Below are 72,089 nucleotides of genomic sequence, written 5' to 3'. Positions count from 1 at the left end.
TTTTCAGTAAATAAAATCTTTGTTTGCTAAAATTTTAGTAAAAATATTTTTTCCCCAAAAATTACTAGAATTTTAGTTAATTCAAAATTTTGAATTATCCGTTGTGATTCTATTTAGAAATGAATATGTTTAATGCATTTTGGATTTATTTCATTTTATTTTACACTTTAAAAAGTAAAGTATACTCAATTAATGCACAATTTGGAACACCCGCTTACTGCCGCTATTCGCAAGACTGTCCCATATGCATTTTCGTCATTTTTCAGTTTATCTCAAAAATCGTTCAAATACCGTTAGTTCTTCAATTTAGACTAAAAACTTTCATAACTTTGTTCTCAACATATATGAAAAAAATACCAAGTCATGTCTGTCCCATATGAAATATACCCGCAAAGCTGTCCCATATATCTATTTATACAGAATGCTTCAAAATTGCTCCTCTAATTTACCTTAATTTAACAAATATTCATACAATGTGTGCGACAAAATAAGCATTCATTGAAATTGCGAAAGTTAGACTCGATAAAACAGTACAGTAAAGATAAAAATAACAATCTCCATAATTTTTATAAGCTAAGTTTAGTCTAATGGGTAAATTCCATCAAACTGTTTTTTTTTTATTTCGCATGTAGCTTATTGAATTGTTCTTTGTAAAACATGGAAAATAGTCAGCTACAAAGCCATATTTTTTTAGGTTTTTGTAATGCTGTTACTTGCTGCTTGGACTTTCATAAAATCTAGGAACAAAAATACGCGTACCTGGTAGCACACGCTTAAGTCATATTGAATTGATTTTTCTCAACAAATATTTGCAGCCAAGATACTTTGCTGTTTCTGATTCAGCATTGATTTAATTTGAAGGTATTTATAGTCTTTCTAAAAAGATCATCGACCGAAAAACTTTCCAAAATATGATGGTACAGGTTGTTTTATTCATGGAACGTTGTTATTCATTTTATTTTAGACCCACTCAATTCTTACTATAAACTTTCTTTATCTTTGACTATCTAAACATGTCAGAAATATCATTTCAAACTTATTTTTAGCAGTAAACAACCAGTAAAGTGAATAATACAGCGCAGATAGAGAGAATCAAATGATCAACTGACAAAAGAAAAGCCAAATATGGGACAGCTTTGCGGGTATATTTAATCCGCATGCGAAATATACTCGCAAGGCTGTCCCATCATTATTTTCTCCTCCGCATCAACAACTTCCAAATCAAAAACACATTGTACGAAATTCTACAACAATTATCTTAATATCTGTGAAGAAAGAAGTAGAAAAGGTAAAGTTTCAACCGAGAAATCCACGAAAGTTTATAAAAATCTTTAAAGCCGTTTTTCTCGGTTCGTTGTTTTTGCATATGGGACAGACTTGCCGTCAGCGGCAGCTTAGGTGAGGGGTAATTACAAGGCGTTGTCCTTGATCTACAGCAACCACAACAACGCAACCGTCTGAAGGATGCATAATCCCGCTGGTGTTTTCCGAAATATGAAGGCGTTCCATGGATACCGAAAATATTGATATATGAGCCATCCATGAATCGCGTCTTCCGGAATCTGAGAATTGGAAAAAAAATAACATAAATTGTTAATAATGCTGGACAGATTAAGTCACATTGAAGAACAATATTTTAGATTCTTTTTAAGGGGTGGGATGAATCATCCAATAAATAGAAAATACCTAAAAAACTATAGGGAGTTTCGAATGGTATTAAGCTTTTGGGCTATTATTAAGAAAGCCAAAAATTAGTAGTCTATTAAGATTTTGTTTCATGTATAGATGTGTATAAGAATTCAGATTTTGATTCTTACATTTTATATAAGTATTTTTATTTCCCGGTTCTATCAAATATGGTTGACGCCTAAAATTTTAACTCGATTATTAATATCTGTAGACAAATCAAGAGACAAAACAGACAGAAAAAAAACCGAAAGCAATATATTTCAATGTTAAGTAGAAATTTCGTTTTATTGAAGCCTAATTATGAATCTGTATAAAAAATGATTACGTTCATCATGTAAGAATTTATGTAACGATATTTTTTGCAATGAATTTATTTAAAACAAAATTAATCTTAAATGAGAGCTGACAAAAATTTACCTTAATACTTGAAAACGTTCAGTGGGCAAGAACGTATTCCGAGTTTGAATGATTAAAAGGTCGGAAATTTATTTTCAATTTACCACATCATGATGGTAAAGGTGCAAAAATTTTTTTTTCGAAAGGAGACGCTTTCAAGTTTTTTGTGTTGTTATTTTCCATATATTTTTCGCAAAGTGGTAGTTTTTGATCGATCAAAAAAGCATGAAAGTATGTATTACTAAGCAAATCAGATTTTCACATAATTTTTAATAACATTTAAAAAATCGTTGAACATTATTAAATTTTGATAGAGCAGTTTTGCACTCATACCCTCTTTGGCCCTTAGAGTCTGTTAGGAAGTTTACTTAAAAAAATGTCAACTAACCTTTTTCTCCTTATGCTACCAAAAACGAATCTCTCTCCATAATTTCCTCGGTGCTTGAGACATGCACCGGCTGATATCCACATGATTCCATTACGATGTACAATGTTTGCCCGCATAACATTAGTAGCTCTTCCAAAAGATGTATGAATTTTGAAAATCTGAAACGGAAAAAATTCTTTCAAATTCAAATTCAAAGTAGATTTCGAAACTGCTGCTGCGAAAGGCATAATACTGATGAGCGATTTATATTAATTTAAAAGAACTTACCAACTTTGAGCTCTTTTTTTTGGCAAACACGATGAAACAGTCTTTCCGGCAACGATTTTCCACCTCTAGCGACGCAACGAAAACTGTCATTTTCATGCCCCCCCGGCAGACTGAAAGCGGTCTGAATCTGGATCAGAGAGACAGTGGGGCCAAATGACAATCGATATCGGCATAACATAAGTGTGATTTTTAAACAGATATCCACTAGCAGGGGCAGAAGAAAAGATGACCTGAAAACAAAGGAAACATCAAATAAAATAAACAGAAATATTTTTCTTGTAGCAAGCCCTTTACGCACGAAATGCAACACGAATCCAGAACGGCTTCTTCCCTATTTTCCGGATAATCTGCAGCCCACTTTGCACTTAATTAATTAAGGGTTTTGTTTTGTTGGTTTCGGTGCAGCCATTCCAAACAGGTTTCTACCAACCAGATGGGGAAGAAAAGGGTGCTTGACCTACGGTGTGACCATCCAGATTGAATAATCTTAAGAAGCTGGTTGATTTCCGGAAACCCTACAGTTTTTTGCCTTGGAAATCTTATAGGCCGTTCCGCTTCTTCCTCTAAGGCCACGGACGAGTGGCCTTGGGGGTGGTCAAGCCAGATGGGCAAGTGGAGTCGGGGGCGGCAACGATAGACAGCAGCAGCTCCGGAGCAGCAAGGTCAAACAATACTCGGGAAATATAATTCCTCGGGAACACCTAAAACCACCATTCAGCACAGAAAGAACCCATCGATTGTGCACAGCCGTCCGTTTCATTTGATGAAGGAACCACCAGGTGAAAACGGAATGCAAATGTTCCGAAAAAGCAAGCGATCCGCGTAAACGTTTTGAAATCGCGACCGCCCGAAAAAAAAACAAACTCCTGTCTAAACGAAACGCGGTTCGTGTACTAACTAAAAGTTCGAGTCCATACTACTGGAAATACTAAATGCAGTAGCAAATGGGTTATTTTTACTCAAATTGAGGAAAACGCAAGACGAAATCAGAAAGTGCTAACTCAACAGTTAAAAATTTTTTTTGCTAACGGAAAGTAACAGCTCATTTTTGCTAAGTGGAGCCTCGAAAGTTTTGTGTGTGGTCGGGTTCAAAAATCACGAAATCGTTAAAAATGGTCAAATCAACCGTGTGTAGCGTTCTCAAACGGGTCTGTGAGATGCGTACTATAGATCGGCAGGTTCATACCAAGCGTCATAGTGGAATTAAGGATCGGAAACTGCATTTGAAGGTGTTGTGAACGATCAAGGAAAACACAGGGTAGTCGGACTATGACATTGCCAAGAAATTCAACGCCGACCGGTACACCGTCAGCAGAATTCGTCTACGCGAAGGAATACGATCCTATCGGACCAGTTAGCAACCAAACCGGACATTGAAGCAGAATTTAGTAGCCAAAGGACGTGCCCGCAAGTTATTCAAGAAGATTCCAACGAAGTTCGACGGATGCATCCTCATGGATGACGAAACGTACGTGAAGATGGATTTTGGGCAGCTTTCTGGCCAAAAATTATGTAAAGCCACTGCAGTGGTGCACTGCACTGGTCATGGTGATGTCCCCAGCAACTTCAAATTCGTTTTTGCTGATAAGTTTGCAAGAAAGTGTTTGATCTGGCAAGGTATTTGCAGCTGCGGACGAAAAATTCCGGTTTTTTGTGAAAAACAAGACCATGGACTCCGAAATTTACAAGGAGGAACGCCTGAAAAACTTTTTTTTCATACATTAGATCTCACAAAGCACTAGTTAAGTTTTCGCCAGATTTGGCAAGTTGCCACTACAGCTAGGAAGTTCTACAGTGGTATTGGGCCAACGGGTGGATTTTGTCGAAAAGGACATCAACCCACCCAACTGTCCTCAATTCCGCTCTATCGAAAATTTTGGGCAATTGTCAAGCAGAAGATGAAGAAGAATGGTAGGACGACTCGGGATGCAACAGAGATGAAGAGATTGTGGAACAAAATGGCCGCTGAGGTCAGCGAATAGGGTGTTCAAACTATAATGAGTGATACTCAACGAAAAGTTCGAAAATTCATCAAAACAACATCGGATTTTTTTTTTATTATTTTTCCTTTAAAGTGCAATAAAAACCCTACATTTCAAGAACAAAACATTTTTATTTCGTTTACATAGCTCCGAGATAGACCCGTTTTAATGCGTCCAGATTTGTAGTGATCCATGCTTTACAAACAATTTCATTCGGAATCGACATTTGCAGTGCATTTAGTGTTTTTTTAGTTTGGAATTCAAAAATCCATTGATAAATTTCTGATTTTTTTGATTTTTAACACGTTACTTAAAATCCAAGAGCTTTTTTTTTTGTTAACATTTGAAAAAAAGAATAGTGCATAACTTTAAAATCTCAAAAACAACACTGCTACATTTATACATGTTCCACGAGATTAGCATCAATGAAAATGTATAATAAAGCATATAAATTATTTGCAATATTTACGAACAAACAATTTTTAACTATAATTTGAAAAACATTGTCTGGTGTTGATTGCGCTTCGTTGGTTTGTTTATTTGATTCCTTCCGCGGTGATGCAATCGGCAACAGACAAATCTTAGACACCGGCAGCGATGCCAACTGTTTTTCAGAAATGTCTGGAAGATTTTGAAAAAATGTCTGGAAAAGTATCGAAAAGTCTGGATGACGATATAGGTGACGACCTTTTTTTTTTGGTCTCCACGCAATATTGCAATCTAGGGAATAACTTCATTATAACCATACATTCTATACACTATCACTGTCTGAGACTATTGTGGTGATGTCGGCGGTACTACGTTTTATGCTTTACTTCCTGTTTAACTACCATCTTCGTAGCATTCCTCACTCTTCAATTACTAATTAGAATCATTAGGTGTGTTCAACGAAACCCAATCGAAATCAATTGAAATGGATTGACAGTTGATCAGCTGTTTTTTCCAATTGACTTCGATCGATTTCTATTAGGCTGTTGATTGAACAGCCATTCACTAATACTAACGCACTGGCGCAGTGTTTTCAGATGTAATTTTCTTTATCAGCTTCGTTCAGAATTCGAAGACGGTTTTCTCAAGGCAAATTGTAAAGAATGCATCATTTTGGCCATCTCAAAGGCAATTCTTTCCCGTATACAAGCTGTCCAAAAAATTTCAGAATAGAAAGTTTTTTGTTCGACTCGAACTATATTAGAATACTAAAAAGGAATTTGTTTAGAATAATGAGCAATTTTTAGGGAAAAGAAAAGCACAAAAATTGTTGCTATAGGAAAATTATTAATATTTTTAAAACATACAATCATGATATTATGAAATAAAATACAGTGGATCGATAAATTTTATATTTTATTTGACATTTTATCGTATTTCACTACGTAGACCAAATTTCACTTCCTATTTATTTACATAGTATAGTTAGTCACTTCCTGTTTGATTATTATAATGATCTAAGACCGACTGACAGATGTATTGTGAAATTGGAGTCCTAACAGAACGCACATAACAGCGACGCCACATCGACCGACATCTTTTTCAGCACCACGGACCAGCACCACCAACTCAGGATACCTGGCACAGCAATACCGACTCAGGCATGACTGGCACAGCACCACAGACCCAGCATGTCTGACACCACCAGACCAGCGCGTCTAGCACAGCACCATCAATCCAGAATACCTGGCATAGCCATACCGACTCAGAATGACTGGCACAACACCACCGATCCAGCATGGCTGACATAGCACAACCGATCAGTACCACTGACTCCGCACGACTAGCACTGCACCACCGACTCAGCACACAACAGAAAACACCGCACCGAATGACACCACTTTCATTTCTTCTAATATATTTTTCACAACAAACCAAATCAGCTGTTTTTGACAGAAAACAACTGCATTTGTGTTAGTGTAATAGAAATCGATAGAAACGAATCCTGCCTTCGATCTTGATCGTTTTCGATTGGTTTCGATCGATTTCGATTGGCTTCAATGAACGTCAATTGGATTAGTTTCGACCAAAACATTGGCTGAGTGAACAACCATTTACCAATCGAAATCGATTGAAACTAATTTCAATCGGCTATTGAATGGGCCTATTTCCTGCCATTTTGCAACGAAAATTTTGAATTTTTATTGTTCTGTCAGAAAATTCATGTCGAAACTCAAAAGTCTGGAAATGTCTGGAAGAAATAACAAAAGTCTGGAAGTCTGGAAACCTAAAAAAATGTCTGGCAAAAGTCCAAAAAGTCTGGAAGATCCAGAGAAAATCTGGAAGGTTGGCAACGCTGGACACCGGTCTTACACATAAGCCCTTAGGTGTCTGCAGTGTAACAACTCTGGTGACCCCGTTCTTTCCTGGATGAATCTTGAAAATCCTTGCAGTTTGCCAGCGAATCGGAGGTGTAGCCTCGTCCTTTTAAAGGACTAATTGACCTTCTTGTATCGCCACAGGTAAGTTGCACCATTTTGCCCTTGGTTCTAATGATGCCAAATATTCTACGTGCCACCTTCGCCAGATGTCTTGGAACAGTTTCTGAGATTGCTGCCACTTTCTTAGGTAACTGAACGGGACTTCAGTATGATTCTCATCTGGAACAGACTTGAGCGCAGTTCCGACTAAAAAGTGCCCGGGAGTAAGCGGTTCGTAATCTGTAGGATCGTCGCTGGGGCACAATTGGACGGGAATTTAAACAGCACTCAATTTGACACAACAGCGTGTCCATGTCATCATATGATAGAGGACGATCTCGAACCACTCGTAGAAAGTGCTTTTGTGCTAAATTTATCGCCGATTCCCATAATCCGCCAAAATGGGAAGCTCTCGGAGGATTAAAATGCCACCGGATATTGCACTCAGAGCATTCAGTCGCCACCTCATCAGCATGTTCGGAATTGCTTAGCAGACGTTTAAACTCATTCTTCGCAACCAGAAAATTTCGACCATTGTCGCTATACATGTCGTGAACGGTCGAGTGGCAGTAATACGTTCCCTCGGCAGCTCAGCCAATTGTTCTACCAATTTGGGGCGAGCTCGGACGCACGTTACACAGCGATGAACGACGGTTTTGACCAGATTCCTGGCCCCTATTATCCAATACCGAAGACGAAGGATTCCCATGAGCAGTTGTGGTGCCGCATGCAAATGCCGTTGGTGATAGTATTCGACAAGCAAGGTGGAGAAGCGATGATGATAAGGAAGTAGAATTTGGTGCTTGGCATCATAGGTCAACGACGATTTGTCAAGGCGCCCTCCAACGCGCATTAGGTGACTCGAATTCAAGAACGGGGTGAACCATCTTAGGCGAGGTTTGATGGGGCCTGGTTTTGATGTTTCAAGGGCTGTAACGTAATCGGAGAACTCCTGCGCTTGTACTAAGCGAATTAGAACGTGCTCGGCATCCCGAATTTCATCTGAAGCGGAAGATGAATGGCAACTTCCGTACTTTCGTGCACTCCAAAGTTTGGAAGATAGTCGCCTGCAGAACGCTGTTACACGCAGTATGGTTTTTAAAAGTAGGTAAAAGAAGGTTCGCTTATGGCCGTTTCAACTGTAGATTTTGAAGTTCGGAATTCCAATTGGGTGTCGAACGTCTGATCGAATGATGATATTGGCCACAAACTTTGATCCAATCGGAGCCATTCGGGACCTTGTCACCACAAACCACAGGAGATAAGTGTATCCGCATCGATGCCCCTCGATATGTGGCCAGCAGGGTTCTGCTGACCAGCTACGTGATTCCAGGTAGATCCTTCAGTTGCGAGTTCTAGCTGACCCGGTGTGCTTTGCTACACCTTTCAAAATCAAATGATATTTTCAGAAATTGTTCAAATTTTAATTGTTTTATTGGCATTACTTTAAATCGAATTATAACATACTTAAAATCGCTATAAAATGAGAGCTGCAGCTGGAGTTTCGAATTTCAACACAAAGATAACTTATACGAATATTCAAAATCTCGCTCTATAAATTTGTGTTAAAGATCTGATAATTTGAAGCTGTCTAGACGGTCTCAAATTAATCGCAAACCATCTAACTTATAAAATATGGTTGTTTTTTCTTGATATGTTCTGGATTTATGCTGAAAAACTGATTAGAGAGCCCCTCCCCTGTCCTTACCTGCTGAATGCAGGTCGTGATTTTTAATTATCATACCTAAATTTTTCGTTCCCAAAAATCCTCTTATATCAAATATAGTTCCATTGGTTGATAAGTTTTTATGCTTTACAACAAAAATTTATATGGACCCTCCACCTTCTTCCCCTCTCTACACTGTAAAGCGTAAAGATTTCGCGTCTCGGATTTTGTAAAAAAAGAGTTAAATGTAAGCCTCCTCTTCCCTTCCTATATTCCCAATTCTATCATCTTACTGCAAGAAAGGAATTGTTTCACATAGAAAAAGTATTTTTCGTGCTCAAAAACTTTTTGATGCCAAATTTGGTTTCATTTGCTCGATAAATTCTCGAGTTATGCAAAAAAAATTACATGGAAGCTCCCCCTTCCCTTTTAATATCTTTCCGCTGAAAAAAAGTTGGGGCTTCAATTTATGACAGAAACATTTCTCGAATCCAAATACCCTCATATGCCAAATATGTTTAAATTTGCTCGATCATCTTTCCAGTTATACTGAAAATTGTAAGGGAGACCTTTCCTCCCCCTTTTCATCCACCTCTTTGAAGGAGTGAGGGATACCAAATATTCATAGAATCACATCTCGCACCCAAATATGGTTGCATGCCAAATTTGGTTCCATTTGCTGTTGTAGTTTTTAGTTATGTAGTAAAAATTGTATGAAACTCCCCTCCCTCTTTCCTTTCTCCCCACTGGAAGAAAGAAGGGTTCTCAAACAAACATTAGAACATGTCACGTTCCCAAATACCCGCTCATGCCAAATTTGGTTCCATTTGCTTAATTAGTTTTTGAGTTGTGTAAAAAATTATAAAAGAGGCCCCTCCCTTGTTTATTTCTCCCTACTGGAAAGAGGGATGGGTCTCAAATAATCATAGAAATATTTTTCATATCCAAATACTCTCCCATGCCAAATTTGGTTCCATTTGCTTTATTAGTTTTTGAGTTATGTAAAAAAATATGAAAGAGGCCCCCTCCCCCTTTCTACAAAAAAGGGGGTGGGGTCTCAAATAATCATTGAAATATTTTTCGTATCCCAATACCTTCCCGTGCCAAATTTGGTTACAATATCTTGATTAGTTTTCGAGTTATATGAAAAATTGTAAGGTAGCCCCCTTCCTCCCTTCCTTTCACCCCACTGAGAGGAAGGAGGGGTACCTAATATTCATAGAAATATTCTTCGTACTCAAATACCACCCCATGCCAATTTTGATACCATTTGCTTGATGGGTTCTCGAGTTATGCAAGAAATTGTCTTTTGTTTGGGAGGCCCCTCCCTCCCTTATTGAGAGAGGGAGGGGTCTCAAACCATAATAGGAACCTTCCCCTGCCTCCAATACCCCCACTTGCCAAGTTTCACGCAAATCGGTTCAGTAGTTTTCGAGTCTATAGGGAACAGACAGACAGACAGACAGACAGACAGAAATTCATTTTTATATATATAGATTGTACGCAACGGAACGGCAGAACAGTGAAATGGGTTACGACTCATCGGCAGCATTAAACATAACGAACGAGAACAAACTATTGATATTCCTGAAAAGCACAAAATTGCTGGGTAAACTGTAGAATTAAGACGAAGTGTACACACTTTCTAAAGAGGAAGAATGACCAAGCTGGTTTAAATCTTCCATGGATAAATAAAATAGAATAGAATATTACATTATTACATTAAATTAGGTGTTCAGTTCAATAATGAACTGTATAGAGCCGTATAGTTTACTAATCACTTAAATTTATTTATTCGACTTAAATTTGCTGAGCGCAATCAAGTATTTTTTTGTAGGAGAACATCCTGTAATGTGAAAAATATTTTATACTTACAATTAAAAACCAAAACTACCCTAAAATAAAACTAAATGTAGAAAGAACGAATCTCTGCGATGGAAGACTGCCCCGATTTGCCTCTGAAGTTGGAGATGATGTTGTTGGCCATCTCTTCGATAGATTCCATGCCCGCAATCCGATGAAGATCTTCGGTGCTTTGCCAAGGTGGAAGCCGCAAGATCATTTTCAGAACCTTGTTCCGAATCCTCTGGATGGCTTTTTTCCTCGTCGCGCAGCAGCTAGACCAAATTGGAACTGCATACATTATAGCTGGTCGGGACACCTGTCTTATTTCGCAGACACAACTTGGGTTTCCTGTTGATGAGAGAATAAAGAGATTTAGTGCATTTATTACATTTAGTTTGAATATCTTCAATGTGATTTTTGAAAGTAAGATTCCGATCAAGTGTGAGGCCCCAGTACTTCACGTGATCAGACCATTCTAATGAAACCCCATTCAAAGTTATGGAATGATTTCACTGGGTGACAGCCAAAAAATAGTCTGGGGTTTCTCAGCTGATTTAGACTAATTTTTGTGTCCTGGTCAACTTTTTGAGATACAGCCATATGGCTATATACGCTTCAATATGCTAGTAATAGGGGTTTCTTTCAATCTATGTAATTATAAAATTAACTTATTAACAAAATTAACCAAATTTATTATCTGAAAGTAGGCTACATATTTCTATTACTATTTCAGGTTATTAATATGGCTTCTGCTTGACATTCATGCATGAATAAGCCTGACGTTTTCTGCTACATCTGCGGAGAATACACGCTGGCAGCGGACAGGAAGAACATCACAGGCTTTGTGAAGAGCGCCTACCAGGCTTACTTTACAGTCAAGCTGGGTGACCAAGATAAGTTCTGGGCACCGCACAAGGTGTGCAAGACGTGCGTGGAATACCTCCGGCGGTGGACGAAGGGCACAAAAACTTTACTGAAGTTCGGGATACCGATGGTTTGGAGGGAGCCGTCTGACCATGCATCGGATTGTTACTTCTGCGCAATCAATACTACTGATATCAACCGGAAGAATCGGCACAGCCTCCAGTACCCCGACCTTCCATCTGCCTGCCGTCCAGTTGCTCACTGCGAAGAAATTCCTGTACCATCGTTCACAGAGCTTCCTCACAGCGACGACGAGGCCACCACTACCAGTACAGACGAGGGAGGATATGCAGAAGAGTATGAAGCACGAGATGGTCCGCAGCCCTTTTCACAATGTGAGCTTAATGATCTTGTTCGGGATCTCAGCTTGTCAAAGACTTCCTCCGAGCTGTTGACCTCCAGACTCAAAGAGAAAAATCTACTTGGTGAGGACGCGCGTATCACTCACTTTCGTAGAAGGCATGAGGACTACATGGGCTACTTCTGCCAGGAGGAAAACCTAGTGTACTGCCGAGATGTCGCCGGTCTTCTTGTTAAACTCGGGGCTCCTCACTACGATCCGAGAGAATGGCGACTCCTCCACAACGGGAACCAGTTCGCCTCAATCCCTCTTGCGCACTCCACAACTCTTGTAGAGAAATATGAAGCAGTGAAGTACGTGCTCGACAAAAATCTAATATGAGCAGCACTAATGGATCACCTGTGTCGACTTCAAGATGGTAAACTTTCTACTTGGTCAACAGTCCGGGTTCACGAAGTACCCATGCTTTATATGTATGTGGGACAGTCGAGACAGAGCCTACCACTATGTTAAGAAAGAGTGGCCGGCACGAGAGCAGTTAGTACCTGGGGCGAGAAACATCATAAACGAACCTCTTGTTGACCGGGAGAAAATATTGATCCCACCACTACACATGAAGCTAGGGTTAATGAAACAGTTCACGCGCGCCCTGGACAAGGATGGGAAATGCTTCAACTACCTGTGCAAAGCCTTTCCTCGACTGACCATTGAGAAGCTGAGGGCAGGCATTTTCGATGGCCCACAGATACGGCAGCTGATGAAGGACGCAGAGTTTGAAAACTCCATGAACACACTAGAGCGCGCTGCGTGGAAATTGTTTATGCAGGTGGTGATCAACTTCCTGGGGAACACGAAGGCAGCAAACCACGCCACACTCGTCAGCAGCATTATAGAGGCCTTCCAAAAACTGGGGTGTTTGATGAGTATAAAGATGCACTTCTTGTTCTCACATATGGAGAAGTTTCCTGAAAACCTAGGGGCGATGAGCGACGAGCAGGGAGAAAGGTTCCATCAAGACATGCGCCAAATGGAGGAGAGGTACCAGGGGAGGTGGGACGCAGTCATGATGGCGGACTACTGCTGGTCGCTGAAGAGAGACAACCCAGCAGCTGCTCACAAACGGGAATCGAAGAAACGGCGATTTATGCCGTAAACTCTAAACTTTTGTGTCTCGTTACGCTCATTCTTATACTAATATTATGCTAATATGCTTATCAAAATTCTTAGATTAAATAAAAACTGATAGAATTTGAATATTTTGACTTTTATTTCTTAAGAAAAACCGAGAAAATCGTCAGGGGTTTCTCAGTTGAGGAATCGCAGAAATTTTTTTTTAGGCAAAAAATCGACTTTTAAAAATTTATGTATTCTAATATCCTGACCTGATTGAACGAAACCATGGTCATTTTCGGACTCAGGGCGTCAATATTAGTCTAATTCAGGGGGAAAACCCTGGACTATTTTCAAAAAATCTTTTTTTGTTACTCAGTGTTTTCATTAAGTTTTAAAAATTGAGCTTTTTGGCTTTTGGGAAATAAAATAAGTTCAGTTTTAGAAGCGTTAGGAGAAATTTTCCACATTTTCAAGTAATTCAAAAGGAATTTAAATTTTGTTGCAATCTACTGCGTACCACCCGTAAATTCCGACCTTTGGCTGAAAGCAAAGTATCATCAGCAAATAATCTTCTATCCTTTCCTTCTGGTACATCTGGAAGATCAGAAGTAAAAATATTGTATAAAATTGGTCCAAGTATACTACCCTGAGGGACACCAGCTCTAATGGGTGTCCATTCTGTCCATTCAGAGCATGAATTTTGATAGCTTACTTGTAAGGTTCGGCTAGTCAAATAAGTTTGAAAAATTTTGGTGAGATTTACAGGAAAATCAAATCGAGCTAATTTAGCTACTAAAACCAACACTACTGGTATTATTCGTGTAGGTTCTTTTCCTCATTTGAATTACTTGAATCGGAGAAAACCCTAACAAAGAATTCGATTCGGTTGTGATTTCATATGTTGCCTGATCGCCGTGAGACCACGAAGTACAACTTTAAAAGGACGATCACTTTTAGTGTCGTACGTAAAAAAATGTTTTTTGTTACTCAAATAGTTAAAAAAAATTGAAAATCTTTAAAAAATTCTGTCTATATACGAGCTGTTCCCCTCTAACCGATCTGAAAATAAAGCTTCACATTCTTGACGGAAGTGACGATTTCTTTCCGAAAGGCATTGAAGTCAGGAATCGTGTCCGTTATTGGTGGAGCCTTTTCGTTTTTAAGAGTATAAGAAGAAGAAAGTTTTTAGTACTCTTATCGGAATTAAATATGAATAATTCCTTATCACCGATGCTATGAAGGACATCGAATGAATTGGAAATTTCAACTTTTTCAGCAGATGGGCCTGGATTAGGTTCGGCAATTCGCTTTCTACCGGCTCTTGAGCCAGCCGATGACTTCCCCATGCTGGAAAGAAAAGAGAAAAATATGAATAAAAAAAATTTAAAATAATTTTAGCACTGAAAAGTGCTGATTGAAAAACAGGTAAGATTAAAATTGATAATGTAAAATGTTCCTGCAAGTACACAGCAAATATACTATGCTCAGGCGTACGCGTTGACGGTTCAACGGTACAGATGGAAGTGATTATGTGTCTTTTAGGCCAAGCATTAATTCGGCCCATCAACCATAAATTAAGCTTAACAACCATTCGGACTAACGTCCAATCGGCTTTATGGCCATTCGACCAGTGAACATCCATTCTACCAAGTAATATTCGGCCAAATAACCTTCGGCCTGATGTCCCATCGGCCTTTTGCATTCCGGAAACTTGCGCGTTTTCAACAGTGAATAATTATAGCTGACTCTCAAAATATTTTCCAAATTTTCAAGGCAGTTTGAACTTTATGGTACCAATTTTCTGCTAGTTTTTCCGAGGAATCTAATAAAAAAAACCTTATTTTTTCTCTAATTTTTCCTGATTTGTATAGAAAATCACTTTCATTTGAAACAAAAATAACTTTGAAATGAAACTCCAAAGAAAATCTCAATTTCTTCAAAAACAATTGAACTAATCCGAAGGAGATCATTTCTCCCCGAATACATTTCCACCGATAAGGGGTGATAACTACCTTCTTCGTTCTTACTTAATTCCACCACAGCATCATCGCCCACAGAAAAAAGGGTTCCGCGAGAAAGGATTAGACGCGATGGTGCGTGAGCAATTCTCGGCTTCTGGTCTTTAAATTTACTCCGGTCTGGATGCTGGTTGTTTTCTGGGAATCGGGAAAGCCGGCCAACTGGTACGGCACCAAAACCTATGACAGGGGACATGCTAATCCCTAACTGCTTCAAGGGATCGGCAATCCTTCTGGCACATTTTTGGAAACAATTTCGCTCCGGCGGCGGTCGTGTGGCGGCAGGCTTGTTGTCACCATCACGGTTCTCAGGATTGGGAAGCCGCCGCCACCGCCGGAAACTTTTTGTGTGCGTTTCAATCCCATAACGACGTCATTTGGATAAATGGCCAAAACGGTAGGGTTGAAATTATCCCGGGGCCAAAGAGTGAATTATTGGCTGAATTAATATTTACACCCAAATGAATACGATGACGGCGTTCATTATGGGCTCTTGAATTACTGCAGCTGAGGAAAGATTCCTTCCTTGCTAGGAAGATTTGATTAGTGTTTCACTACTGTAAGGTTTGAAAATATGGACGTGTACAATAATCATATCTAGATAGATATTTCAGTCCTTCAAGCCAACAAGAATCAGGTTAGACAGTGAACAAGGAAATTAAAAAACGTATTCCAACTTTCCAAATCAAGGGTTGTGTAATGCGAGCTAAATGCAATCTGAGTGCAGGTGCGAGAAACTAATTTCCGGTCGTTGCGTTTCGCAAAACGGAAGCATACTTAACCACTCCTCAATGCTACTTTTTTTCTTCATACACCCATAGAAGAGGTTGCAAAAATCCAATGCCTATTTAGCACATCTCTGTGCCGATAATGCGCTGAAATGTGCACTGTGCCGAAGATGATATGTTTGAAAAACCGTAACTGGCATAAGGACTCCTTGATCAGTGTACTATTTGAGCTTCATGCATGAAGAGGGATATTTGTCATAGGCATTCTTTTTTTTTAATTCTTTTTTCTAGGATTTTAACGCTATCGCGTTATTCATCCTCTATTCCTCAGTGTCAAGTGGCATTCATTATTTGTAGTCGTCATTTGACATTTTCTTCATATCAGTCTTGCGAGTTTGGTTTGTCGGAAAAATTTTAAAATCTTTTTCTCTTCGTCGGGGCAATTGGAGAGAGCCTGCCGAAGGTTATCTGCAAGATCACAATCCTGTCGAGCTTGTTGGTAGAAAGTGCAGTTTATGATGATGTGTTTAATTGTTAGGGGAACCTGGCACGCTTCACAGATAGGAGCATCGTCTTTATCCATCAGGTATCCGTGCGTATAATTGGTGTGCCCTATGCGAAGGCGTGTTAACATACGCATTTCTTGAAACGATGTGCGGTCTCTCCATGGTTCGGGGGTATTTTTCAGTTCTCGAAGCTTGTTGTCTGATAGGTTGTTCCACTCCTGGAACCAAATATGGTAAATATGCTGCTTCAACCATTTGACAGCGTCGAGAGAAGGGATTTCTTGCTCTGGAGGGTCCAACTGACAGCCAGCCGATGCTAGAAGGTCGGCATTTTCGTTTCCAGGTATATTAGAATGTCCTGGTATCCAGCAAAGTGAGATATTTTTCAGCGTGGCGACTTCTGACAATTGAGCAATCCAGGGGTGCTTAAGGTTTCCAGCAGCTACAGCTTTTAACGCACTTGCGGAGTCGGAAAAGATGACGGAGCCAGAGGGGGGACAGACATTTTTTGCGGCCCACAATAGAGCAAATGCTTCAGAACTGAATACAGAACATATTGATGGGAGGGGGAGCGAAATGTTTACGGAGTCTCCGTGTATGCCGCAGCCAACCCGGCCATTCTGTGTTTTTGAGCCGTCGCGTCGGTGTAGAATTTTGGAAATGTTTTGTATTTGTTTTCTACTGTGTAGCGGAATTGAGGCAAAATTATGGACGGATTATCACCAGCTCGAATTTTGGAAAGGAGCGATAAATCTGTTTTTGGGATTTTTGAGTTCCATTGTAGTAGCCTAGGCTCTTTGCGGTGACAGATTGGAGGTATGGTACCATGGAATGTATTTAGGAAACTGTTAGCTCGAAGAACCATTGGAACATCGGGACTCCGGTTTAGTGACAACCATCTGATCGATTTCATAGTTAAAGTTCTCGCTAGGATGTATTTGAACGGTAATTGACCGCTTTCTGCCATTAGAGATGGGATGGGACTACTTTTAAAGGCTCCACTAATGATACGTATTGCTTGATTATAGATCGGTTCCAATCTTTTCCGGATGATGTCATGTCCTCGACTGAAGAATCCCAGGCCGTGAAGCATTGTTGGCAGCAACCAGCCGTGTAGGAACAGAAGCAACGATGTACGTGAACCTGCACCTCTAGGACTACAGATCTTTTTCAGAATATTAAGCTTGTTGGTGGTGGCCTTCCGAACAAGGTTGATATGGTTCCTGAATTTGAGCTGATCGTCAACCCAGACGCCTAAAATTCGGAAGGATCGAACTAGGGGAACAGCTTTATTGTTCAGTGTGAGCGGTTGTATCTTGTGTAGTCTTCTCCTATTAGGGCCAAAATGTACCAGTTTCGACTTATCTGGGGCAAAAATGAAACCGAGTGAAGGAGCCCAGTCAGCGATTTGTCCAACAGCGAGTTGAAGTTTTTTCCGGGCAATACGAGAGAATGGAGAGGATGAGAGTAGGATGATGTCGTCGGCGTATGCAAGTACTTCTATGTCCTTAGGAACCACTTCAAAAATAGATTGCAATCCTATCAGGAAAAGTGTGGGGGCGATAACCGAGCCTTGAGGTACTCCGTTGTTGACTGCACAGGAAGTTGAATAAGCGCCATCGACAAATACTCTGGATGATCGGTCAGATAAAAAACTTTGGATGAACTTTCCCATTCGACCGAATATTCCCCACTTTTTTATGGTGGAGAGGATTTTGTGGCGGCTGACTCGATCGAACGCTTTTGATATGTCCAGTGAGAGGCATTCTGTATGCCAATTTTTAGATAGGGAGTTTTGTAGAAGGTTTGCAAATGTTGTTAAATGGTCGTCCGTTGAGAAACCAGGTCGAAAACCAAATTGTCTTAGATTCAGGTGATTGGATGTCTCGATAATAGATACCAAACGTCGTTTGACTAGTCGTTCGAGTATCTTGCCCGAACAGTCCAATAGAGTAATCGGGCGATAACTGTTCAGTTGGTGCAGATCTTGTTTTGGCTTTGGGATGGGGATCACTAGTCCTTCTTTCCACTGCCTAGGGATGGTGCCACTCTGCCAGATCTTATTTAAAATATTTAAAAAGATGGTTTTACCTATGGGAGGAAGGTTTTTAAGCAAAGGGTAGCCTATTTCATCCATTCCTGCAGAGCGTCCTTTAACGTTGGTGAGGGCTTTGTCGAGCTCAGATAGTGTAAAATCATTGTTGTATTCAAATTGTTGGTGAGTGGAAAAATCTATTGGATTTTGGTTAGAGTTTGAGTCGGCTGATGAGACAGAGGAGAAAAATTTTGAAAAAGATTCTGCTAACTGTGAAGGGTCGTTGCTGTAGTGTTGGTTAAGCATGAGGTGAAAGCGACTGTATCTGCCTGATCCGTTGAGCCGTTTTATTTTATCCCAAAGTTTTGCAGAGGGCGTGGAAGGATTTATTTCATCCACGAATTTTTCCCAGCTCGCCTGTTTTGCTTGCTTGATTAGTGAACGAGCTGTTGAGCGTGCAGATTTAAAATCGGCAAGTGCTGTATCTTTTCGGGGGTCGTCATTCGGGAGGCGTTTAAGGTACCGTAGCTTTTTTCGACGAAGTTTAACGACGTCCCGTATTTCTGGGCTCCACCAAGGAACTGATGGTTTACCCGGGGTTCCCCTTGTTCGGGGAATATGTTTAAGGCTTGTGTCGAACAGAAGTTTGGTGAAGGAATCAATATTTTCTATAGTTTCTTTCTGTAGGTGTTGTTCGATGTCAATTTGGTATCCTATCCAATCAGCCTCATCGTATTTCCATCTCTGACGGATGGTGGACTTTGAGGTTGGGTGTTCTAAAGAGATTGAAATGGGGAAATGGTCACTGCCGTGGGAGTCTTCTAAAACTTTCCAACCAAATCTTGAGCTTATATCCCAGCTGACAAGGCTTATGTCTAGAGCTGACATGTTGCCGGTACTAGGACAAATTCTTGTAGGCAGGTAGTTATTTAGGATAGTTAAGTTGTTATCGTCTTTGAAGCTCTCGAGGAAGAATCCTTTTCTATCGGTATGGGATGAGCCCCATTCCGTGGAGTGGGCGTTAAAATCGCCCATGATTAAGACCGGTTCTGGGAGTTGAGTAATAATATTCTCTAGTTCATCTCGGTATTTTTGGAAAGACAGTTTTGGAGAGAGATAAAGTGACACTATTGAAATTTCGATGGGGGATCTAAGACGGATGGCAATGACGTTCAGGGATGAATTGATCCTCAGAGATGTATATGGGTAACCATTTTTAACTGCAAGTCCTGCACCTTGTGAGCTCGGGTGATGTTGAAGGTGGAGATGATAGCCTTTGATATAATCTGTTGGTATGAGGTGTGATGGAGCTAAGGTCTCTTGTAAAGCAAATACAATGGGGGAGAAGTGGGTGGACAAAATCTGTAACTCAGATGCGCGAGCTCGTAAGCCGAAGAGATTCCATTGTATTGCCAAACAAATTTTGCTTTTTTGGGAAGGTGTATTGACCGGTCTATTGTTGCAGAATGTTGTACTCCACGTTGGTGGATTAACTTGGTGGTTGTGGCAAATATTAAGTGGGTTTGGGGCCATTGCGAATGAAATTAATTGGAATGTTCTTACCGAGTTTCTGTTGTGTAGGGAGTCCAGGGTGGGAAGATTGTGAAGAACCGGGTTGGCAGCTTGTTTCTAGGCAAGGTTTTTTGGGGGTTGCAGTTTCTTTCTCTGGTTTGTTTCCTTTGGGTTTCCGATTGCGTCGACTTCGCTTAGATGATTTTGATTGAAGGCTGGCTTGGCTGTCGTTGGTGACCATGGTATTGTCCGAGTTATCTGTATCCGTTTCAGTGATGGAGTCGGATTCGGGATTCGTTTGGAGAAGCATCAGCTGGGTTGAAAGTTGGGCTACTTGTTGTTCGAGTTGTGCAATTCTTAAATCCTTCTGATTTTCGCGATCATCTGAAACCGCGAGACGTTGCTGTATCTTACTGATGTTTTTAGAGGCTGCTTGTCGTTTCTGGTATTCCTTAATTGCAGCACCTTGGGAGATGCCAGAATCAACACGAATTTTTACGATTTCTTGTTCTTCTTTTTGGACTGGGCAGGAGCGATTCATGGCGGAGTAGTTCCCGTCGCAGTTTAAGCAATGCGGATCCTTTTTGCAGTTCGGATGTGTTCCAGATTCACCACAGTTGAGGCATTTTTCGGGTTCCTGGCATCGGAGCTTCGAATGTCCAAATTTTCCACATTTCAGACAGATGAGCGGTCTAGGGTAGTACGGCCGGGTTGGTGTTCGGATGTAGCCGAAGTAAATGAAGGCTGGGGGTACTGTTCCACTAATGGTCAAAACCATGGAATTTGTTGGGGTGGATTTCCCGTCAACCTTTTTGACAAAGCGGTATACCTTTGTCACACCTTGGTCGGCTAGGTTCTCTTGTAGATCTTCATCGGAAAGTCCCTGGGCTTCCCGACAGGAAACCACGCATTGGCAGGTGTTTAGGGTTGCATGCGGAGCAATAAAAATTTTTGTTCCGTCAATCAGTTCTGTCAGCTTTTTCAATTTGTTGGCCTGGTCGGTGCTCCGAATTTTCAGCAGGTATGCTTCACCGTTATTTATGGGGTTGGCTCCATCAATTCGTCCGGCAGCCCGGTCGATCGATTTGGAGACGATGAAAGGATTTGCGGGTAGTTTGTGGTCCTCTTGAGCTCTAAGAACTAAAAATTGCAAGTCGCCATGTAATCCTCTAGGATCCATCCAGGATGGGAGCGTTCTTCCAAAATTTTGCTTCGGTATTTGGGCTGGACCAGCCCAAGGTGGATTAGAATCCACCATCGCAAAAGTGTAAACGCCAGACACTTCTTTTCAACGAGCAGTAGTCGCGAAAGCAAAATAACAACAACAAAGTTTAATCCTTTCAAAAGGATGTCCGTGATATAGACACTGCTAAGTAAAAATTTGCGCGGCGATCACAAGGCTAAGAAAACACGTCTTATCCCGCGGGCGGTTCAAACGCGACTTCATAGGCATTCTGTCACCGATCAATCACAAAAGAAACGCACGACAGTGGCTTCCCGGCGTTTGGCCTCCTTTCAAGGTATTCATTTGTCTTGCGTAGGAAACGGGAAAGGGAACGGGAGTGAAGGAAACGGGAAACCCATTTAATGAGAACTGTGCTTTGCTGACTGCCTGCTATTACATACACACGCTATATATACACAGCTGCTAAAGCCGGGCAGCTTGGCCGGAGCTTGTTTGCCGGTAAATTGAAGGAATATATTCTTGTTGCTTTTGCTACATACACACGCACAACTTAGGCTGATTTCATGCTGAAACAACTAGCAACGCGACCTACAACGCAACGTTCACACGACTAACCAGCTCTCATTTGATCTCCATGGAAATCGCGCAGACCTGTCATACTGGTCGCTTTGTGTAGCGCGACCAATCTGATGCCAATGTGTTTAGTAGCGCGACTAGTAGGAAATCCAATAGGAACATTGTTTTTTCTCGATTTGAAGCAGTGATTCCGGGTTTTAAGCACAATAGTACGAAGATCTGTCCGAACTTGTGATAATAAACTAAAAACTATCTTAATCGGCGAGAAAATTTTCATGAATTCTTAGTTCCGGCAAAAAAAACAAGGAATTTTGTCGGTTCAAATTTCGGCATTCTTGCAATCCGGGTCGTGATTTGATGAGTTTTTGATGGCTCCGGAAAGAAAGGAGACGATTCAAAGCATTATCAGATGTAGAGAAGTGATGATTTGTAGGGAATTTCAAAGTGACAGGTCGCGCCAGCATGACATACCAATGCAATGCAACGCAATCTTATTGGAACGTTGCGTTGCGTTGCGTTGCTAGTTGTTTCAGCATGACATCAGCCTAAGGTTATCGAGCTAACCAAGAATAACATTTTGATATGTACAGTAGACTGAGTCAATTTGGGGTCATTTTTGAATTTCTAAAACCCTGGGGTCCAAAAAGCCTCGTCTTGGTTCAAAACTCATCCATGATTTTTTTTTAAAATAATTTTTAAGTTACGTTTTAATGAGCAAATTTGAATTTATAATAATCCTAAAGGAAATTTTTCGCTAAACAACTTTGTACGAAGTTAAAGTATCTTATTAGGCAAAAAAGTTATTAAACTATTAAGCTATTAAACAGAGGTATGTCATTTCGCATTGATAAACAATAAATTAAATTGACATCACTGCTGGAGCCTCGCGGAGTATAGTCCTATTTGCCGCTGGTAGTGTTCGTGATATTATGCTGGTTGTTTCACCAATACTTTTCAGTTTTGGGACAATCAACCTCAAAAACGACCATGCGCGTCGACCGGCTGCCCGTTTTTTTGTACCGAGAGTTTTTGAGGTTAATTGTCCCGTCTCATCTGTACACGCTCAGCAAGTGTGCGTAAGAAATGTCAAAAACAACTCTATTGCATGAAAAGTAGTCTTTAGACCTCGCTAGGCAACCCTGCAAGGATGTCAATTCAATAAATTGTTTATCAATGCGAAAAAAAAATATCCCCATTCAACACCTAATAACATTTTTGTGTAAAAAGATACGAGGTTAAGATCTTCGGCGGCAAATTTCCTTTAGAATTTTAAATTGGCACAAAAATTGTCAGCTGGCTCGGTTTCACAGAAGCAACAAAAATGATGTTGATTTTTCAGTACAAAATATTTAATTTTTCCCATACAAACCTAAAAGTTTCAATTTACTCATGTTAACGTTTCTTAAAAAATCTACAAAAAACCATGGATGGTTTTTGGACCAAGAAGAAGCTTTTAAGACCCCAGGGTTTGAGAAATTCAAAAATGACCCCAAATCGACTCATTCTAATGTACAGTGAATCCCCGAGTTCGTCACGCCCCGATTATGTCTGCCCCCGATTTTGCCTACCCCAGGTTTTATCACCTTTTTTGACCCGATTTTGTCATTAGTTTTTTGATTTAAAGTAAAAATAATCAGACTAGAACAAGTTAAGATAATTCAAAATACAACGAAATGGGTAATCGATTCTTTTTGTTGTGATTTTGTTCAAAGGACCGGCAAAATTTATTATAAACTAATCAAAACTACTAATAACTGCAAAACGATGACGGTATAATTTATCACTGATTTTTTCCCAACTCAATTTAAAAAAAGACTCAATTCGTCATGAATTTTAAGCTAAATTTAAGGAAACAATATCACCGAAATCCATCACAGAATTTTTGGCTAAAATCACAAAAAATCAGATATTTTTTTTCCTCAAAAGCATAGGCTGTTGTCATGACTTTGTCATGACCTTCGAAAGTTGTTCGGGGCCATATGACCTCAAACGCGTACGTTCTAATAATCATTCAAATATACTTCAAATATTTTTATTTTTAAGATAAAGAAAAACTAAAATTTGAGTTTAGAGAATCGATTCTTTCAAAATAAGATACAGCGAATCAAAGTGAAAACAAGTCATAATTTTTTATATAAGTAAGTAAGTAAGTATTTGGATATTTTGCGAACAACTTGGAAAAGGCTAACTTTCTGCTATCTATCCCAAGCATTATTTTAAACTCCTACAGGTTTTGTAAAAAAAGAGAGGTTTTAAGTGGCATTGAAAAAGTGTTGATTGCGGTGAAGCTTACTTGGTGAAGATCGTTGTATAGATTACAAAACGACTATCAAGGGTGTCCACGATGAAATCTCCACACTATGAAATTGTAACTTTTTAACTGTGGGTAGAATTTAATCAAAATTTGTGTGGATTTAGTTTCTAGTGCATTGTTAACATCCTGCAAGTTTTAAAGCCCTGTGATCAAAACTCGCGGAAATTGAGTCGAAAGAACAGCTCGTGCGTGATAAAATCTTGCTCATTCCTCAAGAGAACATGAATCTCTCACATCGTTCTATCGCTAAAACGTTGGGTATCTCGAATTCTTCGGTGTCGCGAGTGATTTAGCGGTTCGAGGAACGATTGACTACAGAAGTGAAGGAAAAAGTATTCCGTACAACACCAAAAATCACAACCGCGTATTTGGGGCCTTCAACGGGAACCCGAACGTCTCCGTTTGGGATGTGGCTAAGAAGCTACACCTAAGCCGAAGTTTTGTCAGGAAGGCCAGAACTAAGGCTGGTCTTCGAACATTGAAGGTACAAAAGGTCCCTAATCGCGACGAGAAGCAGAACAAGTCCGCCAAAACCCGTGCCAGGAAGTTGTACCTCAACATGCTGACGAAAATTCAGTGCTGCATCATGGACGTCGAAACATATGTGAAGGCCGACTTCAAACAGATTTCCGGCAACCTGTTTTTCACGGCGAAGGAAAAGTTCAGCGTTCCAGAGCATGTCCGCATTCAGAAGATGTCCAAATTTGCTAATAAATTCCTGGTTTGGCAAGCCATCTGCACGTGCGGGAAGCGGAGTGCACCTTTCGTGACCCAGGACACGATGAACGGACAGGTGTACATGAAAGTGTGCCTCTAGAAGCGGCTGCTTCTTCTCCTGAAGGCCTACAACGTCCCAACAATCTTGTGGCCGGATTTGGCTTATGCCACTACTCCAAGGACGTGCTGAAGTGGTATGCGGACAATAAGGTGAATTTCGTGCCGAAAATGCTCAACCCTCCCAACACTCCGGAGCTACGTCCCATCGAGAAGTACTGGACGATTATGAAGCAGCACCTTCTTAAACGACCGAGAGTGATCCTCTCAATAAGCAGCTTTTTCTATCCTCCGACGTGAGCTAATCCTCCATCTGCAGCATGGCTCATGACCGTATCGAGAGTTACCCTCTCAAACCGCGACTTCCCGGCCCTGAACTCCAGTAACACTTTTTGACTGATCTTAAGCATTTCTTGGTCTCTGCGCTGAAGATCCAACGCGCTGGTGATCCGCTGTACTTGGATCAGCTCTTAGATGCTTACTTGAGTACACAAGCAAAGCACAAGAGTAACCCTCAAGGCTATCAGCACCGCCCAAACAATTCGGTGCGTTGGTCCAGCTGAACCTGTCCACCTCTGCACAGGCCAGTCGCGGATCCTGAGAGACCTCCTGGCCGTCGGGCTTGAGCTCACGCTTGCTAACCGCAGCGTGGCTCATGACGGCATCGAGAGTAACCCTTTCGGTCCACGAACCTCCCCGGACCCGACCTCTGGCGGAACCTCCTGGCTGGCCTGGGACATCTCGCTGGCTGTCCTCCGTTTGCGGTCCTTGATGCGCTAGTTACTGGAGCACTTGCTAACCACCAGTCTTATAAACTTGAGAGTTCCTCTCTAACTAACTCATTTTCAATTTTCCAGACGAATCTGGGCCCCATAACCAGTTGAAATAAGATATTTAACGCACGTTTAAGTGGTGGAATAGAGTTATCGTTTATTTACTATTTCAGTAAGATTCTTACATAGCTACAATCTAAACAAGCGATTGTTAATTCCACCAGCGATCGTCAATACGCGAATGGCCAGTCGTGGGTTTCAACACCTCTTCTCGATTCGCATATGGTGAATGTTGAAGAGCATCGTCGATGGCGAGCTTGACGCAACACCAAAAACTTTTTCCAACCATTGAAAATCAGCAGCACGTGCTAACTGCAGCGTAGCTGAATATCACAAGGTGAACTCTTTTACAAACTTCTCCTTTCAACCATGATCCTCGGCAGAATTCGTTGTCCAGCTTGGCTTAGGCGTCGACAATGAGGTGAGCCTGGCAACTAACCATTGCCCATGCAACCTTTCCCAAAGTGCCAGAATGCCCTCCTAGCACTTGAACGCGAGCCTTGTTATGGATTGAAAAGCAAGGGATCTGCGGGGCGAACCGTGAAGAGGTTAAACCGGTATTCGGGAGAGTTCCATGGACTTTCACAAACACTATACCTACAGAAACTTGACTACACTCACGGACGCCTGGTACAGAAAAGAGCTCGAAATATGGAAGCAAGCACGGTATAAATAGACAAGGTAGGCTACTAACACGAGTAAACAACTCGTTTGAATGTAAACAAGTGACGTCATTACTATCTTCGAATAGCGTGCCAGGCAAAAAGTTTTGCGCGCGTAAGATAACGCTTCATACACCGAGGATCACTAAATGGATAGTAATGACGACATTATCGGGAAGATATCACCTTTTTATATTGTACACCGTGGAAGCAAGCTTCCATTTCGACTATTTCATTCCATCTTCCACTTGTTCCTCCTTTTCCTCCATTAACAGCAGCTTGCAGCAAATGTAGCCTACTGTGGTGCTATCTTGGTGTCACACAGTACAAGAACATGAATTTTCTAGCATACAACTAGCATAAAGTATACAACCGGTTACAGCCTACGCATGCTGACTGCAACCTAGCACAACACCACGGGAGTAACCCTCACGGCGATCAGCTTTATCCAAGCTTCGGGATATTCCTCAAGCTGGACTAGACAACTTCTCCCTGTGCTGACCAATCTCAGATTCGGATCCGGAAGTACTCCTCAAGACGCTCAAGACGGCATCGAGAGTAGCCCTCTCGGAATCTGCCTTGCCGTCTCCAAACTCCAGTGGCACCGCTGGATGTTCTCTGGCTCCTGTGGCTGACGAACTCCTCTGCCCTGGGCGATGATATACATGCTAACCAGAAATCTTGAGAGTACCCCTCGCGTGCTAACCCTTTCTTTCAATCCAAACGTGTCTAGGCCCATAACCTGGTAAAAAAAATCCATTCCACCACTGAAACCCGCGTTGTACCGCTTCCAACAACAGCACTAAGTGATACGTTAGGAGAATAAGGGGAAAACGAGCACCTTAAGCCTAAGCATCGCTTAGGAATAGAAAATATGTAAAGGGTAATACGGTCAAAATTTGGTCAAGGGAAAACGCATTTAGACGCGTTTTCCCTTGACCAAAGCTGAAATCGTTTATTCAAAAAATCAAATTAAGTTTCTTTTTCAAGTTTAATAAGTATAAAACAGAGATGTACCGAATATTCGGTCGGCCGAATATTCGGCGCCGAATACCGCCGAAAAACCGTTAAGCCGAATATTCGGCTCACCGAATAGTTGAGCTAAGTATTCGGCCGAATAGGCCGAATAGGCCGAATAGGCCGAATATCTACTACAGACTTGTAAATTTTTCAATTTTTTTTTAATAATTTTTAAAATATCAAAAAGTAATGTTGTAAAAGCCACACAATCATTGGAAACTTATGGTTTCAGCAGTTATTTACGAGGAAGAATGACTTTAATGGAATAAAAATCATATAAAAAGGAAAAAACATGGTTTCAGTAAAACATCTATTAAGGTGTATTCGCGTATCTTTCACTGAAGGTCGTGCAGGAGAATGCTGAACCGTATCGTTTAAAACTTTGATTATAGTTTATTCCAGATTTTCTGGATATATTCTGGCTTGCTCATAAATCCAGTAAAGAATCCAGATAAGTCAAATCTGGCCGGGACGTCCAGATATTGTTTAAAACTTCCCGAGTTTTGCTCGGGTTTATTCAGATTATTTGCTGAATCAAATAAAAAATTCAAAATCCTTTTTAAAATTTTTTAAACGTTGTGTTCAATAACGATTTTTCAAATATTTCAAAATAAACATAAATTTTCCTCTTTTAAATTTTTTTTTCAAAAATCTTCCTAAATGCCTGACTGTGTGGATACGTGTTGTTGAAAGTATGGTATGCTTAAAGTTAAAGCAACTATTTTGAAGATATCTTGCTCATATAATTCAATATCAGAGAAGCAATTTCAAAAAGCACGGCATCTGTTTCGACACGTTTTATCCCAGATTTCACAGGAACGCAATCTCTTTGGTGATAAACGCCCTAGAAGCGACGAGTCATCTGATGTATTTTCAGTTATTGGTGACATTTTAAAAATCTGTAAGGCCCCTACTTAAAAAATATCTTGTAATATTTTTTAAGTAGGGGTTTTTAATATCATCCGATATCATCTGGTTGAAAATAACCGACAAACAACATGAGGGGTTTTAATATGGAAGAAATAGAAAGCATTTAAATAATCGCTTATGTTTTTTTTTATTAAAAATTCAATAGAATATTCGACTGAATATTCGGCCGAATATTCGGCCGAAAATTCGTTTGGCCGAATAGTTGAAAAGGTCAATATTCGGTATTCGGCCGTTCGCCGAATACCACTATTCGGTACATCTCTAGTATAAAATATAGGGAAAATATTCAGTTAGGCTTCCGCTTTTTCAAATCCGAATTGCCGGGCCTTACGCTTAACCCCTGCCATCAGATTTTGTACAGCCACCTTGTCTACCTTCTTCGCCGCAGAAAGCCAGTTTGCCTTGAATTGCTGCTCGTCCTTAGCAGTTTTTTTGGTCTTCTTTAGGTTCCGCTTGACAATAGTCCAGTTGAGACGGTTCTTGTCCTTGGGAACCGCCTGCACGTTGTTGGCAGCTTACCACTCCATGGCCTTTTTACCGTAATGGCAAGATGCCAAATCTGGCCAAAACAGTACGGAACAACCGTGTTTCTTCAGGAAAGGCAGCAGACGTTTATTCAAACACTCTTTCATGTAAATTTCTTGGTTGACAATCCCGGAAGCTATGAAAATGCTGCTTTTCAAGCCACAGGTACAGATGGCTTGCCAAACCAGATATTTCTTTGCGAACTTTGACAGTTTCATGTGCTTGAAAATATCTGCTACCTTTCCCCTTTTTTTTGCTGTATAAAACTCCTGTCCCGAAGCTGCTTGTAGTCGGCTTTGACGTAGGTTTCGTCGTCCATTACACCGCAGTCAAACTTCGTCAGCATCGTCGTGTACAGCCTCCGGGATCGCGCTTGGCCGTCGTATTTTGTTGATCATCGCGATTTGGAGTCACTACCTTCTTGTAAGTCGATAGTCCGGCTCGTTTTTTGGCTCGATGCACGGTTGTAGACGATACACCCAGCTTATTTGCGGCATCTCGGAGAGAGAGGTTAAAGTTTCGCTTAAAACTACCGGCAACTCTCTTTTTCTCGTCTCAGCAGCTTCCGGTTTTCGATTTCCCCCCGATCCAGACTTCCTGGCTGTCGACAAACGTTCCCCAAACACTTTAATTACATTTGTAACGGTTGATTTGGCAACTTTTACACCCATAGAAGAGGTTGCAAAAATCCAATGCCTATTTAGCAAATCTCTGTGCCGATAATGCGCTGAAATGTGCACTGTGCCGAAGACGGTATGTTTGAAAAACCGTAACTGGCATAAGGACTCGGCTCCCAACCAAAATGATGACCACTACATTCAAGCGAAACAAGAAAAACATTTTATGGGATTTCCTTCCTATTGGATAATTCACCCCAGAAACAAGAAAATAAAAATTAAAACCACAGCGCTGTAGTGAGAATCGAACTCCCATCACCAATTATATCGTCTTGCCAGTCCGACATTCTAACCAGTGTACTATTCGAGCTTCATGCAGGACGAGGTATATTTGTCATAGGCTTTCTGTTACCGATCAATCACAAAAAACGTACAACGGCGGCTTCCCGGCGTTTGGCCTCCTTTCAATGCATTCCTTTGTCTTGCGATGGAAACGGGAGAGGGAACGGGAGTGAAGGAACGGGAAACCCATTGAATGAGAACTGTGCTTTGCTTACTGCCTGCTATTACATACACACGCTACATATACACAGCTGCTAAAGCCGGGCAGCTTGGCCGGTGTTGTTTGCCGGTGCATTGAAGGAATGTTTTAGTTGTTGCTTTTGCTACATACACACGCACAGCTTAGCCGTGTTTGCCGGTTGATTGAATTAGAAGGATGTTTTTGTTGTTGCTTTTGCTACATTCACACGCACAGTGCTCGGTTCGCTGGCTGCCTGGTGTTGGCCGGTATTTATTTCCATCCTTCTTCGGCTTGTGATGCGATGGGGAGGGACGCGAAAACGTTTTTATTTTGTTTCATTCAGACATACGCAATTCGGTTGCGCTGGGAGCTTAATGCCGGTGGGCGCAAATCGAATCAGTGCCGGTCGCGTTATCTTCTTGTACCAATGATGCTATGAAATTGACTACACGCCATTGGCACAGAGGCTGAATTTTGGGTGTAGCGATTTTGCCAGCTTTGCGTGCGAGTAGCTCGGATTTTCGCGATGCGCGAGCAAAATTTTGATACGCTGCTCTTCTTCCATGGACGGCATTTTCACAACTGAAGAGTGAATTCCAAATCAAAATAGGAGCAACATTCTACACACACACTCACCTTCAAAATCAGGAGTGTTCAGGTTTTTTAAATGCAAAATTGAAAGAAATACGTCAAGCTGATATTGACCAAATTTTGACCGTATCACCCTTTAAAAAATTGAGACTTAATTGATAGATGGTTAGAGATGGAAGATAGACACTCGAAAAATATAAAAGGTAGCAAAAAGACTGTTGTTAGTCTACTGATGAATTGAATACAGTTAGTTCTATCAAATATGATGATTTTCCGACGTACGAAGAAACATCCCTTTATCAAATGGTTAATTTTGCATCAGATTCCACCATGGTATCGTGAAATCCTTAATTAAGTTGTACAATGTGCCCACAATTCGCCATCATTTAGTGGTTCATTAGGTGACAGACGGACAACGAAGACGACGCATGTCTCTTTGGCACAGCATGAATACACATCATCAATAAACATCTCCCGTTGGTCGTCGTCAGTTTGCGAATCAAAGCAGCCTTCGGCAGGAAGGTTTGATTGCTTCCCCATTTATTTTCAATACGATTGCTGCACCCGAAACCGGGCGGAGTTGCAACAGCATCCTACTTCGATTCCGATAACGAAAAAAGGCTCGTTTCGCTGCTGGGTCAAATCCTTTCCGCACACAACTAACGCACAAAGTAGGCGTCTAAATGAATCTCTTTTCAAATATTCCGGTCGGTAGAAGAATCACGAGCTGAGGCTACTCTGACTCTGAGTGCGGGAAAAGACGGCAGAGCCATTTGGAGAGAGTGTAATAATCCCTTCGCATCAACGGAGGCGGGAAAGCGAAATCAGCAACCGAATCGAGCCGAACACGTGGCGCCATTATTGACAGCACGTGTGTTTTGGTTATTTCTTTTAAAATTTTTCAATTGTTCATTTTTCTTCTTCGGCGGAGGCTGCCTCGGCTAATCTCCGAGTCATTTTTTTTCTCTCTCCGTTGTGGAACAGAGTTTTCATTCGGAAAAAGTGACTTTCGTCGGAGAGGGTGGCTTAAACGATTTTCATCTTCGTGGCAGGGAGCAAAATATTTTCGTTTAATCTACAAATAAAACATCACTCTAATGTGATCAAAACACTACCACCGGGAGTGTGACACGGCATGAGGAATGGCAAAAAATGAGCCGGTCACGTGGCAAGCCCAGCTAGACTCAAGAACAGCGGAAAAAATAGTCCTATCCGGAACGCCATTTAGGCTGTTTTGTCAAACGCAAATGATTCATTTTGCTGACAGTCATTGATTTCCGGTGAGCAACTTTCAATTTTCATCAAGGTTGCAGCACTGATCACACTGACATGACACTTAGAACACAAATTCGACAATTTTCTGGCTAATTTTGTTTTGTCAAATGTTGAAGGTTCGCAATACAGACGATAGGTGGCGAACCTACAATTTTTCCGATACAAGTGCCTTATAGGAAAAATTGACCTGTTAAGCCCGATTTTATCGTAGAAATTGCATATTTTTTTCGAAAGTTGGGTGGCATTTTCTAACTGGGATAGTATTTCTTCAAATCGTTCGATGCGCACTCTGGAATATTGCGTACTATTGAAAAAAATATCCAACAAACGAAATCGAGTGTCCAGAAAGTATGTCTCAGTTCTTTTTAGGGTAGAAGCCCCTGGGACAACGGATGAAGGAAGCTGTTTTCATTACATACTTCAATAGAATTGCCTTTTCATTTTTGGTTCAAATATTGACATTTATTCATTGAACTCAGTGTTCGGCATCGCCAACTGAAAAATTAGCGCCGCTAATTGAATCTCTAACTAAGTCAAGTTTAGCGATCGCTAATTAAAACCGCTAAATATGGAGAAAAAGTTATCGCTTAACGCTTAAAGCGCTTATTGCTAATTGCTTACTGCGACCCAAAAAACGTACATGTAAATATACGTTAATGTACAAATGTTACACAGAAGTTTCAAATACAGTTGACTAAAACTTCTAAAAACAACACAAAAATATTAACTGTTTGTAGCATGGATTACAGTTGAATTTAAAATCTTTTTATTCCAATGGTTGCAAACATAGTGTAGATTTTTTTTTTTGTAAAATCTTAAACCTGTTTTCACCTTTTCCAAACTCACATGATTCTTATGATTTTTTTCTTATTTTATGGGAACTGATATGTGAAATCAAAAGAAAGAACTAATTTTTGAAAAACTGACTTTAAAACAATAAACCAATTAAAGATTATAAAAAAATCGATATTGTTGAGCAACTTATATTGGATTCTTCTTTTTTGACTATTGTTAAAGAAGTACTAATGGAATTTTGAAGTTAATTTCAAGGTTATTAAAATACTATATTTTCCGATTTTTACAATAAGTAGACGAAGAGAGCACGGCGAAGTGTGGTGATGCTAAATATCTTTGTTTACAAACTAGCAGTGTGCTAAAATGAAATGGCAAGCTTAGGTCTCAGCTGTTCTACGGATTAAAGAAAACAAATGCAACGCAGCAATCAACAAGGCTAATTCTGGAATTTGACAGATCGAATAACCTGCTATTTAGCCCCCTTGGTTCATCTGTGTGGCTGTGGTGTGAGGTTACCCATAATATTCCTATCATTTGAATCTAGTACGCACTGATCCATTGAGACCATCCGAAGTGCCTGATTAGCCTGATAAATGACTAAAAATATAACTTCTATTAGTAGTAATCCGTGAACTCAAAAATATATATATATATATATGGGATTAGCTGACCCGGTGTGCTTTGCTACACCTTTCAAAAATAAATTATATTTGTTTAAATAATTGATATCTAGATTTATTTCCTAGACATCCCTCCCTTCTTCACACTGCAAAGCAGAAAGGTTTGTAAAAAGCAAAGAAACATATCTAGAACTCAAAAACCTTCTCACGCTAAAATCATGTTAATAATTTTTTTTTCGCCATATACCAAACTTTTAGAGAAGACACATTATAACTTGAGGTGAGGCCAAACAGCACTTGCAATGGTATGCAATCTGGCGACTTTTTATATTGCAAATAACTGTATTTTTATTTATTAAAGCAAAAAGTGCTAATTAAATTCATATGAATTAGCTGTAACCTAATGAGTCAAGGTAAAGAATGGATTTTAAAGGAGAAAAAATATGTTTAAATTGTGTTATTCGCTAAATGACATAATTTTTTTTTTTTGCTTTGAATCCATTTTAGGTCTTTTGATGATTTAAACTAACTGACCTTATTTGTTCATTAACAATCGATTGAAAGCAGACTTTCAACAATCGCATGGATCGATAAAAATTTGTTCATGCTTCGACGGTAGAATGAATATTTTCTAGAAATTTTCATGAAAACATCATACAAAATCTTAAAATTATGATTTTTGCGCCAAGAAGAGTAACGGTCATAAAAGTTTCTTTTGATTCTATTTTTTTAAATTTCAATCTTAATTTCAATTCAGATACATATACAGATATTTCTAAGTTTACATTTGTCTTGTGTATTAAGGTGAATGAAAACACAATGCTTTTTCTAAAATTGCTCATAGATGCGAAACATAGTGTAAAGGCTTTGTAATGAAGAAAATACGTGTTCCTGTTTGATTTATTAAATTTCATTGATATATCTGCAGTTTTTTTGCAATTTAAGTTAATGTTTGATACTCCACTTTTACTGAACGCTGTTTGAAGCATAAGACCTTTATTCAACACCCTTTCTGACCTTTCTCACATAATGCTGAATCATTTTAGAGAACAAATTCTGTTTCATGTTTCATGGGAAGTCATTTATATTATTTTCAACACCTTCCAGGTCATATTAAAAATTCTGCTTCTACTGGAATATCAATCACAAAAAAAAACTTTTCAATAGAATCAAAAGTTTTTTCTATGTAGCCAAAACATGTAATACAAAAACTCACTTTTCATGTTTAGTACGTAGTTTAATTGTGTGTTAAAATACAGTACAGTGAGTTTCGGCGAATGATTAAAAAAAAATGAGTTTATTTAGTTAGATTGTTTCCTTTTTTTTTTTTGAGCCCAACAATTTAAAGATGAAGAAATAATTTATACATTTTTTCGTAAATTGTTTATTATTTATTGTTTATTATTGCTTTTAAATCATCTGACATAGTTGTCTTAATGATAAAACTTAATTTAAGGTTACATAAATAAATTGCTCGAGCGATGATTTTTCAACTATTATTTCTCAATTCGTCTCTTAGATAAGCTTCAATACGACGTTTAAAGGTTGTGGTACATACATTGAAGTCGAAAAGCGTATAAAATCGTAGGAAGCTAATTTTTGCAGACCGTAAAGGGTCGTTACTACCATACCGCGTACTACTTGATTCTAATGAAAGCCAGTCTCGATTTCGAAGAGCTCTTTCTGGAGCATAGATATTACAGCGAGATAGCAACCATGAACAGTCGATTTCATTTCGTAAAACCTTCGCCACGAACAGTGATTGGCCGATGGCATGACGATCCGAGAGTGTGTGAAGACCCAGTAAAGCACAACGCTGAGCATACGGTTGCAGGTTTAGAGGATTCTCCCAAGGCAACTCCCGAAGAGCATATCGCACAAATCTTCTTTGAATTGCTTCAAAACGTGCAATCCATACAGCTTCAAATGGCCACCAAACAAGCCTTGCAGATTCTAATGTTGAACGAACCAAACAGCAGTATAGAGCTCGCAGGCAGGCAGGATCAGTAAATTCTTTGCTCGAACGAATTATAAATCCCAGCATCCGGTAAGCTTTTTCAATAGTAGCAGAGTAGTGGTGCTTAAAAGTCATATGACCGTCTAAAATAACACCAAGATCCTTTATTCGGTCTACACGATGTAATTGTTCGCCAACAATATTATAATCGTACAAGAAAGGTTGTTTCCTACGTCCAAATGTTATGATACAACACTTAGCAACACTCAAAACCAGAGAGTTGACAGCACACCAGTTCACTACTGTATCAAGGTATTGTTGTAATTCGTAGGAATCAGCAAGACTGTTTATGATCAGAAATATTTTTAGATCATCCGCATACATGAGTACTCTACATCCAGCAAGAAGCGTGTTTATATCATTGCAGAACAACGTGAACAATAATGGTCCCAAATTACTACCTTGTGGTACTCCTGCAATCGGATTGAATTCTGTTGATTCAGTGGAGCCAAATGAAGAACGTTTACACTTGTTCTATTGTACCTTTTTGTTATGAACAATTTGTTCATTTAATTGATAACTTTCTCTCATGCTTGCAATAAATACAAAAAAATCTCTGCATTCAGCCTTTAAATACATCAATCCTATATAATCTACTTGAGAGGACAGGCTCCTGTTGAGTTCATGTTGCAGTTCATTTTCATCTAATCTTATTGTTGTTCTAAAAATTATAAGGTGCTTGATACATCTTCAGTTAAGTACATTTGTACATTTTCAAAAAATATGTTTGATCTATTTCTGTCGAAAACATCTTTTTTTTTCTGTTACCGATATGAATCAAAACCAACCTTCTAGGCGTATTGCTTTCTGCAATGATATGTAAATCTTCTCACTTTATTCCCACATCAGAAAACAGTAACATCAGTTTTAAGACAGCAATTGTAGCTTCCATTAAAACGAAATCAAAATAATTTTAGTTTCTAAAATCGTTTACGATTGTTTTAATTCGATCGACAAAATATCAATCCGGGTCACATCTTGGCGTCATTCAATACCATGTGCTGAACAAATGAGCTAGGAATCAAGAAGAAAAAAAATCACATCTAGGCTTCATAGCGCCACCACGTGCATTGAAAATATGCTTGGTTGAGAAATACGCGCCCAAATGTTCCCACTAATCAGTATGCTATGCCATGGTTACTATTCTATCGCGACGTTCACTCGCGACGCCTGGACCATGGAGACGAAAAACAAACAGCCCAAAGGAAAGAAATTCTCGAAAAAATGGATGCCATGACTTTAATTTGATTCAAAAAACTACAAATTTAATTATTACGGACAGTTCATGCGACTTTCTGTTATTTTTATTCAATATAAACCGATTCGCATGCCTACAGAATATTCTAAAAATAATTTCATTTGAATTTTTTGGGTCATTTTGGAGGAGTAGTACTACCACAGAGAACAGACATCGGGCCCGGAACAAAAATTTGTTGAAATCGTGTGTGAGAATACCCACCTAAGTTTCAAACCAAATTCGTAAGTGGACTAACATCCATAAGATGTCGCTACCAGTACACATATTTTTCCATTTTTTCGACACGCTTAGAAATTAATACTCATAGCTTATCTCAAATGAGGCCATTGCAATGTATGAGAGTAACACAACTTTTTGTGTGATAAATTTTTAGAACATCTTGATTTAAAAAAAATGCAAATCATATTTCAATCATACTTTAATCGCTGTCATATGTCCCAGCATATGCCCCATATTGTTCAATCAATATTGGCGCTGAATTGAAAGTTGAATTCCAAGTTTTAAAGTATGTCTGTCATTAAATAGTTTTCTATAACAGAGAATGTGAACATAAATGTTATAAATGTTAATTATGGGTCGGTATTCCGGTTGATGGTATCTTGTAACTCATGTTTATAAATAACTTAAATCATTTCTACTGATTACTAACCCTGAGTTACAAGTCCTCATATATCGATCTCAGGTAACATCAACCAGAATATCGAGTCATAGTTTACAATTATAACATTTATGTTCACATTTTCTGTTCTGGAAAACTGTTAACTGATAGTAAAATCCCAACACATACTTTAACACTTGGAATTCAACTTTCAATTCAGCGCCAAAATTGTTTGAACAATATGGGGCATCTGACAGCGTTCAATTTTGATTGAAATATGACTTGCATTTTTTTTTTAAATCATGATGTTTTAAAATTTATTACACCGAAATTTGTGTTACTGTCATACATTGAACTGGCCTTCTTTGAGATAAGCGATGAGTATTAATTTCTAAGCGTGTCGAAAAAATGAAAACAAAAATAGGTGTACCGGTAGCGACATCTTATGTATGTTAGTCCACTTACGCATTTGGTTTGAAACTTAGGTTGGTATTCAAACACACGTGTTGAGCTCCAGCTCGAACTCTGTTCTCTGTGGTACTACAAACACCGTTACAAGAGAATTGTATATAATAGATTAAGCGGTCATCAATTAGCGGAACCAAAAAATAACGGAACTTTATAATTCGCTAGCTCACCAAAAATTCAGCAGCAAAATTAAACCGCTAACTAAAAGTAAGCGGACTAATAAGCGATTAGCGGATTGGCGGTTTAGTGCCGAACACTGATTGAACTATATTTCTAATCTTATTCTGTGAAACTATCCAGGAAATAAATCAGTCCATAACGTACTTTTGATCCAATTAATGATTTATTTTCCACATTCAAGTTCCTCATTGTCGTACCAGGCTGGGTTGCCAGGTGCCCAGATTTATCTGTAAAACACAGACTTTTGACCCTTCGTCCAGATTTTGATCAGACACAGATTTTGTCCTGATTATTGCTCAGAGTGTCTAGATTTTACAGATTTTCAAAATTAAGTGACGGAATCAATATTTATGTATCGGATATGATCCGTTAGTGTCAGATTGTACTAGAAATCTCTCGTGGTGGTGTTTCTTCAATCATTTTTTTTTTAATTTGTAATTGTAATTTTATTGAGTAACGATAGCCTTCTTTGATAAAACATAAGTAGATAATTGTTTTCGACTGGTGAAAATGTACAAACGGGAAAATATTTCGGCTTTTTCAGTCAATTTACGGATCCAAACGTCGGAATTAGAAGAGAAGGTGTTTTGGATCCGTAAATTGACTGAAAAAGCCGAAATATTTTCCCGTTTATAAAACATAAGGTTGAGGAGAGTAAAAACTTTTTTTTGATAAGATCGGCATGGTACGTGGTAGAAAACAGTGTTTGTTACAAAGTACTCAACTCAAAATAGCCCGAATACAAAAGCAAACCAACCCCCCCCCCCCTCTCTTCGGTGAAATTGGGTAAATCATCAGGATATCGAACAAATCTTTAATAAAATAGTTAAACTGATAACAATCCTTGGTTCAGATGATATTTGAATGGTGATTTTTTTTTTCATATAAACTGCAGGTCAGGCATTAACAGAACGTCAGTTTCCCTTTGATTTCAATGGCATTTTGGTACCAAACCGTCAATACGGTACTGAAATATCAGTTTGGAAATTTTCTTCTCTTTCACCCACTTGCTTCCGTTTTACAAAGCAGAGGTGCCAGGTGTCCTGATTTTTCGGGTATGTCACCTTTTCATAACTGCTTCTCAAATAGGATCGAATTGGTTGATGAACTATGAGAAAATGCAAAAGCAGTACTCAGCTTCTTGGCTGCAGTTCATATAAAAAACCACCATTTAAATACCATCTGTATCTAAGATTATCATCTGTTAAATGGGTTTAACTATTTTATTACAGATTTATTTGTAATAAAATAGTTAAACCCATTTGACAGATGATAATCTTAGATACAGATGGCATTTAAATGGTGTTTTTTTTTTATATGAACTGCAGCCAAGAAGCTGAGTACTGCTTTTGCATAAATCAAGGCATTTAAAACACCTATATTTTATACAATCTAAGTAAAGATGCTTGTTATTATCATGAATCAAGTGCTGTCCTGAAAAATACTGATTTTTCCTTCGCGTTGTGCAGATTTTTGACAAAACCACCTGTCACCCCTGTTTCAAGGCGACAAAAATTGTCTCAATTTATTCCCCCCCCCCCCTTTCAAGGATAAATTAAAAATTTTGCTGTTGCGATTCATTTGAAAAATGGCCCTTAAAATTTCCTTATTTATCGTGACTTTGAAACAAAATCTAAATTGTTACTAAATTTATTGTTGAAAGATGAGAACATCAAACAAATCTTTAATCGAATTTTAACTTTATCAATGTAGTGGTGTCCTGAAAAATCCTGTTTTTTTCATCACGGTGTCCTAATTTTGAACAAAACCACCTGGCACCTCTGATGCATCTGCTGGCTGCAAAATATTATACCTTGCATCAGGCCCGTGCAAAGGACCTGTCCATGGGGGAGTTTTTCGAAATTCAAATTTAGCTTAAAATAATAACAATACCAAAATAAACAATAAAAAAAAAAGGAATTTCTAACGCCGTATCTCACTCATAATTACCACACAAACTAAAAAAAAAATGACTGATAAAAAAAACTAAATTTTCAAAACATATCACAATAAAAGTTTAAAATTTTCGGTAAGTCATTGATTATTTTTTTAAAATTATGTTCATTATACTGAACTAGAAATTTATTTCAAAAAAAATTCTTAGCAAATTTAAAATAAACGATTCTAAAACACAAAGTTAAAAACAAATCTGATTTCTTGAATAAAAGTCCAATCAGGTACAAAACTATCCATGATTAGTTGTTAGGAAAATGATAATAATTGTTAATTTTTATTCATCTTAATTCAAATTATTTTCTTCATTTTGAACTGAAGGGTTGATTGAAAAATTCCGCTGTAGTATTTGGAATTTGATCAAAAAATGTTCAATTACGATTGAAATGTGAATTTTCGAAAACTGAAAAAGTCCGTTTTGAACTTGGAAGAATTTGTTCAATGGTTGATGATTTTATTTAATATGATAAAAAAAAAGAATATATTTATTATTATTTGAAAAGTGCCAGTGATAGAAGTCAGATATAAAACCTTTTTATAAAAAAATCCTCCAGTTATCAAAATAAACGCCTTAAAAAGTTCATTTTTGAAGTTACAAGCTCTGAGTATTTTGTCACTTTCGATTGAAATACAGACTCCGTTCGATTTTGGCAACACGCCCGTACATTTTGTGTTGCCAAAATCGAATGTTGCCGAAATCGAAAGTTTTTTTTCTCAATTTTTTTTTTAGTTAGTTTCACAAAATAACTATTTTTATCATCAGAATCGTTATTTTTAGTCAATTTCCGACCATTTTTAATCATTTCTAATTTTTTTCTTCATGTTTTTTATGCATTTTGCACTTTTCTTATTTAGTTTATAATGTTTGTTTTTATTTGTCATATTTGCTTGTTTATTAGTTTATTAGTTGTTTTTGTCATTCTCAGCCTTTTGTTTGAATTTTTTTTTCAACTTTTTGAATTTTTCATCTATTTGTCAGTTTTGAGTACTTTATAAGTTTTTCAAAAAACTTTTGTTTTTATTGTTGCATTTAATCACCATTTCAGAACATAAAAGCGTTTTTATGGTGTTTTTCTGAATTAAAATGGTCCTGTTATAACAAAAACTAAAAGGTAATGTTGTTTCTAAAAACCGTTCGATTTTGGCACATGTGCCGAAATCGGATGTTGCCAAAATCGAATTTTGCCAAAATCGAATGTTGCCGAAAACGAACGGGGTCTGTATTTGGTGCTGAAAAGAACTGAAGGTTGAAACTATGTTATTCTTATTAAAAATTTAGATTTAAGGGCTTATGTGTCAAGTACACAAAAATTCAGAATTTAAAAACAAAGACAAATTTGTTAAAAATATTCCTAAAATTTAAATAATTTGACAATTAAATTCAGCAAGTAAATAAGAGATTAGAAAAATAAAACTGTACTTCAAAAATCGATAAACTTATTTGAAAATTAAAACTAAGTATGAAAATTAAAAAGATAAGTTTTTGAAACTTTTCAGAAGTTTTTTTTTTTAGATTACACGTTTCACCATAACCATTTACAGAATTTAATTGATGGCTCAAGGCAACAGCATTTTGGTGCTTATTTTTTAATGATTGATTTGGTAGATATTAGCGTACTGAACTCGAATCTTCCTTAAAATTTGGTCGAACACATTTAGTTTTCGTGATAAGGAGTTTTAAAATGTATCAATTTTAAGTTAAATCAAACATTGATAACTGATTGACTTACAAACCTGCATTTATGAAAAATTTTATTCTGATTCTGTTTATCATACTTCATCCAAAAAGGGATTAATATTATATTATTATATAAATGATGCATGATCAAAAAAGTAAAATTCAATAGTAAAAAAATGGAAACATATCATTACAAATATTTTTGACATTACTGAAGCAAATGTTCAAAAAAACTTGATTTCATTAAACAATTTTTTTGAAACCTGCAAAAAGATTATACTTATGATTTAAAAAAAATTTAAATTCAGTTTGGTTTGAAACTATTTGAGAATTTGATAAATGGAAAAATGTAAAAAAAACATAAAACTTCTGCAATTTTTTCACAGTACTCAAAATTGCTTGAAGTCTTGAAGAAAGTTGATAATTCATATAAAACTTTTATTTTAAAATGATATGTTTTTTATTTGAGTTTTTGTGAAAAAAAGTGCAGAAATTTCAATAACAAAATCTGATAGAAATATAGCATATTAAGATTCAGGGTACCTACCCAAATCGGTAGAAATTACTTTTTAAATTCATTGCACCTCAGAAAAATGTAAATTTTGTCGCCTTGTGTAGATTATATATTGTGTTGAAATAAGACGAGATACATTTGAAGTGAGAGGTAACACGTGATAAGTGTGAAGTAAAAAATGTGACTTTAGAAATGAGATGTAAGACGTGAAAAGTAAGAAATAAAAAGTGAGACGTAAGACTTGAGAAGTGTGACGTGAGAAGTGATCTTTATAAGCCTTTTTTTAAATTTAAAATGGACTACAAATGTTTCTAGGGACCTAATTATCACTCGAAAAGCATGGTTGCATCGATCTCACGCTAATGCACTCGCCATTCAATTAAAAGCTTGGCCAAAACAGGCGTTTTTTTTGCACCTCAAAACCCCTATAATGCTGTCCAGATGCAATAAACCACAATCCGCATCAATCGAACCAATTAAAATTTTATTGCCATCGATCTATGCTAAATTGGACTAGACCTAGCGCACACCGGAAGAAGCCCATTATGCTTGGAGCGAAAATGAGCGGAACAACTAAATCGGAAATGCATCTATGCCATCAATTCAAACCAGGTAGGGTCACAACGGGGTAGAAGACCCAGCGGGGCTAAAGCAATATGTGTTATAATTGATCCTAATAAATCCGCGAATAGCACAACGTATTTGGGAAGCTGGAAGGTGCACCAAACCACTAAATCGCATTAAGTTTTCAGCATACCCCACCTCGACTGGAATCAAATACATATTTGTGTTTGATTGGACCCAGCAGCCGGATTGGGAATGGAAAAATTGGCGGCAGGAAGACCCCGCCCCCCATCACTAGAGCATACAATTCCGTGTTATAATAATGCTTTATCTAATTTGCACGTCATAAATTTTAAATTTATTCCGCGCCGATTCTTTTTTTGCGGGTTGTCGCGTGTTTGCGACCAATCATTAGGTTATTCATTCGTAACGAAATGCGACTATGTTTGGGCGATGATGCTGTTGCCCGGTTTCACATTTGTGAGTATATTTCTATTGACCAGAAAGGTATTAGAATGGGTTAGATCGAAAAAATTTGAAAAAGTTTAGTAGATGACTATTTGATATTGGTCTACATATAAAAATCAGCTGTGGAAAGGAAGTAATTGATTCGATGTATCAAAAACCTCTTTTCTACACGAAGACAGAGAAGAATGCTAAAAAAAACAAGTTCATCTCATAGAAGTACATTAGAAGGCTTACTCGTGCAAGATTTTGCTCGATATTGTTCAAAACGTTTTACTCCGGTTGATTTTGTGCATAGCGTGTCTTAAAAGAATAATGTAAAACCGCTCAATAAAAACATCTTCACAATGGCTACTGAAAATATCTTTATAAACGATTTGAACTACCATTTCCATTACGTTTTTATGTAACCTGGGAATATAAGTGTGCTAATTCTGGGAGTTCCCGGTTATTTGAAAAAATAAATTAGGATTTCGTAGACCGGGATTCTTTATTCTACTCCGAAAAATTCCCGCTCTTTATGTTTTCATTGGGGTAGCTTTATAAGCTCTGGAACCTTTCATCTATGATTTTATTTAAGCTTAGTTAAGATTTCCAGACACCTTAACTTTGTTTTACGGTTAAAAAAAGGACAATTCGCCGGGTCATATAGACCCGATTTACAACTGAACCGATTTTCATATATGTACCATTTTGAAATTGTCTACATGTTTACTTACTATCTACTTAGGGGATAATGAGGCATAATGGCCAGCATAAGAAGGAAGCTTATCTTACCATAGAAAACGGCTATAATGTGTGAGTTATATCATTGTTTCGTGTTTAGACACTGAAAAGTTTCATTTTCTATATGGCTAAAACTTGAAAAAGTAGTTGAGAACGCCTTTTAGAATTGTTTGCCGAAAGATGAAAAACAGTCACTGTATTGGCATCATATCGAAACCAACACCTTTCCACTTACATGGAAAAGAGTAAACAGTGAACCACACATGCTCGCACCAAATCGATCAGGATACCGTAAAAGATATAGCACCACAACAGCTCTAACAAGAGTGACTCACGATATCTACAATAACCCAGGTGGTAACAAGTGCACCGTTATGATCCTGATTGATTTCTCACTCGCCTTCAATTGTGTTCAACACCATCTTCTGCGATCAAAACTTCTTCATGAATTCGGGTTTTCCACTGATGCCTGTGATTTAATTTCGTCGTTTTTAAGTCACCGATCACAAGTGGTTAAATGTGGACAACAATATTCATCTGAGCAAAGAATGATCGATGGAACACCACAAGGTTCATGCCTGAGTGCCTTGTTATTCAGCCTTTACATAGACAGTATTGTCAAAGATCTTAAGTGTCAATATCACCTATATGCAGATGATCTGCAAATCTATACATCGGGTTCCATCAACAACTTGAATAACATGGTTACTTTGGTTAATGAAAATCTAGCCTACACTGAGCTCTGGAGCAGGCAGAATTCTCTTCATCCCAATCCGAAAAAGAAAAAGCTATCATCTTTTCCAAGACTGGTTCACTAACCACGAGCAATGATATAGTTTTCTGTGGAGAAATTATTCCGACCCGAAAACACATCGAAACCTTGGCTTGGCGATGGACGAACAAATGAGTTGGAATAGACAGGTGAACGAAGTGGTCTCCAAGGTATACCTGACCCTTCGAACTTTCACAGGTTTCAAGGCAGTTCTTGCTATAGCGACACGTATTAAGCTGGTGCAAGCAGTAGGGGAGAATGAGGATACTTGATCCCTGGGGATACTTGATTCCTTAGCTATATCTCGAAACTGGAATGTCTTACAAAGATCAAATGTTCTAGAAAAATGTGCCAAAATGAGCAAAAAAACAATGCTTGTAGTTTAAAAAAAATTAACAAAATAATTGTTTGAGTAATTGAACTTTGTTTGAAAAATTTCACAAAATGTAACTTGAAGATCTTTTTGCATCACTTAAAAATGTTCCTCACATGGGAAAATTATAAAAAAATATTTGTTCCAATGCATCAATCGTTCGAACGTAAAATGAACTTCATAATGCCAGATTTTCAAAGCAATGGAAAACTCTCAACTTTTTTCAGAAAAAGTTTTCTAAAATGTTGATTATGGGTACAATTGATCCCCTAGAGTAGGGTACAATTGATCTCCCTTCCAAACGGCATATTCTTCTTCTGAATTGATCGTTATGATTGCTGATTACGAAATTACTAATATTTATCCAAAAACTAATATTTATCATACAATTATCTGAAGAAAAGAGCAAAAATAATTAATTTTCTCTTAATTATAAAAAATAGCGCCTTTAAGTATGCAATGTTATTAGCGTTGAGACAAAGTTATATAAATTTCTTCTTATGTCTGCCATAAATTGTGAAATGAGAACAAACATGACCAAAACAGTCAATTAACATTCTATCTTGGGTCTTTGTTTGATTTTTATACAAGGATTAGGGCTTCCTGAATAAAAGATCAAGTCTCCTTCAATAGGGGATCAAGTCTCCCCTAACTCCAGAAAAATCGCAATTTTTTCACTCCCACGAAAATGCTTCTAGTTCATCAACGGGTTCAAGCATCGTTCTAATTTTTGGAACATAGAAACTTGAAGTTACAAGCTGTCAGAAAATGTCAAAGACGGCGAGTTGCTAAATTTTTCCAAAAAGATATGGTGAAAATAAGAAAAGGGGATCAAGTATCCCCACTCTCCCCTAATTATTCCGTTTTATTCATATTGCGACGTAGTGTACTATCCCGGTCTGTCATCTCAGCAAAAGAATCAACTACTTCGCAGCTATAAATCAGCAGTACGATTTGTATATGGTCTACGTCGCAGAGACAGTACTACAAATCTAAGGAACAGCATTCTGGGCCATGATCTACCAGAGAACTATCACCAACGCATTCGTTGTTTTATGCGTAACTTGTACTACGAAGGCGCCCAGTTGCTCAGCAAGTTTTTGGCAGCACGGTCGTGAAGAAAAGTTTTTCAAGTGGTTCGCGTAAAGAATTTTCAATTTTAGTCCGAAATCTTTTGTGAAAATCAATTTAATCTGTTTGTAGTGAAGCGTTTTGAAGTAGTTTTGGTGGAAAAAGTGAAAAAAGTGGATTTTGATAATCGTGGCTGTGATATTTATAAGTTTTTAAGACCACGACTTACTACTGAAAAAAAGGGCCCGGGCTACGCCCCCGGACATCTGAACGAGACAGAGTCTTTAATACAACTAGGATCTTAAAAGATAAGTCCATTTTTTATTACGTTTTACCACAGATACAGTAATTATCTCACTGAATGGTTTAATTGAACATTCCGAAATTTTTTGTTGAATTTTATTCATGAGTTCAAAGATTTTCATAGCGTTTTTATAAGCATGCAAGAAATATTTCGGAAATATTTCAAAACTTCAGGTTGTATAGCAACTTGTATGCTAGTCGTGTTACAAGTTTATTCAAAAGATGGTAGATTTTGTAAAGACTGGCAGATTTTCATATTGATCAAAAGATATTACGGCAAGGTGATAGTTGATTTTATGCAGAAACCGAAAATTTTGTGATAGATTATCGTTTTACCTGCGTTAACTAAGTGTCTGAGTTGATAACATGCATGATAATAAACATCTCATCTTTCAGTTCCACAGTCTTAAGAAAAAAAAAAGAATTAGAAAATTCAAAACATAACGTAGGACTTTGTGATTAATTTTATAAAATTTAGGTAGTGTAACAATTTTTTTTATAGAGATGTTTATTCGACGGTCTTCTAATAATAGGCAAAAATGTTTTTAAGTATTTGTGAAATCTGAAAATTGTATTCTTGGATCATCAATTGGAGCTAGCTAGTAGGAAAAGCAAGTTAGTGTTGGAAGTAATTTGAAGCTACTGCATTGAATGCTACTGTGGAATATAATAATCAAGGGAACTTCAACCCTAATCAAAAAACAAATATCGTCATAAAGCGTGACATTAAACATATATGCATAGGGTAAGTGCCCCAATTTTACCAGTGTTCCTCATTTTTTTTCTAGCTTCTCGTAGAAGCGTAGGATATCTTAGAGTAACGTAAAGTGTCAACTTAAATGAGCAGATCTTCATTTATAGATGTAAGGTAGCAGCATAGCGGATTTAGCTACATTTATTCTACTTTTGTACTTGTGATCTGCTTGGCACTTATGATATTGCAACTGAATTAGTTAAGAGGTTTAATTTGAAATAAGCTACCTTGGAGGCATTCTTCTCTATTTCATGCCCCGTTATGCAAAGTTTTGTTAAACAAACTGCCAGATATGCTGTCGGTTCAAAAAAATTTCAAATCATAAAAAAAAACTTAGTTTTTCAGAATACACTATTTATTATTGACTTCTAGGTCCCAACAATAAGTAAAGCACTGAACAATTAAAAATAGATGTGAGAAATCAATAAAGCTATTCAGGTTTAACAGAGCTAATCTGAGCGACCACTAGGGGAAATAAGAAATAGCGATATGAATTTCAATGAAATAGTGTTTTATTTCTATATCATACGTATTTCAATCAAAAGTTTGATCAAATAAATTACAACTTAATCTCATTTTTAATTCTCTCTGTCATTATAATCAAAGTTAGTTTCCAGTGTTATGATTTTGTTTTATTTAATTCCACCTTCACCAGTTGAAGAAATGAACTGATCATGAGGTAATATTTTTCATACTGACTTATATTTAATAATGAGGCTAAAAGGAACAATCCTTCGAGAAATAAGTTTTATGATTTTATTTTACCAATTCAAAAAAAAACGTCGAGTACTATCAATTGATCATATTTCCTGGGCTCGGCCTCTTAACTTTTCTCATAGTTTTGCCCACCTAAAACATTCGATCCAAAAGGCTAGTTTTAGAGTTCATTAATTTTTGGTTAGCCATTAAGCCACGCCATCGATCGTGGAATTTGACACACTCTATTGTATGGTAAAATCTTTAAGTTTGAAAAGAAATAGAAATTATTGAGGCATTCCGGGTTATACGATTTAAGATTGATTTGAGTACTAAATAAAGTAAAGCTAAAAGCTGACCGTACTAGTACAATTATTTTCCCATTTTTGGAAAATTAAAACACATATTTAATTTTTATTTATCAAAACATTCTAATATCCTATGTCTTCTTATATTTCTTCATAATAAAGAATTATTCTTTGAATAAGTTAGTGATAAGAAAATTATTAGTAAAAATTGTATACTAAAAAAAATAACAGAAGTCGACTTGAGAAAATCGTTTCAATTCAAGTTGAATATTTATTAATCTATTTCAATTTTTTATTAATCTTTTTTTCTACTTAATTTAAAATTGTTCAATCTTTTCAGTACTTACTTGTTTATTACCAGGTACACAAGAAAAATCGAACTTTATGTTTTATTAATTGTTAGTTATCCTAATTTTTGTTTCAGCATTATCATGTCGGCGTTTTAAACTTATTTAATTTTACTTATAAATAAAAGAAATAAACATAAAATTATACAATCATTGAGGTATTACATTTTTGTATTATATTATATACTACAACTGTATTTTTCTGTGAAAAAACACCACTATTCATTCAGTTCCTGTTCCAAAACCCACAAAAGTCAACAAAAATAAAACAAAATAAAAATCAACTCAAACACGCACACACACATACAAATGTATGCTTGGTAATAATATTTTTGTTTGAGTTTCAGCTTATCACAGTCTGTAGAAACAGATGTACCATTGAATGAATATGTCAGGGTATCCTTTCATAAATGTATCCTTTTAAACTCAAAATGCATTTAATTATATATTTTATTTTTACTTTTCACCATTTGTAAGCAAATGCGGTTTGTATCCTTTTGAAAACTTTAATTATTGCTAAATACTATAAACATTATATGTCTCATTAATTTCAACATATTACTGCTATTTCATAATTATATGCCATTATTATTATATCACTGTACATTTCCTACAAGAATATTCAATTTCCTTATTTTCAAGATACATATATCATTAGAGGGAATGCATCTGGGGATAACCTAAAGAAATCATTGCAAGCGGCACGGGTAGCCGGCCATTGTAGGTTTCTGAGGGTTGGATGCCTTCTTTCGACGAACCATCGGACCGTGGAAGCCCTAGAAGAAATTCGAAGGCCAAGCCACACAGCCATAGGCAGGACCTTGCTACCGATGGGGGAACCATACATACATACATACAACTTGTACTACGAAGGCGCCCCTGAATATCTGCAAAGTGAAATGCAAAGAACGCGGAGTGATAGATCCAAATCCTTTGTTGTACATCAACAAACCACAACATCTAGGAAAAGTATCCTGATTTATGGCGCGTCTCACTGGAACCTACTCCTAATACAAACCAGATCAGCGGAATCCATGGCAGTCTTCAAGCGAAAGCTCAGACAGTGATTTTTGAACCTACAGAACCAGAGTTTTGTATTATTCAATATCCTAAATTGTATTTCCTTGACCTTGTGCAATAGTAACATATAACTTTAAGGTTACCTTAATTTCAATGAATAAATTATTATTATTATTATATATGAAACCTCCCCCCATGGAGCAGTATAAGCACCATTAATCGAGGCACGATAAGCGTTTTCCGCCGTAGAATCTAGCAGCGAATTCACAGTCCAGTCGATACTCAATAATTACACTGAACCCAAATTCACTCTTAAAATACACATGATTTTTCACTGAAAAACAAGGATCCAGTGATTTTCTTCCATTCAAGTGCGATATATACATTTCACTTGGCAATCACTTAAATTTCAAGTGAATTCATCCACCTTCACTTCAGTCGTCACTTGAATTTGAAGTGAGAAAAAATATTCACTTCCCCATCACTTGAATTTCAAGTGAATGTCAGGTTGTAATTGTGTTTATTTTCAGAGTTCAAAATGGCAAATTCTAAAGAGCAGCATTTAAAGCTTATGCTGGATTTAGATTTTTCCAATTCTTTAAAAGGCGATTTTGGCGGTAGTTTGTGTTAAACGTGATGTAAGAAAAAGTTATTTAAAGGTGTTATCATGTTTCAGCTTGTGGGTTGAACGGGACAGATTTTCGGGTTTGCAGCAGGGAAGATTTAGAAGTCGCACTATCCGCAGTAAATTAATGGCAAAAGCGTAATGTAAGTATTTGAAATCGTAGTGCTGTTCTATAAATGTTCTTTTATTTAAAAACGCGAGAGATAATTAACTTGAAACATACTTAGAAACTCAGATAAATTTCACTCGAACATCATAGTGTAATTCACTTGACCCATCACTTAAAATTCAAACGAAATTACGTTTGGCGAGAATTCACTACAGATGTCACTAATTTTTTAAGTGAAAATTATTTTGGGTGTATGTTTTTGTTCTTCGAATGTTTCTTTTCAAGAGCGAGCAAAGGCGCTATATTCAAGGCAAGGTTGCCGAAATCACAGAAAAATCTTAAATTTTATAAAGTTTTAAACCAATTTTCATCACAGAATCTGTGTCACAGACTCAAAATTTTGGAAATATTCACAGATTTCACAAAATTTCAAAATTTTGGACGTTTTTTTTAATTAAGTTTTTTTTATGTTATAACTAGCTGACCAGGTGTGCTTTGCTACACCTTTCAAAAACAAATGATATTTTCAGAAATTATAGAATTTTTTATTATTTAATTGGCATTATTTTGAATCAGTTTATAACATAATTCCAAATCAATCCCTATGAAATGAGAGGTGCAGCTGGAGTTTCGAATTGCTATACAAAGATGACTCAAATTAATTTTCTGAATCTTGATCTAGAAGTTCTAATAACATTAATCTGTTTCTTTAAGCATCGCCCTGAAAAAAGAGAGTCTCAAATTAATCTTACGCAAACAATCTAACGTATAAAATATGGTTGTTTTTGCTTGATATGTCCTGGATTTATGCTAGAAACTGATAAGAGAGCACCCCTGTCCTTCCCATCATCCCCTGCTGAATGGAGGTCGTGGTCTTTAATAATAAAACCCATTTTTTTCGAGCCTAAAAATCTTCTTATATCAAATATAGTTCCATTGTTTGATAAGTTTTAAAGCATAACTTTCTTCCTTTTTCCTATTTTCCTTTCTTACTCTCTCTACACTGTAAAGTGTAAGGGTCTATAACAATCGTAGAAATAATCTCGTAACCAAGTACCTTTCCATGCCATATTTGTTTCCATTTATTGGCTTCGTTAGGAAAAATAGAGAACCTATGCCAACAAAATTGTATTGGGCTATCCTCCCTCCTAACCTGTACCTACTCACTGGAAGGAGAATGGTGTGTCAGATAATCATAGAATCATACCAAAATGATGTCCATGTTAAGTTTTCTCCATTTCCGGATTTTGTAAAAAAAAAGTTAAATTTAAGTTTTCCTCTTCCCTTCCTATATTCCCAATTCTATCCTCTATTCCGTCTTCTATTCTATCCTATCTCGTATTTAAATACCAGCTCATACGAAATTTAGTTTTATTTGCGTAGTAAATTCTTGAGTTATGCATAAACTTGAAAGAAAGTACCATCCCTCCTTCCGTTTTCCTCATTGAATGGAGGGAGGAGAATTTAATATTCATAAAAGTATTTTTCGTACTCAAATACTTTATGAAACCAAAGTTGGTTTCATTTGCTCGATTAGTTCACGAATTATGCAAAAAATTTGTATGGAAGCCTTCATTCCCCCTTCATATCTTTCCGCTGAAAAAAGGTGGGGCTACCATTTATGATAGTAATATTTCTCTTATCCAAATACCCTCACATGCCAAGTATGTTTCCATTTGCTCAATCAGCTTTCCAGTTATACTAAAAATGGTAAGGGAGACCTCTCTTCATCCACCTCTTTGAAGGAGTGAGGAATACCAAATATTCACAGAAGCATTTCTCGTACCCAAATATCGTTCCATGCCAAATTTGATTCCATTTGCTGTTGTAGTTCTCGAGCTATGTAGTTTAAATTGTATGAAACCTCCCTCCCTCATTCATTTCTCCCCGCTGGAAGAAAGAAGGGGTCTCAAACAATCATTAGAACATAACACGTTCCCAAATACCGCCCATGCCAAATTTGGCTCCATTTTTAATTAGTTTTTGAGTTATGTAAAAATCATAAAAGAGGCCCCCTCCCCCTTTATATCTCCTCACTGGAAAGAGGGAGGGGTCTTAAATAATCATAGAAATATTTTTCGTATCCAAATACCCTCCTATGCCAAATTTGGTTCCATTTGCTTAATAAGTTTTTGAGTTATGTCAAAAATTAAAAAGAGGGTCCCTCTCTCCTCTATATCTTCCTATTGTAATAAGGGAGGGGTCTCAAATAATCATAGAAATATTTTTCGTATCCAAATACCTTTCCATGCAAAATTTGGTTCCAATATCTTGATTAGTTTTCGAGATATATGAAAAATTGTAAGGTGGACCCCCTCCCCCCTTCCTATCACCCCACTGAGAGGAGGGAGGGGTACCGAATATTCGAAGAAACATTTCTCGTACCCAAATACCACCACATGCCAAATTTGATACCATTTACTTGATTGGTTCTCGAGTTATGCAAAAAATTGTCTTTTGTATGGGAGGCCCCTCCCCCCTTCATGAGAGAGGGAGGGGTCTTAAACCATAATAGGAACCTTCCCCGGCCTCTAATACCCCTACCTGCCAAGTTTCACGCAAATCGGTTTAGTAGTTTCCGAGTCTATAGGGAACAGACAGACAGACAGAAATTCATTTTTATATATATAGATAGATAGATTAATTACGAATAATTATTTTTGAATTGGATAAAAAGATAAAATGTTAATGTTAATTAATTTTTCTTGAGTAAAATGTTAAAACGATGCATTTTTACATGACTTTTTAATTAAATGAATAGAAAAACCATCACAAAAAACCGTCACAGCTAATTGAACGCAATTATAATACACAAAATCTCAATTTCTATGTATTTTTCCATATGTTTACGCTCTAACTTCATTTAAAAATCTGGAGAAGAATTGTCTAATTTTAACACTAACTTCGTAATATTTTACATTTGATTCCTGTTTTGCGGTATATACCTTCCTGTTTTTATGCGTCTTCAACAATATGAATATTTGATGGGGCTGATTTAAAACGGAATTAAATAAATCTGCCTAAAATTAAAATAATGACTTTTAAATTTCATCATGCAATTCATTATGAGCTTCATGGCATTTTATTAATGATGGAGAGTTGAAGGCAGAGGCTTATTTTTTACTCTGCAATGTAATATGAAATAAAAATTCCAGTTCTGATACAAAATTTGGAAGTAATTTTTTTAATCAATTCTTACTTAATAACCTCAATTTTGTTGGTTTTTTCAATAATATTGGAAAGTTTTTATTGGTTCTATAAATAATATAAAGTTATTATAAAATATAATCAAATTTAAACCTTTCACTAAAAATGTTTTAATTTTTTTTATTTAAATCATTCTTATTTATTTATTTTTTATTTACATAGTATTCCGTTTCACGACATAACTTGACGAACATAATTCCTAAAATTCACTCGGTTCATAGCAACCGTTCTCCAATTTCTCGGGCACCCCACGTTCGCCAGATCACGCTCCACTTGGTCTAACCACCTCGCTCGTTGCGCCCCCGCTCGTCTTGTTCATTCTTAGAGGAAATGATATACCTCAAAGGAAAACTAACTAAGAAAGAAATATTTTTGGTTTATCTATGTTAAACCATTTGTTTTTTGTGTAGCAAAATCAAAAATCGAATTTCATAAACATTAAATTACAATGATGAAAAGAAAGTTGAAAAAGTTGGGCTATCAGTGGATATCCTACGCTTCTGAAGTGTCTACTGAAAATTGATCACTTCAATGGGATATTCAACTGCGATTTAAATTTTTTACCATAAGGACAAAAAAATCTAGAATGATCCATAAAATATGATCAAAAGATCTAAAAATTGAAGAAAATTGCAAATCACATGATTCCGTACATATGAAGTTAACGGCAATCTTCTGTTTTTTTTTCTATCAAAGCGAATGAAAAAGATAATTCAAGATGAAGGCAATGCATTGTATGTCGTCAGCAGAAAAAATGTTTAAAATATTTCAGTCTTACAACAATATTCACATATTTGATTTTATTGATACTTGTCATTCCAATAAAATAAAAAAAGGAGAATTTTGGAGCTCAGAAGTTGAAGGAATTTCAAAATTCAAAACCATTTGCTCGTGTAAATTAAGTAATATGAGGGAAAATGAGAGACAGATTTTTATAAAAAAAAGTTGCCTCTTTATTTCATTACGATGATCCAATTTTTAAATGTATATCAGCTAAATGGCCAGCAAATTCAAATTCAACACTCTAAGTTACTCAACAATGGTTATTTGAAAAAAAAAAAAAAAATAGTTCCAGGGAATGGCAAGTTACAGCTGTTTGAGTTTGAAGGTGCGATTTTTTTTTCAACCATGGGAAAAGTTGCCAGAATTTTTTCAACACGTATCCGAGCCGCGATTTTCTTTAAAAATCCGGGCAATATCCAGGCAAATTTAGTAAACTCCTGAAATTTCTTAGCAAAAATCAAGATAAGTAAAAAATGAAAAAGAATGTTTTCCATAAAAATCATTCCTAACAGATTTTAAATCGTAATTAAGGCTACGGAAAATACTTTGATGATTATTTTTGCAAAATCTGCTAGAACATTTTTGTTTCGGTAGCTTAATTAAAAAACCCGATTTAATACACTTAACAGTGGATTTGAGCCTTTCTTTCAGATTCAAAACATATTTGTTTTGCGTGTTTTAATCCATAACGGTAGAATGTTTACAAAAATCACTTTTGTTAATGATTTTCGTTAAATGAAGCTATCAAACGGAATAAACTATAGGGGATAAAAAGAATTTTTGAAAAATTACACGATTTTTTGTTACAATCGATAAAAACGATTTTTTGTTTTTGGTTGACACAAAAAAAATCCTAAAATAAACCGGAAATAATATTAAAGAATACATTTAAAAAAAAAGATGGCCAGCCATGTGTTCATCGTTTATTTCTGAGAAACCTCTGAAGTGCAGGAAACGGGGATATGGAAAAATAGTTGAGTGGAATCATATGTGCTTCTCATATACTCTCAATCATGATATACCTTTTAGTCATTTTTGTGTCAGTTTTTTCAGTAGAAGCATATTGTCAAGTTGGTAAATTGTGGCAGTTATCATTCTTTGAGAGTTTGTATAATTTTTGTCATATTTTTTATTGTTATCCAATTTGTCAGATTTATCAATATTGCCAATTTATGTAATATTTGTTAATTTTGTCATTAAATACTGTAAATTAAGAAATTTTTTTTTCAAATTTAGAATTTAGTGTTATTAATTTTGTAATATTACAAATTTGGTCATGTTTATTAATTTATTCAAATTTAACAGGTATGTATAATTACTCAAATTTATCATTTTTGTCAAATTTATCAATTTGTCATTATCTATTGAAAATTTGGTCAGTTTAGTAAGTTCTGTTATTTTTGTCAAATATTTTCATTTTTTCATTCTTGCGATTTCGTTCAGTTTTGTCAAATTAAGAAAATTTAACGGATTTTGTCATTTTTATGAGCTTTGCTAGTTTCATCATGTTTATCATTATTGTCACTTTCGTCATTTGTTATTCTGATATTTTTTTAACATTTTTGACATTGCTGTCATGTATATAGCCAGCCCTATTTGCCGCTGGTAGTGTTCATGATATTATGCAGGTTGTTTCACCAACACTTTTCAGTTTTGGGTCAATTAACCTCAAAAACGACCGTGTTCGTTGACCGGCTGCCCGATTTTTGTACCGAGAGTTTTTGAGGTTAATTGTCCCGTCTCATCTGTACATGCTCAGTCAGTATGATCGACCAACAGCTCAAATTCCACATCCTGTTGAAATGTTAAAAGATATAAATAACATTCCAACAAAAACATATTTACTACTTACGAAACAAAACAGCTGGTAGATCACCAAAAAAGATTCTATTTGTCAGCTGATAATACTTAAATCCACGCCATATTGAGAACTGTGTTCCTTCACATAGATTTTACGTGAATTAGCCATTCAGAGTTATGTGAACATCACATAGAATCCATCAGATTCGATTTGCAGACCGCTTGATTTCCACGTAAATCGAATGTATCTTTGTTTCGACAGCACTCAACCATGTGAATTTCACGTAAGAATCAAGTGATTTTTTTTTAGCTCCTAGGTTCGTTACGTAAATCAAGCAAAAATTCCCGTAATTAGTGGCTACGGGAAAATCCAGGTAAATTTAACGTTGCTTTCTCGGCTGAGTGTACAAGTATAACTATGCCAACGAAAGATTTTTGAAAAGGGTACAATGAAAATTAAGTTTTTTGAGACTAATATCGTTGAATTCGCCCTTATCAAAAGTGTTAATGTTTTGATTAATGATGATGCCCAAATGCTCTGGTTTTTGGCAAATCATCAATATTTGCCAAAGGCAATCAATGTTAATGGTTTTTTTTTTTCAGACAATCTGTTTCGTTAATATTCAGTTTTTGAAATTTACGATAAATTTCGATTCAAGTGTGAAAGAGAATGCTTAACAAAACTGTAGATCTTGAGTCGAATATCATATAATAACCGTACAATTTCTCATGGACAATTTTGTCATTATTGTCGTAATTGTAAACTTTGGTCAATTTTGGTGATTTTTTTTTCAATTTTTGCCATATTTGTAAAATTTGTCAGGTTTGTCATTTTTAGTCAAATTTATCAAGTTTGTTATTTTTAAGAATATCATCAATTGTAATTTTTGACAATTTTACCAATTTTGCCATTTTTCTAATTATGGCCTATTATGGCATTTTTGTCAATTGGGTCAGTTTCGTTAATTTGTTTAATTTTTATTTTTTTCACTGTTTTTAATCCAGTCAATTTTGCTTATTTTGATAATTTCTACAATTGTATGAATAATATTGTTTTTATCTATTCAGTTTTGTCAATTTTGTAATGTTATCATTTTGTCAATCCATTTATTAAGTCATTTTTGTCTTTTTTATCATTTTTTTGGAAATTGTCAATTTTTACAAAAATATCATTTAATTTTCTAAACTTAGAAAATTGAACATTTTGCAATTGAGAGAGTCATGCTTGGGTCATGCTTGAACATTATCAAAAAAATCATTTTATAAGTTTTGTCGGTTTCATCAATTCTGTAAATTTTGTTATTGTTGTCAATATTATCAATTTTATCGTTTATGTTATTTTTCAGCGATATTGAACATTACCTGTCATATTACACCATGACCAAATTAAATTTTCAGAGTTTCTTAGAACAATTTATGTCCAAATCCAGAAGTCTGGAATTGTCTGGAAGAAATGTCAAAAGTCTGGAAACCTGAAAAAATGTCTGGCAAAAGTCCAAAAATCTGGAAGATTCAGACAAAATCTGGAAGGTTGACATCACTGCTCTCCACCCCGGCTGGAACTGAGTGCATGGCCTGAGTTTTGCACAAGCAGCACCGTACACCATGCCACAGAGGGTTGCTTGTGCAAAAAATTTCGATCCTGATCGATTTCACTCAAACCATTTGCGTGCTCATTCAAGCAGTGTATATCGTATTCACAGCGCCAGAATTTCATCTCATTTTCCAGAAAGTGGTGAAGTCTATGGGCGATGGGCGCTTACAATCCCGGTATACGATTTCTCATGTGTTAAACAGAGAAAGCAGTAGCCTTCACATCAATTTCACTCCGATTAGCTGTCATTCTTATGGAAATTTGTTAAAGAGTTAAGAGCAAGCTTCATTCTGTTCAGCAAGCCCACGCCTAATGACCCGCTTCACGATGCGTGACATTAAATTGCATGATAAGGTTCATGTTCCAGCTCAGCTTTTGGCCGAACCGAATCAAAAATTTTGGGTAAAAGATTTCATTATTGATCATCATGGTTGGCACCGCTGAATCAATCATAAGGATCATTAAATGGGAATTTCAGTTCCCTTTCGAAAGACCAAATGAAAAGTTGACATAAACGGGTCTGTCTTGGCTACTAGCCTCTAATATCGTATACTACGATAGCGATTGTAAGTCTTATCCGCTATCAACGCTATATTCTTATGCACAGAATGATCTGAGAAAGGGCAAACGACATAGCGTCGCGGCGTCGCAGATGATGCACACCATCTCATCTTCTCCCAAGCCGTTCGGACTCAGGAAGCTTTTGGCTGAGCACGAATCTCGTTCGTGGAAACAAATTTAAACGAACCAAACAAATGCTGCTCGTTCTTCTTGAGCTTTGAGCTTACGGGCTGGTTTTTTCTTTCCTTTTCTCTTCCCCTCTACACACCTTATCATGCTTGAGTTTTCGTTCGTGTCGAAGATCCTATGCAGTGCAATGGGCGATGGAAGCGCTGCCGAATTTGGGTGATGGTTTTGCATTAGTGCAAGCGGGATGCAGCTAAAATTTCACCCAACTTTTGACAGATACGGGTTTTTCTTAAGGAGAGAAAGAATAACTTTTCGATTCCATCGCCCAATGGCTGTGGTAACCAAAACAAAAATTGGTAATTTATTTTGAAATGGGCGAATGCGCCAAATATAAACAAATGGAGTTATCAGCTGGCTTAAAAATTTCGTTCGGAAATTCACATTTTGATTATACAAAGTTATCTGGAGGATATAAAGTTTCCGAGAATTAAAAAAAAACATAATCATATTTATGATGGAAACAGTAATGTTGGTACATTTGCAATATTCAAAATTCGATACCGAGTTGATAAAATGACAAAAATGATTTGACAGAAATGATTAATACGGTAAAAATTACCAACAGATCAAAGGCTAAGAAATGACGTAAATCACAAAAATGACAGAATTGACACAAATTACACAACTGACAAAATTGTCTGAATTGCCCAAATTGACACGATTGACCGAAATGACAAAATTGCGTGATTGTCAAAATTTAAAAAAAAATTACATCAATGATAAAAACATAAATCTGATAAAAACACATTAACAATAACAGATAACAAACATAACAAAACTTGGCAAAAATTACAAAATTGTCAAAAATTACAAAATTGACCAAATTTACGATATTGCAAAAGTAAAAAATCAAAAAATTTACATAATAGACAAAAAATATCATAAATGATAAAATCAAACAAATAGACATTAGTATCAAAATTGGCAAAATTGGCAAAATTGACAGATTTGATAAAACTGATAAAACTCATAAAATTGATTTCAAATGCCAATTATGACATTTTTGTTTAACTTTTGAATTTTTTCAATTTTAAAAATTTCGTCTTTTTGGTCAATTTTGTTAATTTTATAACTTTGTTGCATTTCGTTAACTTGATCAATTTAGTAAATGTTGTCATTTGTGTCAATCTATTCATTTTGCTAGTTTGACATTTTGTAAATTTTGTCATTTTTGTCAGTTTTTATCAGTTTTCTCATGTTTTTCAGTTTGTTCAATGGGGCCAATTTTGTCGATTAAGTCATTTTTGCCAATATTGTCGTTGTTGTGATTTTTGTCTTTTTCATCAATTTTATCAATTTTGTCGTTTTTGTCATTTGTGTAATTTTTGTCAGTATTGTCAATTTCATAAAATTTGTCATATCATTTTATTTTCTAAACTGAGAACGAAAATAGCAACGAATGAAAAAATATATCTCAATGTCAACTTTTTTAACCATTTTATAATTTTTACATGAGAACTACCATCATGATTTCAGTTTTGCCAAAAATTCATTCAAAAGCAACAATATTGAATTATTAATTAAGCAACCATATAAAATGGTAAATGAAAATGAGCGTGTGAAGAAATTGATATGGTGTGCTTCGTTCTCCCACACGCGCCCCTTCGTCGTTTTGTCCTTCACAGAGCAACCTGAATATAATGTTGGGCGAATCTCGAAGTAACAATCACTTTCGTACCATGCAGTGTGGGCATGACGTACTCATCAACGACTTCATTGATTTCGGGGTTGTACCCCTTGGTGAAAAACATTTTCATGTTTATAATTCGGAGCTTCGGTTCCGAATATTTTTGAAATGATTCGGTTTCAAACTGAACCATGAAAATAAAAAAATTGCAACTATTGGCCGGGAAAATTTGAACTTTCGTCTTCTTCCCACATGGTTTCTGTCACGATGACATCTAACCTGAGTGGGAGTGAAGCCTGTCTGTTCTCCCTTCCACACATCGACAGATCCATATTTTTAGATAGCATGCGCGTATCTATGACGTCACGTATAATTTGACGTCATAGACACGATAATCTTGATTTTAGTGATTGCTGGTTGTGGCTAGCAAGCCAAATTGACACGTTTTTTGGAGTGATGATTTGATGATAATTACTATGAAAATTTATTTTTCAAACTATTTTGTTTTTTTTTCTTTCTTTTATAGGACGAAGAAGAAAAAAAATCAAATTTTTTAAGCTAAAAATCATTTTTATTGTACTGCCCAGTTTCGCAAAAACGTGCAAAAAAGTTTACAAAAAATCACACCAATACACACAAATACACAGACATCGTCTGAACTCGACGAGTTGATTCGATAGGTACCTATAAACGTATATCTAAGACCCATAATTAATGATCTCCAAAATCGACCGATAACTATACCTTTCTGAAAGAAAGGCAAAAAAATCCAAAACAATATTTTTTTTGTTTGTTTTGCCAAATAAAGTGAAAAAAAAAATCAGGCATTTTCCATAAAACCGGGAAATCTGGCAACCTTAACCATGGGCATCCTTTGTTTGATATTAGACTGAGTCGATTTGAGGTCATTTTTGAATTTCTCAAGCCCTGGGGTCTGGAAAACTTCGTTTTAGTTCAAAACTTATTCATTATTTTTTGTAGAATTTTCAAGTAACGTTTACATGAGTAAATTTAAACTTTTATTCAGGTTTATATGGGAAAAATGAATAGTTGGTACTGAAAAATCAACTTAATTATTGTATCTTCTGTGGAACCGAATATGCTAATGGTTTTTGTGCCAAATTATAAATTGTCTTAAGGAAATTTTCTGCTAAACAACTTTATGAAAGACCGTAAGTTCGTTTCGTATTAGGCAAAACAGTTATAAGCTATTTAACAGGGGTATGTCTTTTGGCATTGAATAAACCATAAATGAAATTGACATCGCTGCTGGCGCCTCGCGAAGTATTGCATGACTACTATTGCATGACATATACTTCGCCAGGCACCCAACAGTGTTGTCATTTTATGTTTTTTGTTTTTCAATGCCAAAAGACATACTTCTACTCTGTTCTGTCCTTAGAACTTTTTTGCCTAATACGATACGAAGTTAAGGTCTTCGGCGAAGTTGTTCAGCGGCGGAAAATTTCCTTTAGGAAATTTATAAATTAAATTTATAAATAAACCATAAGCAGACTCGGTTCCACAGAGAAAACAAAAATGATATTGATTTTTCAGTACAAAATATTTAATTTACATTTCATGTAAACATACCTTAAACCATACTTTTACCCTTGAAAAGATATTCGATGTTATGCAAAACAAAAATATGAAATATATTTTTTTAATTTTGGTGTTTAGACTGCGCATTTAAAAGCTGTTTATTCCTAGGATTAAAATAAAGAATCGTAATAAACTACAATGCATAGCCAATGAAAGCTTGAATACAAAGCTGCAATGTTTGAAAAGGAAGCTGCAAAGCTTGGATCCCATCTCGCAGAGCGGCAGCACTAAAAACATTGTGCTGCCGTCGCCAACGATTAGTTCTAGAGAACAACAGTCCGACTTTCTTGATACTTAGAGTAAGGTTACCAGATAGCCCGGTTTTATCCGGGTTTGCCCGGATATTTTATACAAAATTTGGAAACAGTACGGCCCGGCCCGGATTTCCTCGAAAAATGCCCGGATTTGGTCCAGATTTATTTACTTCATTTGTCAAATCCAACAACAAAATTTTTGCAGGAATTTTGTTTTAAATGTTACCTCCAAAATGAAATTTTTTGAGTAAATTTTAAAAAAATAATTATGAAAGGTTTTTTGGAAGCCTAAAATACGATTTGAAATTTGTCGATGAGTTTTGACAAAAAAAATTTTCTAACTTGATTTTTGTTGAATAATTTCTGAGTTTTATCAAAAATTGCTCGGATATTGCCCAGATTTTTGGTCGTCAATTTTGAAATCAATTGTCCAGATTTTGTCAGGTTTTTATATAAAATTGCCCGGATTTGCCGGTCCGTATATGTGTTGAAAAAAATCTGGCAACCTTAACTTAGTGATCTTTGGTTAGAGCTTACACATTTTCACACAAAATTTCTCAAAAATCGCCAAAAACAACTCAATACAGCTCATAAAAGTTTTTGCATTTTGTACACGGACTACTTGTAGTAAATGGAGTAAATGTAAAACATTAAATATTATGATTCATTTTGAACTGGTTGTGTACCTGTTTGAATGGTTCTTCAAAATATATACTTATATTACACGTAAAACATAACTGCATATCCGTTCACACGAAGCCATGGTGCCTGGAATTCTGGAGATATTGAAATTGTATTTTTTTTTATATAGTTTGGTCAAACTGCGGTGGTATGTTCTAAAGTATAGGAGTAAAGAACAAGTCAGGGAACTGGCAAAGCTAACTTGTCTGTCCGATGGTATTGATCCAACTGCTATTGATATAACTATCGTGTCACCAGAGCTGAGTTTATCCGCTCGCTGGGAGACATTAGATTGCCCACATCTAAGTGACCACCTACCAATTCTGTTTAACCTCAACTGCCGACGAACAGAAGCAGTATCTCCAAAGATTAACATGAACCGTGTTAACTGGCAGCAGTATAACGAACACTGGGAAGAAGCGATTAGCAGAAGCAGGGATATGCCATATGACCAATTCAATCAAACTCTCTGGGCAGCTATAGAAAATTCTATTGAAAACAGACCGCGAGGAGAGCAAAAAGTCTCACAGCCTTTTTGGGACCAAGAGCTTACCAAGGCTGTGGAACTCAAATCTGCACACTTCAAAGCGTGGAAACGTGGACATTTTGAGTACAGTCTATATCTCAAATACATGGACGCAGAAAAAAAGTTTAAAAAACTACTAAGAGAAAAGAAGAGGCAAAGCTGGCAGAGATTCTGCGATTCTCTGGACAGCCAAACTTCAGTTACGCAACTCTGGAGAATGGCTAAACGTTTTAAGGGGAGCAGAGAAACTTCGACTGATCTGAGAGATCAAGAGGTGTTGGAAGGTATTTTGGACCGCTTGGCACCAAAATCATGTCCGGAGAGAGGAATTACCGCATCATTCTTCGAGGGAGCCGATAGGGTGGATAAACCAAATATAACAAACTTCGATCTACAAGCTGCCTTGGCTGGAGTTTCGATTACATCACCGGGTATGGACAAAGTTCCGTATATTGCGATAAAAAATCTACCACTAAACGCAAAGCTGTGTCTAACGAGAATTTACAACCGGATTTTGGATAGTCAGTTCGTACCCCAGGAATGGACAAGATTTCAAATCGTTCTCATATTAAAACCGGGTAAGTCACCGTCAGAAGTGATTTCGTACCGCCCTATAGCGCTGACTTCGTGTTTCCGAAAGCTGTTGGAGATCATCATCAAAAACAAGGTAGAATGGTTTTTGGAGTCATCGAGTTTATTTCCACATGAGATGTTTGGTTTTCGTAAAAACCGTGGTACGGTTGATGCACTGCATGTAGTGGTTCGTGAGGCACAATATGCAATTGATCGAAAAGAGTATACCGTGATGTGTAATTTGGATATTGAAGGGGCATATGATAACGTCAACATTCATCTCTTAGTTAAAGAAATGGAAAGGTTGAACGTGGATATGTATTGGATAAGAGCTGTTTATATGCTGTTTCGGGAGAGAAATATATGCATATGTATGGATGGTCAAAACCTAACTCAGAGAACAACGTGGCGGGGTCTTCCTCAAGGCTCCCCGCTTAGCCCCCTGTGCTTCAACATCTACTTAACACGCGCTATTCTGGAAGCTAAATCTGCAGTGATGTTGGTTGGATATACAGATGACGTGTCATTGCTCTGTCGAAACAAAGAGGGAAACACCGCTGTATCCCGCGTGCAATCCGGAGTAAATATCTTCTCTAATAGTTTGCTTCTACTAGGACTTGCATTATCACCGACGAAATGTAATGCAATCGTGTTCACAGAATCGTTTGGAAAGACTACAAATAGAAGGAGTTGAGATCCCATTTGATAACCGGGTTAGATTACTCGGGTTACATTTGACACCGAGGCTGTCTTGGAGTGCTCATGTGAACGTAATCAAACGCAAAGTGTTACCATACATCAATCTAATGAAAAGTGTTGCTTCTCAAGGCTGGGGAGCACATCCATCTTCATTGCTGACAATCTACAAATCGTGTATTCGGCCAATAATGGAATACGCAGGAATATTTTTCGCTGACGGTGCACAAAGTATGCTCATTCAGTTGGAACGGTTACAATGGCGATGCTTAAGAATTTCTATCGGTGCAACTAAAACTTGCCACACGGGTTCACTTGAAGTTCTCTGTGGTGTTATGCCCATGAATGTAAGAAGAACCATGATCACAGAAAAGTATGTTAATCGCAATTCTGTCCAAAATTGGTTTGATTTCTATGCAGCTGTTCTTCAACAACGACCGCCGGTAACGAATATAGAAAAATGCATAAGTAGGTTATCTGGATATGCTCCCTTTACAAAACAGTACTGTGTTCTACCATGTTTTAAGTATCCATTAGAAATACAACATTGTTCAGTTGATATTGATCTCTCGGTGGCAATTGAATTACAACTTAACCGTACTCTCTCGGCATGCGATTGTGTACAACAAATCATTGACCGGAAATACCATGATTTCCACATATTGGCTACAGATGGTTCGAAAACTCAGGAAGGTGTGGGATATGCTGTAGTTTCTTTTTTCAACTCTATGGTAACCCGTAAAAAACTCCCTACTGAATGCTCGGTATACATGGCCGAAATGTTAGTGTTACTCGAAGCTACTCGCATTATCCGTACTACGCCACAAGGAGCATATCTTGTTCTCACAGATAGCAGAAGTAGCCTTGAGAGTCTACTCAACATTAAACCTCGATCCGTTTTACCTGAAGGGTGGTATAAGTTACGTAAGAACCTGCAAGATCTAAAATCATCAAGTTACAACGTTATTTTTTTGTGGGTCCCAGCACACAAAAATGTTTTCTGGAACGAAGAAGCGGATAGGCATGCTAAACAATCAACAATCAACGGGGACGAAATTGAATTCCAGCTTACATACAGCGACATCGTGTTTCCCAGCAAACAGCGAGCAATTCAGCACTGGCAACAGTATTGGAACGAAGGAACGATTGGGCGGTATTGTTACTATTTGGTACCACAGGTGAACCTCTGTGCCTGGTTCAGTACTTCAAACCTCAACAGACGTGAAATTGTAATACTAAGCAAACTGATTAGTAACCACTCCAGATTGCCAGCGCATCTTCATCGGAACAAAATCATCCAATCAGCAGCATGTGAATGTGGTTATCCCGTTGCAGATCCCAACCACATATTTTTCTCGTGCCCTCGTTTTGAAGAAACCAGAGATGATCTGGAAGCTTTCATCACCAGAAGACAACTACCATTAGATATAACAACAGTGTTACATAATAAAAACATAGTGATTTTGAAAAAACTTTGTATCTTTATAATTACCAATAATATTGATATGTAATATTGTATTCTATCACCCAATTTGGCCAATATGGCAACTGCAAGAAGCAAATAAATGTAGATACGAATAAAAAAAAAGAATACCACTGACCCTCGGCCTACTAAAACATTGTCTAAAAAGTAAATGGCCTAATAAACATTATTTGAATAATAAAAAAAAACTTTTTGATTCATTCTCACACTGTTAATTTAAAAGAATTTCTCAACCATCTTTACATCTACCTATTAGCATTTTTGTTGTCAGATTCCACAAGAAACACTTCCATTCTGCGGCAGATCACATTGATATTCAGCCGGCAGGATTAGTCTATTAATTTTCGAACACTGGTTGATCTCGCCCAATTAGCGAATTGTAAATTACACTTTTACAGGTCACACCGTCGTCGTCAGCATCGAGATTGGAAAACAGGTAGTGAAGTAGGAGTAGGTGCACCTACATACTGGAACTGGAAGCATGTCGGAATTGCGCCCATCGATCAAATTGTCGTCGTCGTCGTCGTTGGCGTAGTCTATGTCATTTCCAGCCGGGCCGTTTTGGTATTATTTATGTAAAACAACCAACCACCTGAATCACATTAGATTAGTTTTAGTTTTAGCATCGTTCGCGCTTCCACTTCCGACTGAAAACCCACTACACCGGATCTCCTTCACTTGTCAGCCAAACCCGGGGATTTGTTTGATGCATTCAAATGCTCAACTATTGTAGTAGGTATCGCTAGTAGTCTGGCAAACAAACATGCAAGTGAAGCCATTTGCACTTTCAATCGAAACCAAATAATAATAGAATCGTTGCACATGCAAATAGTGGCTCATTAATAACAACAATAATGATCGCATAATAGAATAATTGATTGATTGGTTGGTTATACAAATACACATACAGTAAGCTTCGTAGGCGGATCTGGTAATGGCTAATAAAAGGGTTTGGATTTGTTGCTGCCGGCGGATCGAAACGGGACAAAAACTTTCAAATGAGTGGTTTTGGAAAGCTTCCCAAAAAACATTGTATCAATTCTACCTGGTAGGCCAATGGAATTTTTCTCAAGAACTTTACGATCAAAGAAGAAACAAAGCGAAAGGAAGTTCAAAATTTTTATACATTTTTTTACCTCAAAACCTAACCGGCATTATTTAAAAATAAACGGAAAAGTCCAGAGTAAATTGCTAAGATCAAAGAATAAGGCTCCATTAATGATGATAGAGCGACAAGGGTTTCAAACTGATAGTCGAGAGACGGATGAGAAGCATCTAAATCCAAGAATTGGGAGTCAAGAGTCGAGCATCGAGAGTCAAGCGTCGAGCATCAAGAGTCGAAAGTCGAGCCTAGAGAGTCGAAAGAGTCGAGATCTAGATCCGAGAGACGAGAGTCGAGCGTGAAAGGTCAAGAGTCTAGAGTCGAGTGTCTTGAGAAGAAAGACGAAATTCGAGAGTCAAGAGACAAAAGTCGAGTATCGAGAGTCAAGAGTCGAGAGTCAAAAGTCGAGAGTCAAGAGTCGAGATTCGAGAGCCGAGAGTCGACAGTCGAGAGTCGAAAGTAGAGAGTCGAGAGTTCAGAGTCGTGAGTCCAGAGTCGAAAGTCGAGAGTCGAGAGTCGACAGTCGAGAGACGAGAGTCGAAAATCGAGAGTCGAGAGTTGAGAGTCGAGGGTCCAGAGTCGAGAGTTGAGAGTCGAGGGTCCAGAGTCGAGAGTCGAGGGCCCAGTATCGAGAGTCGAGAGTCGAGTATCGAGAGTCGAGAGTCGGGAGTCGAGAGGCGAGAGTCGAGAATCGAGAGTCGAAAATCGAGAGTCGCGAGTCAAGGGTCGAGAGTCGAGAGTCAAGAGTTGAGAGACGAGAGTCAAGAGTCGAAAGTCAAGATTCAAGCGTCAAGAATCAGACGAAAAGCAGTCAACAGTCGAGAACCGAGAGTCGAGAGTTGAGAATCGAGAGTTGAGAATCGAGTATCGAGAGACGAGATTCAGGAGTCGAGAGCCGGGAGTCGAGAGTCGAGAGTCGAGAGTCGAGAGTCGAGAGTCGAGAGTCGAGAGTCGTGCGTCGAGAGTCGGGAGTCGAGAGTCGAGAGCAAGGTTGCCGAAAAAAATTCTGTGTTTTTGAGATAAAAATTCTGTTTTTCTGTAAGTTTGCCCAAAAATTCTGTGATGGTTTTGTGTGATACTATTTCCTTCAATGTCATTGAAACTTCAAGATTATTTGGGTCTTTCTAACATTTTAGTTGAGAAAAATCAATTGACATTACAAATCATATCATTGCTTTCTCATTCAAAGTAAGAAATCAAAATTTATATTGACCAAAAAAAAAACTAATTTTTGAAATCCATTCTACAAATTCTGTGAAATCTGTGAATATTTCAAAATTCTGTGTTCTGTGACACAGATTCTGTGATGAAAATTTGCTTGAAATTCTGTAAAATTACAGATTTTTCTGTGATTTCGGCAACGTTGGTCGATAGTCGAGAGTCGAAGGTCGAGAGTCAAGAGTCGAGAGTCGAGAGTCGAGATTCGAGAGTCGAGAGTCGAGAGTCGAGAGTCGAGAGTCGAGAGTCGAGAGTCGAGAGTCGAGAGTCGAGAATCGAGAGTCGAGAGTCGAGAGTCGAGAGTCGAGAGTTGAGAGTCTAGAGGCGAGAGTCGAGTGTCGAGAATCGAGAGTCGAGTGTCGAGAATCGAAAGTTGAGAGTCGAAAATCGAGAATCTAAAATTGGGAATCGAGAATTAAGAATCTAGAATTTAGAATCAAGAATTGACAGTCGGTAGTCGAGAGTCAATGATTGAGAGTCAAGAGTCGAGAGTCGAGAGTCATGAATCGAGAGTTGAGAGTCGAGAGTCGAGAGTCGAGAGTCGAGAGTCGAGAGTCAAAAGTCGAGAGTCGAGAGTCGAGAGTCGAGAGTCGTAGCCGAGAGTCAAAAGTTGAAAGTCGAGAACCGAGAGTCGAGAGTTAAAGGCTGAGGATGAAGAGTCAAGACCAAGGATTGAAAAACTCATTCAAACGAGCGACGGAGCCTGCATCGCTCCGATTTTTGCTCATAAAAATGCCCTGGAACGCGAATGAGGTGTGAGCGAGAATCTCCTGTTCTCACGAATCAAGCTCGACCAAAACGAAAACACGTCCAAGGCTCCTGATTCCTTTTTGTCTTGCTTCCTTCTCCGCACACAAAATCTAACATAAACCCGACGATTGCGTAGCAGCGAGCCGATTCATGAAACTTATTACCAACCCGCTCATGAGCCGTGTTAGTAATGGTATTATTCTTTCCCGTGGAAAAATGTTCGTCACTTTGCACAGCTTGAGCTTGAGCAAACACCAACAGCAACAATGCTGACGCCAAACCGTGTTGGCTGTAAACACGCGTTGGCCAAAAGGAATGGAAAATAAGAAGAACAGTGTGCATACGGCCGGCACATCCAATCCATTTTAGTGATGTTATTATTCTTTTCAGGCAAATATGCCGAGCCAAAGAAATTTTTTGCTTCTTGCTAGTGCTGTTATTATTGCTTCCTACGAAAGAATGTGCGCCACTTTTTGAAGCTACGAGCTTGAAGGAACATCAATAACATCAACAGCAACAGTGTGCACAGGCCAAGCCAATCTTTAAACGATTGGTGCCCGGACGGTACGGACGGTTTGTCTCTGAGAAGGACGAGCCGAAAGATTCCTTATTCTTTTTTTTCTTCCTACTTTTTTCTTCTGAACTGGCGTACTTCTTTCCCTAAACAGACAGCAAGCCCGGTATCAAAATTCTCATGAAGCAAATTCGAGTCTCTCGTGATCCCGTTTCTCAGACTCGCTCATGAATGTTTTTTAATACGAGCAGCATAGAAATCGCCGTCGTAGAATCGTTTTTGTTGCTGTTCGTGATTGTATTGAACACAAACGAATAGCGAGCCGGCGGCGAAGCATTTTCGTGTGCGTTTCGAGGAGTGAGCGATTTTTATAGTCCTTGGTCAAGACTCGAGAGTCAAGAGTCATGAGTCGAGAGTCAAGAGTCCAAAGTCGAGAGTCGAGAGTCGAGAGTCGAGGGTTCAGAGTCGAAATTCGAGCGTTGCGAATCGAGAAAGGAGAGTCAAGATTCGAATGTCGAGAGTCGAGAGTCGAGTGTCGAGAGTCGAGAGTCGAGAGTCAAGAGTAGAGAGTCAACAGTCGATAGTCGGGAGTCGAGAGTCGAGAGTCGAGAGTCGAGAGTCGAGAGTCGAGATTCGAGAAGTCGAGAGTTGAGCGTCGAGAATCGAGAGTCGAAAGTCAGTTGATAGTCGAGAACGAGAATCGAGGACAAGAGTCGAGATTAAAAATAAAGAATTATGATTCGAGAGTCGAGAGTTGAAAGTCGAGAGTCGAGAGTCAAGAGTCGAAAGTTGAGTATCGATAGTCGAGATTCCAAAGTCGAGAGCCGAAAGTCGAGAGTCGAAAGTCGACATTCGACAGTCGAGAGTCAAGAGTTGAGAGTCGAGAGTCGAAAGTCGAGAGTCGAGAGTCGAGAGTAGAGAATCGAATCGAAAGTCGAGAGTCGAAAATCGAGAGTCCAGAGTCGAGAGTCGAGAATCGAGAATCGAGACTCGAGGGTTCAGAGTCGAAAGTCGAGTGTTGCGAATCGAGAGTGGAGAGACAAGATTCGAATGTCGAATGTCGAGAGTCGAGAGTCGAGAGTCGAGAGTTGAGAGTCAAGAGTTGAGAGTCGACAGTCGATAGTCGGGAGTCGAGAGTCGAGAGTCGAGATTCGAGAGTCAAGAGTTGAGCTTTGATAAAACGAGAGTCGAGAGTTGAGCGTCGAGAATCGAGAGTCGAGTGTAGAGAGTTGAAAGTCAGTTGATAGTCGAGAACGAGAATCGAGGACAAGAGTCGAGATTAAAAATAAGGATTAAAAAGATACGGGATCGAGAGTTTAAAGTCGAGAGTCAAGAGTCAAGAGTCGACAGTTGAGTATCGAAAGTCGAGAGTCGAAAGTCGAGAGTCGAGAGTCGAAAGTCGACATTCGAGAGTCGAGAGTCAAAAGTCGAGAGTCGAGAGTCGAAAGTCGAGAGTAGAGAGAATCGAAAATCGAGAGTCGAGAGTCGAGAGTCGAGAGTCGAGAGTCGAGAGTCGAGAGTCGAGAGTCGAGAGTCGAGAGTCGAAAGTCGAGTTTCGAGTGTCGAAATTCGAGTGTCGAGTGTCGAGAGTCGAGAGTCGAATGTCCAGTGTCGAGAGTCGAGAGTCGATAGTAAAGAGTCGCGTGTCGAGAGTCGATAGTCAAGAGTCGGGATTCGAGAGTCGAATGTCAAAAGTCAAGAGTCGAGAGTCGAAGTCGAAGTCGAAGTCGATAGTCGAGAGTCGAGAGTCGAGAGTCGAGAGTTGAGAGTTGAGAGTCGAGAGTCGAGAGTCGAGAGTCGAGGGTTGAGAGTCGAGAGTCGAGAGTCGAGAGTCGAGAGTCAAGAGTCGAGAGTCGAGAGTCGAGAGTCGAGAGTCGAGAGTCGAGAGTCGAGAGTCGAGAGTCGAGAGTCGAGAGTCGAGAGTCGAGAGTCGAGGGTCGAGAGTCGAGAGTCGAGAGTCGAGAGTCGAGAGTCGAGAGTCGAGAGTCGAGAGTCGAGAGTCGAAAGTCGAGATTCGAGTGTCGAAATTCGAGTGTCGAAATTCGAGTGTCGAGTGTCGAGAGTCGAGAGTCGAATGTCCAGTGTCGAGAGTCGAGAGTCGATAGTAAAAAGTCGCGAGTCGAGAGTCGATAGTCAAGAGTCGGGATTCGAGAGTCGAATGTCAAAAGTCAAGAGTCGAGAGTCGAAGTCGATAGTCGAGAGTCGAGAGTCGAGAGTTGAGAGTCGAGAGTCGAGAGTCGAGAGTCGAGAGTCGAGAGTTGAGAGTCGAGAGTCGAGAGTCGAGAGTCGAGAGTCGAGAGTCGAGAGTCGAGAGTCGAGAGTCGAGAGTCGAGAGTCGAGAGTCGAGAGTCGAGAGTCGAGAGTCGAGAGTCGAGAGTCGAGAGTCGAGAGTCGAGAGTCGAGAGTCGAGAGTCGAGAGTCGAGAGTCGAGAGTCGAGAGTCGAGAGTCGAGAGTCGAGAATCGAGAGTCGAGAGTCGAGTGTTGGGTTTCGAGGGTTGAAAGTCGGAAATCTAGAGTCAAGAGACGAAAGTTGATAGTTGAGAGTCGAGAGTCGAGATTCGAGAATCGAGAGTCGAGAGTCGAGAGTCGAGAGTCGAAAGTCGAGAGTTCAAAATCAAAAATCGAGCATTTAGAATCGAGAATTGAGAGTCAAGAGTAGAAAAAAGAGAGTACGAAATTGAAGAGCTATATTTTCAATCGTCATTCTCAATATTTTCAATGAAATTTATTAGAAATTAATTTTATGCATACATATAATTTTGAAAAGGTTCATTATAAGTCTTCCGTTTTGTTTTGTTAATAATAAAACCAATCATTTGTTCTTTGATCATATTTGATCAAAGTTGAATCAAAGTTGAAAATTGCTGACCGGTTATTTTCTTGAACAAAATAAAGATTCCTTGTCCTCTAATTAAGTTACCAACAGGTCCCCGTAAATCCGTGCGCCATTAGTTCCGCTCCTTGAACCGTCTTGAACCTTTAATCAGGCACATTCCACCAACCCTTTCGAAGTGCCAAGGGTTAAAAACTTCATCCACCAATTCCAATACCTACAAACGTTCCCGTTCATTAACCGTTTACGATGGTTAATTTTAACCCCGAAATCACGA

This window comes from Uranotaenia lowii, chromosome 3 (assembly GCF_029784155.1).
Source record: "Uranotaenia lowii strain MFRU-FL chromosome 3, ASM2978415v1, whole genome shotgun sequence".
NCBI classification, from domain to species: Eukaryota; Metazoa; Arthropoda; class Insecta; order Diptera; family Culicidae; genus Uranotaenia; species Uranotaenia lowii.
This window is presented reverse-complemented; position numbering follows the sequence as displayed.